We start from the raw sequence: 72,089 nt of genomic DNA, 5'->3' as shown, positions 1-72,089 counted from the left end.
ATTTCTGTTCATTCAGATCAACCTGAGAGTTAAAAACAAACAAAAAAAAACCTTGAATACTTGAATTCCATCTTGACTAATTAATCTACTGCACTGGTTGTAATAAAGGAAAGTACAGTGTTCATTTACAGCATGCCAAGCAACAAAAACAAGGTAGTTCATGCTCAGGAGATCCAAACTCCCTGGTGGATTTCAAAGGAGGATTTTAAAGGCATCACTTGGGGTGAGTGTTGCAGCCTGTGGACCTTCTTCTGATTGGCTAATGGTGAGGTAACAGGGTGATGACTTAGGAATCTTAATCATCCGCCTTCTGGTTCTAATCGGTCTGGGGTCTGCCTTCTTGTGGTCAGCATGTAGTCAGCATCCTCCCCCAGAAGGTCTTAGTTGAACAACTCAAAGGTACGTGACAGATTGTTACATATATTCCTTGAGAAGGAATATTTTATCTGAACCATTGTCATTACTTTTCTTGCTTGACTGCTTTTCCTTTCTGCAATCCCTGTCTTCCATAATTGGTAACTGCTTGAGTCTGTTCTTTGCAACCTCAGGGAAAATCTAGAAGAGTAATGCCTTTCTCTACAAACAAGAAATGGAGAACATGGGGGGCATTTTTACCTGAGACAACTTCATAGGGTCCTGCTTGGCTTTAACCCCCACTTCTCTTTGATACTCTTCAATCCAGAAGGGAACAGGGGTGAGACAAGAAAGGGAATAAAGTTTCCAATAGAGATGTTAATCATAAACTTGGCAGGGGAACTTGGTTTTAGGGAACTCAATTTCAGGAGTCATGGTGAAGGGAAACACAGTAAGCCAGCTGCTAAATCTTTCATGCATGAAGCAGAATGACTGAGTAGATAGGAAATGAAAGCACTCTAACGTAATCTCAAGGGAACTGGGGTTTCTGAAAGAGAAGCAATGATGAGAAACAAGGAGAATAACTATTATTCTATTCCTCCCTCTGATCTGGAAATGTGGGGCATGGAAGCAAAACAACCATCCTTTAAAAGGGCAGCAGGTAAGCTGGATGTAACTGGGAGAGTCAGGTCTTAGAAGGTGATGTATCCAGAGAATAGTCTGAGACAAGAACTCAGGAAAAACAATTTAGAGAAGAGTGTGAAGGTAAAAGAGGTTCAAGCCCTGAGTTCCAAAGGCTGCCTGGCAAAGACTGCAGTTTGGGATGGAATGAGAGAGTAGGTCAGGTAAAGGGATATTCAGAAATGTATGGATGGGAGTCCCTATGTTAATCTGAGAGGCTTGAATTGTAGTGCTTAGTCCCACGGTCTCTCAGGGAAACGTGGAAAATTAATTCTAAGGATCACTTCCTTCTTGGGATAGGTTGCTTAGGTAGCATGTGGTGATGAAGCAAGTGGAGGAACTGGGTAGGTGGAGTGGGAATCTGTGAACCTCAAACCCTCTGAAGTTGGACTGAGAGCAGTGTCAAAAGCTGCAGAATAGGCCCGCAAGTGTAAGCTATGAGCTTTCCTTAAAATCTTTGACATGAGCAGTCAAATGGCCTGAATCTCAGAACTTAATGAGTCCTGTTGTATTATCTATTTATGTGTCTGTTTACAACTAGGCTTTAAATTGCCCTAGCAGAATCTTTTTTTTTTTATTAACTTTTTGCCCTCAGCACCTAGCACAGTGCTGGCTACAAAGGAAGTGCTTAATAAATGTTTGATGCACTGAAATGAACTGCTTAAAAAGCTAAAGACGAGATTTTATTGCATCTAGAGTTAAGTAACCAAGTGAGGCACAATATTTTGTTAGCAATTCTAGATTGTAATCTTACCAGGCTGGAACTACTGCTAAGTACACTTACATTCCTAACCACAAAGAGCACTTTTATTTTTCACTTGTTAAAATAATTAAATTAAAATACTTTCTGCCAGGAACTGGTGCCACAATATATGTGGTTAAGTATTACATTAAGAAATCAATATTTCTAGCTTGCACTAAGTACATTAGCATCCCTTAATTTAGAAGCGTGAACAGTGTGTGAGCTTAAGATTCATTTCACGAAAAGATAAATTAGATCAGCTAACCCAAGGAGAAAATGAGACCTCAACATAGTCTTTAGCTCCAAACTTTTTGTTCTATTTGGGGCACAGGTTTTCCCTTTCTTTGGAATTTGTTGTTTGGACTCTGGGCACTCTAACACAAAGCAAAAGCAAAGAGGAGAGAACCTCTGCTCAAAAAATCTGCCGTCTGATCTCAGTCTCTTGTGGTAGAACCCTGTTGTATTTCTTTCTCATTTATAATGATGTATTTCAAAAATCCAGGTACCAAGTGTTTAATCTAATATGTGATTTGCTAGTATATTATTTAAAAAAAATCTTTTTTATGCTATATATTAAAATAAAGATTTATTATGAGAGGAAAAAAATAAGGAAAATAGAACAAGACCATCCTAAATTTATGCAACCCAAGTGCAAAAAAACAATACAAAGGAAAATATTCAAATATACAAAAATTTATAAAATCATAAATATGCAAATCACAAAACAATTGAAAGGAAAAGTATTTTCATTAAATAGGAAAAAGGGTTAATAAGAAAAATAACCTCAATAGTTAAATAATCAAAAGATATGAATGACAACTTCACAAAGAGATATAAATTGTAAAGGAAATAAACTTAAGATAACAATCAAAATGCTAGTTTATACTTAACAAATGAGCCAAACTAGATTAATAAAAATACAAATGCTAGTGAAAGTGTGGTATAAAATGTTTGTACAGAACTTGTAATATTGTAATTTAGGGTAACCATTTTAAAAACTTATATTGAAGTGTTATTGTTTTAACATTCCTACCTTTATATTTAATAATTCTAGCTCTTCAGTTAAAAAAAGAAATCAATAGAGTGGATACAAAATTTTCCAAGCTGTCCACTGAATATTTTCAATTGTAAAATCATAATAGGAACAATCCATATAAATTATAATAAAGGGATAGTTATAGTTAGAGTACTATGCAAGTTATATGAAATCCGTAGACTGACTGCTCTACAGAAAAACCCGTCTTATTTATGGTTTCACTTTCAGTTACCTATGGTCAACCGTAGTTGAAAAGTATTAAATGGAAAATTTCAGAAATAATTCATAAGTTTTTAAATTGCACACCATTCTGAGTAGCAAGAAGAAAGGTTGCGCCATCTCACTGTCCCATCCAGGATGTGCGTCACCCCTTCGTCCAGCTATCCTGCCTCTTACTCACCTAGCAGCCGTCTCAGTTATCAGATCAACTATCACACTGTCACAGTGCTCATGCTTAAGTCACCCTTATTTTACTTAATAATGACACCAAAGCACAGGAGTAGTGATGCTGGCAATTCGAATATGCCAAAGAGAAGCTGTAGGAAGATTACCGTAAGTGAAAAGGTAAAAGTTCTTGACTTACTAAGGAAAGAAAAAAAAAATGTTATGCAGAGGTTGCTAAAATTTAAGTCAGAACTAATCTCTCTGTGAAATTTTAAGAAAGAAAAAGAAATTCATGCTGGTTTTGCTGTTGTACCTCAGATTACAAAAGTTATGGTCACATTGTGTGATAAATGCTTAGTTAGGATAGAAAATGCTGGTGACTCAGTGGTAAGGAATCTGCCTGCCAATGCAGGAGATGCTAGGAGATAGATGTGGGTTTAATCCCTGGGTCAGGAAGATCCTCTGGAGAAGGAAATGGCAACTTGATCCGGTATTCTTGCCTGGGAAATTCCATGGACAGAGGAGCCTGGTGGGCTACAGCCCATGGGGTCACAAAGAGTCAGATGTGACTCAGCATGCAGGCATGCACCACAGGATGGAAAAGACATTAAGTTTATATTGTAAGATATTTTTAAGAGAGAGAGAGAGACCACATTCACATAACATCCATTATAGTATATTGTTATCATTGTTCTAGTTTATTATTAGTATTGTTAATCTCTTACTGTGCCAAGTTTATAAACTAAACTTGATCATACAATATATACATATATAGAGAAAAAACCGGAGAAGGCAATGGCACCCCACTCCAGTACTCTTGCCTGGAAAAATCCCATGGACAGAGGAGCCTGGTGGGCTGCAGTCCATGGGGTCGCTAAGAGTCGGACACGACTTCACTTTCACTTTTCACTTTCATGCATTGGAGAAGGAAATGGCAACCCTCTCCAGTATTCTTGCCTGGAGAATCCCAGGGACGGGAGAGCCTGGTGGGCTGCCGTCTATGGGGTCGCACAGAGTCAGACAGAACTGAAGCGACTTAGCAGCAGCAGCTGCAGCAGAGAAAAAAACATAGTATATGTAGAGTTCAGTACTGTCCACGGTTTCAGGAATTCAATGAGGATGTTGGAATGCACCTCACATAAGGGACTGCAGTAGTATATGACAGTGGAACAATGTCATGGAGTTATATTCATTATTATTATAGTAATTATAATTAATAATTATTATAATTAAGCTTACAAAGTCTATTTAGCCACATGAAAAAATACTTCTGTAGATCAACAAAAAATGAGAAGTTTAAACTTATATATGCCCTGAGATTACACTCAATAAAATATGTGGAATTTGGATTAAGATTAAAAGGAACTAACATTTTTAATATAACTATTTCAAAATGAATAATAGTAGTAGCTAATATTTACTAAGCACTTACTTGAGCTAAGATCTGCTCTAAGTACGCTACGTGTTTTATCTAATGTAATCCTCAAACCTCCCAATTAAGTAGGTATTATTAATATCTCCATTTTACAGATGAGGAAATGGGAGTCCAAAGAGGTTTAATGTTTAATAACTTTTTTCATGGTCACTCAGCTACCATGAGGTCAGAAGGCAGAGAGTCAGAATTCAACCCCTGCCAATCTGGCCTCTTGATGACATGACAATGAACTATTTTCTTTTTCAAGCTGCTTTATACTATGGTTGAGATATTGCTTAAATGATTAACATGGATTTTTATGCAAACTATTCTACTCAGATAAAGCTAAAGGTATGGAATATAGATCTCTTTAATTCTTTGCCATGGGGATTTCTCTAACTCCTAAGAATTATTTATTTAAAAGGAACTTGGAAAACAAGGAGCATTCCTTGTTTCTCCATTTCTGCTATCATTCCTAATAAACCAGTCTTCACTATAACTGATTCAGGGAGAGTTAATACCATCAGCTCTAGGGGGGAGAAGGCAATGGCACCCCACTCCAGTACTCTTGCCTGGAAAATCCCATGGACAGAGGAGCCTGGTAGGCTGCAGTCCATGGGGTCGCTAGAGTTGGACACGACTGAGCAACTTCACTTTCACTTTTCACTTTCACGCATTGGAGGAGGAAATGGCAACCCACTCCAGTGTTCTTGCCTGGAGAATCCCAGGGACGGCGGGGCCTGGTGGGCTGACGTCTATGGGGTCGCACAGAGTTGGACACGACTGAAGCAACTTAGCAGCTCTAGGGGACAATCAGCCCTATCTCCATACTGAGATAAAGATAATGCTGATAGGTGCTCATCCACCTGGTGAGTACTGTTACCATCCAGCTGCTGAAAAAACTACAATCAAATCATAGAAAATCATGCTTCCTGGGGGCACATGAAGAAATGCAAAGGCAAGGCTAGAAAAAAAGATACAATACCATATGATATCACTTATAAGTGGAATCTAAAATATGGTACAAATCAACATATCTATGGAACAGAAACAGACTCACAGATAGAGAGAAGAGACTTGTTGCCAGTGGTGGAGGAGGGTAGGAGAGGGAAGGAATGCGAGTTCCTATTACATATAGGATGGATAAACAGCAAGGTCCTACTGTATGGCACCAGGGACTATATTTAATGTCCTGTGACAAATCATAGTGAAAAAGAATGTGAAAAACAATACAAATATACATATATATGTATCACTGAGTCACTTTGCTATACAGAAATTAATACAACATTGTAAATCAACTATACTTCAATAAAATTTTTTTAAGATTATATTAAAACAATTGGATTTATTTTTCCTCTTTCAAAAATAAAAAGCCTGTAGGAAATCTCGCCTTGAGCATTTTTGCCCAATATCAAGCAATCTTCTTTTGCTTTCCCTCAAAAACAAAGGTAATCTGAGTGTCCTCCAACACACACGTGCAGTTTAGATTCATTTTAGAGGAACAGTCTGCTGGTGTCTCTGGCATAGCACGAGACTACAGGGTTGTGGAAACATTTTCAGCAGACCCGGAATACTGATTCATCACTCCAAACTAGCCCTGTTCTCTAGCACACTCCTAAGAATCAATATTCTTTTCAAATGTTCATTATTTTTATCTACAAATAAGAAAAAGAGTTTCTTTACAATCCTAAAAATGGCATTACAGGAGGCACCAATTTGAATGGCAGCTCCAATGTGCTCTGGTGGGGGAAGAAAACAATGGGAGCTTAAAAGGCAACAAAGAGAAATTACACAGGTTATCTTTACAGAGCTATGATTGGTGCTGGCAGGCATTCAGTCACTCGCTGGCAGCAGATAGGTTGCTAGGCTGTGATCCCTAAGGAATAAGGAATTCTAGGTGGTCTCCAGAGGCCTGGATCCAAAGTTCATGTTGTGTCAGGGGTGGACACATGTAAGCTCTACTTTCTTAATGATCTCCCTCTTAGATCACTTTGAAATAAATGACTTCATTTCTTATTGATTTAAGCCACGGATACTTAAAGAGATTTGTGTTACAACACCTAGTACTCTCAGCTAACCATCATTTATGGCCCCCTCACCTCCCTACTCTTTTCAACTTTGGAAGGCTCACCCTACTTCTTCACCTCCTGCCTCCAGAACATATGAATCATAAATTCAGTCTGCCACAGACTGGGCCTGTTAAGCAGCAATCAGTGTGACTGCCGATTAGGGCCTGAAAAGGAAGAAGGTATCTTTGGACCTAGATATGTTCACCAATCTTCAGTCCAGTTAGATTTCAAAGACTATCCCAGGGGCATCTCTCAATGAAAGAAAGGGGGGGGAACCTGTAAACAGAATGAGTCTGAGATTGCTTCTCATAGGGGACTCATCAGTTCAGTTCACTTGGGTCGCTCAGTCATGTCCGACTCTTTGCCACCCCATGGACTGCAGCACGCCAGCCCTCCCTGTCCATCACCAACTCTTGGAGCCTACTCAAACTCATGTCCATCACATCGGTCCAACTCAATGGAGAGGAGAAGGGGACGACAGAGGATGAGATGGCTGGATGGCATCACTGACTCGATGGACATGAGTTTGAGTGAACTCCGGGAGTTGGTGATGGACAGGGAGGCCTGGCGTGCTGCGATTCATGGGGTCGCAAAGAGTCAGACACGACTGAGCGACTGATCTGATCTGATCTGATCACCTCAATTTAACTCAGGTGTCTTTCCCCCAGAAAATCATGGATTATTTGAAGATGAGAAGTTGTCTTTATAGTAAGAGTGCCTTTTAGATAGCAAAACCCCTCTGCTAGAAATACTTTGCTGCTTCTCCATAACTGTTGTTTTGTACCATCCACCTCCCCTGCTGAAATGTATGCATTCCCTTTAGCCCTTTCCAGATGTCCTAAGATATGATTTTATCTCACTATCAATTCTGAGGGGACCGTCTATTGATCCTTAAAGGAGCTGTCAAACTAGATTGAGTTCTCGTCTTAAAATCCTGGACTTCCGGCCTACCTTTAAAAATTAAAATAACACAGAGGTGACTGGAAGATTGATCACTCCTCCATAACAAGATTAAAAGTTATGCTTTTCAAAGAATGGAATTGATTTACTAATAAAATCATATAGTAAAAGCCAATGATATTCCATTGCCCTGCTGTGTATCCAGCCGCTTCTCCTGATAAAACATTTGCTTTATCCTCCACATGAAAATGCAATTAGATCACACAGAATCTCCTACTTAAAACACTGTAATGCTCTGCACGCCCTCCAGAAGAGAGTCAGAACTTCTTAGTGTATATAACATAGAGATCAAAGACGCAACTGCTGATGGACAGGAGGTTGATGGCCGTGCTGAAGCAGGAGAGACCCGGCGCAAACTGGGCAGGGCACTTGTCACCCATGTTGCTGTGCTGGAACTTCAGCAGTATTGCCAGATCCTCTAGATTTTCTGGAAAGCCTGGAGTCCCTATTTTCCCATGTAAAACATGCTAAATTTTAAATGTCCCTGATTTAAGGAAAATACTGAATGAGCCAAACAAAATCAATCTAATTTCAAATTCAGGCCACACGGCCCTCTTTGCAAGGCTGGACTCTGACATCTGCTGCCTGTAGGGCATCACCTCTCACTCACCCCTTAAGCGCATACCCTGTGCCCAGGTCACGTTCTAAGAAAGGCAGCTCTGTAAATGCCCTGCCTTCAGTCCCATGTTCACCAGCCCCTTCTTGCCTGTGAACACATAAGTCATATTTCATGATTCAGCTCAAGGGCCTTTCCTCAAGACACCCTTTGACCCTGACTCAGACCATATTCACCACACTGTCCCTTGTACCCTTCTCTCCAAATTCCATGTATCTTCTCCCTTACATCTGTAATTCATTGCTCTTTTTTATTTATCTGACTCCTCCTAAGAGACTCTAAACTCCCCAAAGACAGGAGCAGTATTTTATCAATTTCTCTCTCAATGCAGGGCCTGGTACCTCACCATCATCACTAGCACACACAGTATTTAACCGTGTTCCTGATGCCTTGCAAGTATTAACTTGAACTTTCACACCAGACTAGTAATATCCTCCTCATTTGACAGATGAGGAAACTGAAGCACAGAGTGCAAGAAGATTCAACACCAAATAGTCTGGAATTGGACACTAATCTAGACACTTCTAGATACTAATCTAGAAGCATGGTCTAGATGTTAGACCACATTAGACTACATGGAGCAGCATTATTCTTTGGAAATAAAATTGTATCTAACGGTCATTTTCTAATACAGGATCACTCTTTAGTACTCCTAATGCTTTTCTAATGTATCTTTCAGTTGCTAATCAAATAGAAAAGCTGAAAGACTATTTTGTCAAGAAGGCAAAACTTCACTAAAATAATGTTTAAAGAATCTAAACCTACCCAGGTTTCTGAATTCATCTGCCCTTGATTCAGCCTTGGTGAAAAACAGAGTGCAGCTTGACCTAGTGATAACCCCATTAGGGAGTTTCATTTGGTGCAAATAGCAATTTAAGCAAATATGCCCTTCTGTTTTTTCTAGTGCTCTTTGTTATTACAGTAAAATCCAAGTTTGAGTTTCATGTGGGAAATCAAAGAGCCAAAGAAAGGGACTTTTCATTATATGCAGAAACGCAATGAAATGCTTTGTATTCCCATTCAAGCAGTTATTATTTTTCTGCACAGCTAAGGAATGGAAAATCTAAAAAGAAACTAAGTGCAAGACTGGCCTCTGCTCTTTTACCCAGACGGAAGTTTCGCAGGCCTGTGTGAGTTTCAGGGTAAGTTCTGTAGTCTCAAAAACCAGTAGGTCTGCATTTTCCTTTGCAGCTCAAGTACTCAAACTATAGACGTTGTTACTGTTTTTAATCTGATTATAAATGTCCAACTAAAGCAGTTAAATGTTTAGAAAAGGTGAAGACCTGATAATATGTAAGAGACTTTGAGGTACTCTGTTGACACTCAAATAATGTAGCCAAGGACAACATAGGGAGTCATTTAGTGCTATTAATCAGTAATCGAAAAGCATTGTGTCTGCGTGCAAGTGTCTCTTTCTTGGCTAACATCTGTGAAATGATCATTGAAAAATCTGATAAGGGAACATTGTTGAAGTACGCAGGAAAATCCAAATGATTGCCATCAATTACAGCTCACCTTTTGTAAGGCTCAAACTTGACATTTTAAAACATTTTTGTTATCACCTTGCTTCAAAATGAACAATGTACTCATGGTTAAAATTCTACCTTCCTTTAATCTAGATATTTGTGACATAGAAGGTCTAATCCTCTAGTTAGTATTTTTACTTCGGTAATTTTTAAAATAAAGTTTTCATACCCTCTGTATCCTTTCCCCCCCCAAAATAGTGTTCTATATTCCTAACCCATGAAAAGTGCTGCCATCTGCTGGCCACTGATACATATAACTCCATATGAACAGTTTTGAGATTTTTGAGGAAAGAACTCTGGGGGAAAAAAAAAAAGGCTCCTTGTTCTATACAAGCAATGGGAGCTGAGGACAGTTGTTTAACCTTTAAATTATCACACTCTCTTTCTCATATGAAGCTAATATGACTCAAGCGTTAGACCGTGTTGACTTGCAGGGTTAAAAGCAACAACAAAAAAGCTAACGTTTGCTGCCCCCTGCTGTTCAAATTCCTTAGCGTTTCTGAACTTTAATTCTCGCTGAAACCAAACATAATTAACGCATTCGTTCCTCTATTCATTCACTCGCATAGCCGTTCACTCAGTTTTTCATTAAATTAAAGAACGTAAGCCATCCTATGCACCTACAAACCATGCTGTCTGCAGGTGACTGAGACACAAAACTGACCAATGTGACGAGGAGAGAACAAAGAAGAATTCCAAGGCAAAATTACATGAAATCTGTTTTTACACGTCCCTAGAACCCATCAAAGATTGAAGGCAGGAGGAGAAGGGGACGACAGAGGATGAGATGGTTGGATGGCTTCACCGACTCAATGGACATGAGTTTGAGTAAACTCCGGGAGTTGGTGATGGACAGGGAGGCCTGGTGTGCTGCGGTCATGGGGTCGCAAAGAGTCCGGACACGACTGAACAACTGAACTAAACTGAACTGAGAACTCATCAAATCAGTTGTACAAAATCTGTGATGCCTGGGCTTAGTAATAATATGAGGATGAGAAAGAGAGAATGGATAGGGAGGACAGGTAAGGAGCGGGAGAGGGAAAAGCAGAGTGTAGGTAGGCACGGTGAACATGAGGAAATCCAGTCATGACAACTTGCTGCACCCTCTTTAATCCATTACAAGCATAAAACTTTTTAGTAAGGAGCTAGATGAGTTTAACACAAGTATGTTCCTTTTGGAACAAGTTTTCTGTCTGATGTTTTAACTTTCTCCAGGAAGACCAGGAAATGTGCTCTGCTCTGTCCTTTCATAGTACCTAGTGGCAGTCTCTACCCTCACCCTCACCACAATGTATTATAATATCTGACTTCTCTTTCTGACTCCTATCACCAGATGGCAGTTTGTTAAGGGCTGAGAGGGGATAAAGTTATACATCTTTCTCTCTTCAGCTCTTAGCTTAAGGCCCAGCACATGGTGGGAAGGATAATACAGTCGTTAAGAATTTAGACTTTGCAGTTAGATTGAGGACTGAATCCCAATTACCTAGTTATATAAATTTGAGAAAACTTCTTAAATGTACTGAGCCTTATGTGATAATTGGCATAATAACACCATACCCTTGTGCCTTCTCTAACATCACATTCCACCTAAAATTTTATTATCTTAGTTTGTTTTAATCTCTGTAAAATTCCCAGATCCCTAGGAAAAGTAACATTAAAAACTGCCACTGGACATTTAAAATTTATCAACAGTGATAGATTTGATGGACTTTTAGATGGCAGGTGGGGGTGGGAGAGAGAAGACTGAAGGCCCAAATAGACAAGGAAGCTTTTGAAAAAGGTAAATAAGCAGAAAAAGAGGGGTGAGGGTGAGTCAGCTTTTCTCAGTCTCCTCAGCTCTACAATGGGGATTATAACAGTATCCAAGGTGTTTGTAAGGGTTAAATGAAGAATTTGTAGTTTTCAAGAAATATTAGCTGTTCTTATTGTTGTTCATAAAGATTTGCAGAAGAAAAACATGACCCCATTCTCAATTTACTTTTAAGATATTATTTCCAGACAGCACATGGATTTAGCAGGGAAATAAGGAAACGTTATAAGTTATTTCCTATATTTTAATTTTTCTCCATTGCCCACAGGTGTGCCTCATGTTTTAAAAGCAGAATGAAAAGAAGATACCACAGGTTGCTATTACAAAAAAATACCACACATTGGGGGGCTCAAACAGCAAGCATATTTCACAGTTCGGGAGGCTGGCAAGTCTAAGGTCAAACTTCTGACAGATTTGGCGTCTAGTAAGGGTCTGCTTCCTAGTTCATAGGTGATTGTTCTCTTACGGGCAGAAAAGGTAAGGAAGCTCTCTGGGGTCTCTTTTACAAGAGAATGAATTCCATTCATGAGATACCCTCCTCCGTGACCTAATCATCTCCCAAAGGTCTCACCTCTTAATACCATCACATGGGGAGGGGTTAGGATTTCAACATACAAATATTGGAAGGACACAAACATTCAGCATGTAACATTTGTCATAGCTCAGATACTGATTTACTGAACAGAGCATATTACATGGCAACTGTATGTTAAAATACAGTTGAGCACTTAAAACATCCTGGTCCTTTTTCTTCCAGAGCACAGAAATGCCCGTGTCTCTTTCTCTTTTCTTTCCTTCTATTTTTTTTTCTTTTTTGAGAATTCGTGATGCCTATGTTTCACAATAAGAAGGAGATATAGAGAATGATTTAGTTACATAGATACTCTATAGCATATATTTTTATTTTCAAGCATTTTCATGTAATGTCATTTTTATCTTGTTTAAAATGTATTTATTTTTAAAGTAGGTCCTTTTTAGTTATGTATTTAAAATACAGTAGAGTGCACATGTCAATCCCAAACTCCCTCTCTCCCCTACCCTTCCCCGCTGGTAACCATAAGTTCATTCTCTAAGTCTGTTCCATGTCTCTTTATGACAAGATTGAATACTCTTTGCTTCACCAGGGGAGGTGAATAGGCTTTAGGAATTCATCTTGATATTCCTTTTCTTACAATAGAAACAATAATAACTACCTCAGAGTATGTGAGGATTTTGGAATTCCAGGATGGATAGCCATTCTGTTAACCTGAATACATTCCTCCTGTGCAGCACTGCTCTAGGGAGAGTGGTCAAGATTTTCCGTCAACAAATCCAAATAATACGTAATGATTCACCTTTGGTGGGATCTCCAGAAATGAAAGGACAGACACAATTTGAAGTAAACATGGAAGAAGAGACAAGATGACTTGAATGGAAGCTATTTCTAGGCATTTTAGGGCAAAATGAACTCATGGTAGAAATAAGTAATGGAAAAAACTATAGAAGTAGAAATTGATTGGATGAAATAAGACAGTTAAATAAGGGAATCTCCAACTATCTCGAGCACATCAGGTTCAAAATAGCTGGTCAAAACTGACCCTTATTATCTCATTTCAAATCATGTGATACCTCCCTCAATCAAAGATACAAGTTACATGTTATTGCTGGACATTCCACTTTTATTAAATATGGGATTTCTGGGCCTTCCCTAGTGGCTCAGCAGTAAAACAATCTGCCTGCAATGCAGGAGACTCGGGCTCAGTCCCTGAGTAGGGAAAACCCCCTGGAGGAGGAAATGGCAACACTCTCCAGTAATCTTGCCTGGGAAATCCTATGGACAGAGAAGCCTGGTGGGCTACAGTCCATGTGGTCGCAAAAGAGTCAGATACTACTTAGCAACTAAACCACTGAAATATCTATATAGTACCTTAATCAGAACTGTTATAAGGTGGCCTGGGTACTTTTTCAGAATTGTCTTCAGAACGACAAGGTACAAATAAACAGAGGGAATTTACAGGGCAAGAACAGCAGGGCAAAAAAGGTTATAGACATCTTATCTTATTCCAGATTCTCTATACCAATCATAAAGGCAGAGACCACTGACTATCAGAAATTTTGGCCTACCTTGATTCTGGGCCTTGTTAAGAAAAAAAAATTATCCAAACTTGGAAATAAGCCAAAAAGATCATTGCCTGCCTATCAAAGCATTGTCTGACAAGTCAGCCCAAAGGTCATCTGCTTCTGGGAGGAGAGAAGTTCATTCAGTTAGATATTATCTATGGTTTTCCCCTATGAGTAGTGGGCTATCAGCAACAGGACAGGTTCTCCACCGCTGACCCAGCTTTCCATCTGTTTTTGCATAGCTTCAGACTAAGGATAATTTTTACAATCTTAAGTGACTGGGTAAATAATTCATGGGGTGGCAAAGAGTCGGACACAACTGAGCGACTGAACTGAACTGAACTGAAATATCTAAAGAATATTTTGTCACAGGTGAAAAGTACATGAAATTCAAATTTAAGTGTCCATAAGGTTGTACTGGAATATAGCCAGGCTCATTCAGTTAGATATTGTCTGTGTTTTTTAACTTTACACACGCCTTACTTTTTGCCTCTTTGTAGGCAAGGTTTGCAGACCTCTTACCTAAGGGTTGTAACTGTGTTTTATTGTTTCTTATTGATAAGGGTTCAAACTCTGGTGGTAGTTATCTTACATCAGAGCACCTAAGTTGGTCAAGATTCCCTAACTGTGAGGCACCATATAACCCAAGGTCACTGTGTCCCTGCAATGGTTCCCCTCCGAGTAGTGAGCTATCAACAGGACAGTCAGCAGACAAGCTCCTGGAAACCACATTCAGGAGGAACTCCCAGCCTCCTGCCCTTTCAAAGGAGCACTTCAGTCTTTCACTTTGCCATTTCATTTTATAATTTAAAAGAAACAGAAGAAAACTTTACATTGCAAGAAAATTTAAATCTTGAGCAAATAATGAGTGAAATTTTTTACTGTTTTAAGTAAACAGGATATGGGAAGCACCCAGTGATGTCTGAATGAAATTATACTCGTGTGGGGTTTCAGTGTTTTACTGCTGTAGGGAAAAAAGGAAGTTCACCCCTCCACAGCCATTCTCACACCCCCAGAGTAAAATCTTTGCAACATTTCTGTCTATCAGAATATCACTGTCACCCAGCATTTTGTTGAAGAGAATTCAATCCATCCAGAGAGTTTAAATTGGATTATCCCAAATGAGGGCTGGTGCAAAGTGAAAGGGCGGGTGGGGGTAGGGGGTGCCCATCTAGTGTTGAGTGATGAAGACAGAAATCCGGATTCTGAATCTAGTTGAATTGGACTTTGATTGGGGTAGTTAGGGTTGAAGTTGGCCCTGGCCCCGTGGACCCAGGCTGGAAGTTAATGAATGTTTTATCCCCTGGAAAACCTGCCCCATAGCCAGAGTTTGTAGGTCAGAAAGGTTATCATTATCCAGCAGCACGTTACTTTGTTTTTTCTTTCTGTTATCCCAGAGTCTTGGGCCAGCCAACCCCACCTCTGCTCTGTCTCCAACGACTTAACAGAAAGGAGCAAACCCCCGGTTGAGTCGCGGGGATGAGACCAGTCAACCGCACCCCGCCCCGCATTCGCAGCTGGAGGCAGCCTAAGCGAAGAGCCTGTCCCCTCATCGCCACGATTCTCCCTCCCCCGCCCCCGAGAACTTTTGGAACAGGATGGGCCTGGCTCTACAGATGAGGCCGAGCTTGCCATGGATATGAGACGGCGCCAGAAGCGCTGCTCTTCCTTGTCGGGTTCTTGTGAAAGTTAACGGAGCCGATGAGAGTGCAAAGCACAAAGTCTGGAACAGCATAAGCTGTCAATCAACGGTCCCCATTATTATCACTATCATGAACCCGTTAGCTACAACTCGGGGTAAGGCGGGGTGCGGGGAAATCAACAGAGAACCGAAAAGGTCTGCAAAAGAGGCGGGAGGCGGGCATCAGGAATTGAGAAGGGGAGGCGGGGGAGAGACCACGCCAGCAGCCAATCCAGCTGTCCCCGGGAGGAAGAGGAGGAGCCACCGCCGACCCCGGGACCTCCCTGCTCAGTCCCGCTCCGCGCGCCTGCACCCGCGTAGCTCCTCTGTTCCCCTCCTGCATTCCGAGCGTGGCCTCCGCTCCTTCCTCGTCAGACATGTCCTCAGGTGCCACTCCCGCTGCCGTGAAGGTGAGATTAGTCGTTCTGGCTGCTGCGATCCTCCCTAACCTTTACGTTCTCTCTCCCGTCCGGGGGGACAGCGCTTCTGGGCCGTGCGCCTAGCCGGGGCGCCCCCGCCGCGGCGGGGAGGGTCTGCGGCTGTTTAGCCCGGAGCGGCGAGCGAGGGACAGGAAACCATTGCAGAGTTTGCCATTGCCCTGCCTTTGGTCTCAGCTGCTCACGCAGGGCGAAGGCACGCCCTTCGGAGAGGGGCCGCGAATCAGTACTGCAAGTACCTTTCTGAGCAGATGGGTCAGGCTGGGGCTGCTTATACCACGTGGGTGGGCACTTACAACCCCTGAGGGTCTCCTCGAGCCCTGAGCCCTGCCCGACTTAAACGCTTCCGCTCTGACTTGGCCCTCTGCCTGCGGCCCACGTGGGAAAACTGCATACTTGCTCTTTTGCAAGCTTCCGGCTTTTTGTGTTATAAACGTAGGCCTTCTCCGCTTTGGGGACTCGTGAGAGTATTTACAACACGGAAATGGAGTATAGCAGTACTGGGCCGCTCCCTGTTTGGAGACTTCTGGCTTTAACCTGCTTTGCTGTTGTTTAGTCGCTAAGTCGTGTGGGACTCTTTGGGACCGCATGGACCACCATAGCCCACTAGGCTCTTCTATCCGTGGGATTTCCCAGGCAAGAATACTGGAGTGGGTTGCCATTTCCTTCTCCATGGGATCTTCCCGACCCAGGGATAAAACCCCCGACTCCCGCTTGGCAGCGAATTCTTACACCATTGAGCCACCAGGGAAGCCCAAACTGCTTTGTGGGGAACCTTGAAAGGTGGAGATCAGTTTCCTTGTGCCCTGGGTCCTCAGAAGTCTCCGTATAAGGGATCATTGTGCTGTGGGAGCTTTGACCAGAGGAAGGCCCTAGTTCCGAGGTTTGCAAGGAGTTTCCCAGGGGCTTTTAAGCACTTCTTCCTGTTGGTCCTGGTTGCGGGGGGAGAATGTAGAATTACAGTCCACAGAAGTAAATTAATGATCAAAGTTAACATCGCTTTCAGGCCTAACCAGCTAAGAGGTCAGTTAACTTGTCTGGCTTTAGACATTCTTGGCTGATGAGATAGGAAGGTCCATGATTCCACGTTTTGTGGAATCAGTTTTCAGTTCCCCTGGAGAAAGCAACGGAGAAGGCAATGGCACCCCACTCCAGTACTTTTGCCTAGAAAATCCCATGGACGGAGGAGCCTGGTAGGCTGCAGTCCATGGGGTCGCTAGAGTTGGACACGACTGAGCAACTTCACTTTCACTTTTCACTTTCATGCATTGGAGAAGGAAATGGCAACCCACTCCAGTGTTCTTGCCTGGAGAATCCCAGGGACGGTGGAGCCTGGTGGGCTGCTGTCTCTGGGGTCGCACAGAGTCGGACACGACTAAAGCGACATAGCAGCAGCAGGAGAAAGCAAATCTGTGGTCAGTGTGTACTCAGCCAGAGTGATTTCCTTAGTAGCCCTTGTAGCTATCAGAGACACTAGAGAAAAGGGGGTGGGGTGGACAGAGTTACAGTCACACTTAAGATACTAAATTCCTTTTCCCATTTTGAAAAGAATCTTGCATTAAACAAGTATTTGTAGACTGTCTCTTCCTTATCAGTCATAGAGAACAAAGCAGAATTTTTATGAAGCTCTTTTTCATTTCAGTAAAATGAGAACCTTACTGTAGGGTTTGCTGGGACATTAGAATTGTATTGTCTTTAGCACATGGCTGAAACTTATTCAGTGGTAGCGCTTCCAAGTGAGGGAGTTGAGATTAATTTTGATTGTCTTTTTTCCAAAAATTAAATTAGGTTGCAGCTTTCAGTGGGCAAGCAAGAAACTATTGCCTTTCTCTTACAGGAATACACTTAAAGTGACGTTAAAGACAGAGAGGGGTGATATTTAAAACAGTCTCACTTTAACCTTGTTTGGCATTCTCCCTACCACACAGTTTCCCTGTAAAATCAGTGCAGTGTATTTAAGTGAAGAATGGGCACTGTGATTAGAACTCTGATATACATACTGAATGATATATATTTGTTCTTGACCAGCTGCTGAATATAAAATAAATAGGTACAAATAGTGCTGGGCCTGCCTGCTGACTTCTCTTTGGAGTCAGAACAGGTGAAAACTTTGCTGTTGCAATTCCTTCATTCCTACACCATGTCTGCCAGGCTGTTGAGGCAAGATCCTATATAAAGAACATGAGATGCTAATGTCCTGAGCAATGAAACGAAAACCATATCCTAGCCCCAGATCATAAAATGTAGAGTTAGAGTGTTCCTTAAGACCATATAACCACACATATCTCTTTTTTCAGAGGCCCAGAAAGGTCACCTAAAGAGTCCATAATTACACAGTTGGACCTAGACAGTGATTGAACTGGTGTAGATATTCCACCAGTTAGATGCTGTGAGCCATTTCTGAACTCTGACATGTGTGGTCCCTGTGCCCTGTTTTACTGTGTTGAGAAAGGTCATGCAGCTTTAAGGAAGAGGGGTTATAAAGTGTGTCCATAAGCAAGCAGCCTCCTAAGTGCCTTCTGGACACTCTCCCACAGAATTAATAGCAGCCATTGTCTGAGAGGACCTCAGAGATACCATATCCTACAGCACCAGGCATGGGTGGGTGGCATGCTTAACCATGCAGAAGGTTTGAACCAGCCTTTGCCATTCTGAGGGGCTCCTTTAATGGGCCATGGCTCCCTTAGGCAGCTGCCCAGCTTTTACTCTGAGAGATTAAAAATCAATCTTGTTTACATGACCGCTATGACAAGGAGGGGGTGTGGTCCCATCATAGTTGGGTAGTGGGCTGTAAACAAAATGGTAGTAAGGGGGATGATGGGCAAGTTATGGAGTGTAGACTGTGGAGAACAGACCTTTGAAACTCTCCTTTTTGCTGGCTGAGTGTAGACCTTACACTGAAAAGTCCTTGAGTGACCTTAAAAACTGGTAGACAACCCGCAGACCCCAACTGGAAACCAGATGACAATGAGCCTTTGTTTTTTGCCTAGAGACCCAAGGACAGGACGGTTCCTCCCTTAGTAGAACTGTCCTGAGCATTGTTGGACAATAAACAAACACATCCTGGGTCCCTTCTCCCCACAAAATGCTGGTAGCAATCCCCCCAGTCATGGTGACGGCCAGAAATGTCCCCGTGTGTTCCTAGGCACCTCCCAGGAGAGCCTCCGTACTTGGTTGGGCACCCCTGAGGCAGAGACCGCCTGGTGAGGAGACGACACAGCCAGGGTTGTGTTCTGAGTAGCAGAGAAAGACAGAGATAAGGGCTTGTTGTTGAATTAAGGAAAGCTTTTTTTTTAATTTTACTTTAGTTGGAGGTGAGAAGGTGTATAGAAACAGTGACAGATATAAATGCATTATTTCATTTGATTCTCATAGTTGTACAGATTAAGGAAAGGCTGGGCTTACCTGGTAGCTAAGAATCTGCCTGCAATGCAGGAGACCCAGGTTTGATCTCTGGGTTAGAAAGATCCCCTGGAGAAGGGAATGGCAACCCACTCCAGTATCCTTGCCTGGAAAACTCCATGGACAGAGGAGCATGGCGGGCTATAGTCCATGGTGTCACAAAGAGTTGGACATGACTGAGTGATTAACACTTTGACCCATTAGAATAATACCTTGACTTTGCAAGGAGAGCTGGATTAAATTAAAACCATGATGCTCTGAACCTGCAGTTATTTTGGATTAGCGCCCCCACCCCAAGACCTTAGTTAATGTTACTTGTTCAAAGACCCATTCTCCAAAAATAGTCAAATTCTGCTCAATGTCACTAATCATCAAAGAAATACAAATCAAAACCACAATGAGATCACTTCATACCTGTCAAAATGGCTATCATCAAAAAGCCGACAGGACTTCCCTGGTGGGCCAGTGGTTAAGAGCATGCCTACCAATGTAGGGGACATGGGTTTGATCCCTGGTTTGGGAAGATTCCACGTGTGCAGCAACTAAGCACCCGCACCACAGTTGCTGAGCCTGCACTCTAGAGCTCGAGAGCCACAACTACTGAGCCTTCATGCCTAGAGCCCATGCTCCCCAACAAGAGAAGCTACTGCAGTAAAGCCCACAGACCACAGTGAAAAGTAGTAGCCCCTGCTCACCGTAACTAGAGAAAAGCCCACACGCAACAATGAAGACTCACACAGCCAAAAATAAAGGGTCTACAAATATCATGTTGATGGGAGCAACCTAAGTGCTCATCAACAGATGAATGGATAAAGAGGTTGTGTGTGTGTGTGTGTGTGTATGCACAATAGAATATTAGCCATTAAAAAAAAAGAATGAAATTCTGCCATTTGCAACAGTGTTGATGGACCTAGAAAGTATTAGGTTTAGTGAAATAACTCAAAGACAAATACTCTTTATCACTTGTATGTGGAATCTATGAACAAATGTCTATAACAAAAAAACAGACTCAGAGAACAAGCTAGTGGTTACCAATGGGGAGAAGGACAGGGATGGGGTAAGATAGGGGTATAGAATTAAGAGATACAGACTACTATGTATAAAATTAAAAACCAAAAAGGATATAAACATGGGAAAATATAGTCAATATTTTGTACTAACTTTGAATAGAGTATCATTCAGTTCAGTTCAGTTCAGTAGCTCAGTCCTGTTTGACACTTTGCGACCCCATGAATTGCAGCACGCCAGGCCTCCCTGTCCATCACCAACTCCCGGAGTTCACTCAGACCCACGTCCATCGAGTCAGTGATGCCATCCAGCCATCTCATCCTCTGTTGTCCTCTTCTCTTCCTGCCCCCAATCCCTCCCAACATCAGAGTCTTTTCCAATGAGTCAACTCTTCGCATGAGGTGGCCAAAGTACTGGAGTTTCAGCTTTAGCATCATTCCTTCCAAAGAAATCCCAGGGCTGATCTCCTTCAGAATGGACTGGTTGGATCTCCTTGCAGTCCAAGGGACTCTCAAGAGTCTTCTCCAACACCACAGTTCAAAAGCATCAATTCTTTGGCGCTCAGCTTTCTTCACAGTCTAACTCTCACATCCATACATGACCACTGGAAAAACTATAGCCTTGACTAGACGGACCTTTGTTGGCAAAGTAATGTCTCTGCTTTTGAATATGCTATCTAGGTTGGTCATAAATTTCCTTCCAAGGAGTAAGCGTCTTTTAATTTCATGGCTGCAGTCACCATCTGCAGTGATTTTGGAGCCAGAAAAATAACTGTTTCCACTGTTTCCCCATCTATTTGCCATGAAGTGATGGGACCAGATGCCATGATCTTCATTTTCTGAATGTTGAGCTTTAAGCCAACTTTTTCACTCTCCTCTTTCACTTTCATCAAGAGGCTTTTTAGTTCCTCTTCACTTTCTTCCATAAGGGTGGTGTCATCTGCATATCTGAGGTTATTGATATTTCTCCCAGCAATCTTGATTCCAGCTTGTACTTCTTCCAGCCCAGCGTTTCTCATGATGTACTCTGCATAGAAGTTAAATAAGCAGGATGACAATATACAGCCTTGGCCTACTTCTTTTCCTATTTGGAACCAGTCTGTTGTTCCATGTCCAGTTCTAACTGTTGCTTCCTGACCTGCATATAGGTTTCTCAAGAGGCAGGTCAGGTGGTCTGGTATTCCCATCTCTTTCAGAATTTTCCACAGTTTATTGTGATCCACACAGTCAAAGGCTTTGGCATAGTCAATAAAGCAGAAATAGATGTTTTTCTGGAACTCTCTTGCTTTTTCAGTGATCCAGCAGATGTTGGCAATTTGATCTCTGGTTCCTCTGCCTTTTCTAAAACCAGCTTGAACATCTGGAAGTTCACGGTTCACGTACTGCTGAAGCCTGGCTTGGAGAATTTTGAGCATAACTTTACTTGTGAGTGAGATGAGTGCAGTAGTGTGGTAGTTTGAGCATTCTTTGGCATTGCCTTTCTTTGGGATTGGAATGAAAACATTTTCCAGTCCTGTGGCCACTGCTGAGTTTTCCAAATTTGCTGGCATATTGAGTGCAGCACTTTCACAGCATCATCTTTCAGGATTTGAAATAGCTCAACTGGAATTCCATCACCTCCACTAGCTTTGTTTGCAGTGATGCTTTCTAAGGCCCACTTGACTTCACATTCCAGGGTGTCTGGCTCTAGGTGAGTGATCATACCATCGTTATTATCTTGGTCATGAAGATCTTTTTTGTACAGTTCTGTGTATTCTTGGCACCTCTTCTTAATATCTTCTGCTTCTGTTAGGTCCATATGATTTCTGTCCTTTATCGAGCCCATCTTTGCATGAAATGTTCCCTTGGTATCTCTAATTTTCTTGAAGAGATTTCTAGTCTTTCCCATTCTGTTGTTTTCCTCTGTTTCTTTACATTGATCGCTGAGGAAGGCTTTCTTATCTCTCCTTGCTATTCTTTGGAACTCTGCATTCAGATGCTTGTATCTTTCCTTTTCTCCTTTGCTTTTCACTTCTCTTCTTTTCACAGCTATTTGTAAGGCCTCCTCAGACAGCCATTTTGCTTTTTTGAATTTCTTATCCATGGGGATGGTCTTGATCCCTGTCTCCTGTACAATGTCACGAACCTCATTTCATAGTTCATCAGGCACTCTATCTATCAGATGTAGTCCCTTAAATCTATTTCTCACTTCCACTGTATAATCATAAGGGATTTGATTTAGGTCATACCTGAATGGTCTAGTGGTTTTCCCTACTTTCTTCAATTTTAGTCTGAATTTGGCAATAAGGAGTTCATGATCTGAGCCACAGTCAGCTCCTAGTCTTTTTTTTGCTGACTGTATAGAGCTTCTCCATCTTTGGCTGCAAAGAATATAATCAATCTGATTTCAGTGTTGACCATCTGGTGATGTCCATGTGTAGAGTCTTCTCTTGTTTTGTTGGAAGAGGGTGTTTGCTATGACCAGTGCGTTCACTTGGCAAAACTCTATTAGCCTTTGCCCTGCTTCATTCCGTATTCCAAGGCCAAATTTGCCTGTTACTCCAGGTGTTTCTTGACTTCCTACTTTTGCATTCCAGTCCCCTATAAGGAAAAGGACATCTTTTTTGGGTGTTAGTTCTAAAAGGTCTTGTAGGTCTTCATAGAACCGTTCGACTTCAGCTTCTTCAGCGTTACTGGTTGGGGCATAGACTTGGATAACCGTGACATTGAATGGTTTGCCTTGGAAACAAAGAGATCATTCTGTCATTTTTGAGATTACATCCAAGTACTGCATTTCGGACTCTTTTGTTGACCATGATGGCTACTCCATTTCTTCTAAGGGATTCCTGCCCGCAGTAGTAGATATAATGGTCATCTGAGTTAAATTCACCCATTCCAGTCCATTTTAGTTCGCTGATTCCTAGAATGTCGACGTTCACTCTTGCCATCTCCTGCTTGACCACTTCCAATTTGCCTTGATTCATGGATCTGACATTCCAGGTTCCTATGCAATATTGCTGTTTACAGCATCAGACCTTGCTTCTATCACCAGTCACATCCACAGCTGGGTATTGTTTTTGCTTTGGCTCCATCCCTTCACTCTTTCTGGAGTTATTTCTCCACTGATGTCCAGTAGCATATTGGGCACCTACCGACCTGGGCAGTTCCTCTTTCAGTATCATATCATTTTGCCTTTTCATACTGTTCATGGGGTTCTCAAGGCAAGAATACTGAAGTGGTTTGCGATTCCCTTCTCCAGTGGACCACATTCTGTCAGACCTCTCCACCATGACCCGCCAGTCTTGGGTGGCCCCACAGGGCATGGGTTAGTTTCACTGAGTTAGACAAGGCTGTGGTCCTAGTGTGATTGGATTGACTAGTTTTCTGTGATTATGGTTTCAGTGTGTCTGCCCTCTGATGCCCTCTTGCAACACCTACTGTCTTACTTGGGTTTCTCTTACGTTGGACGTGGGGTATCTCTTCATGGCTACTCCAGCAAAGCACAGCTGCTGCTCCTTACCTTGGACGAGGGGTAGCTCCTCACGGCCACCCCTCCTGACCTTGAATGTGGAAGAGCTCCTTTAGGTGCACCTGCGCAGCCACCACTCCTAGGACGTGGGGTTGCTCCTCCCGGCCGCCACCCCTGGCCTCGGGCCGGGGGTAGCTCCTCTTGGCTCCAGCGCTGTCGCAGCCTGGCACTCTCAGCCGCCGCCCCTGACCTTGGACATGGGGTAGCTCCTTTTGGCTGTTCCTGTGCCGTCGCAGCCTGGCACTCTCAGCCACCCCCGACCTTGGGCATGGGGTCCCCCCGGCTTCTGCCCCTGATCGCAGGCGTGGGTTAGCTCCTCTCGGCCATGCTTGTGCGCTGTCGCAGCCGCCCGCGTATCATTACAAAAACTGAATCACTTAGCTGGAACTCCAACACTTTGGTCACCTGATGTGAACAGCCAACTCATTGGAAAAGACCCTGATGCTGGAAAAGCCTGAACACAAAAGGAGAGGGAGGCAGCAGAGGAAGAGATGGTTAGATAGCTTCACCAACTTGATGGACATGAATCTGAGTAAACTTCAGGCAATAGTGAAGGACAGGAAAGCCTGGAGTGCTGGAGTCCATGAGGTGGCAAAGAGTCAGGCATGACTTAGCGACTGGACAACAACAATGCCATACACCTAAATGAATATTGTAGCATAACTGTACTTCAGAAATTTTTTAAATAGTCAAATTCTGAGGGGTTAGGAGTTAGAACTTCAACATATGGATGTAAAACACAATGGCATCCATAACCATCACCTACTAGGGTGGCTTACAGAGATGGGCCTCCTGTCAGAGATGGAGCCGCTGGCTCTCACCATGGACCATATTGCATGTTCTGGACAGGCTCCCAGACTGAGACATTTGGCCACGCTCCCAGAGTGAGACATTTGGCCACACTCCCCATACAGCTGACCTTCCAAGATTTTGCAAGACTCTGGCTCGAAGGCCTCACAGCGAGGTCAGCCCATTAAGAGGAGGACTTTTGTCTGCTGTACTTTCAGACCTGTCAGTGGTGACCAAAGCTGAAGGACTGCAGTGCTCAGAGCAGGGGTTGCCGCCAGCTGGAGCATTGGCTCTTTCCTCATCATGGGCTTGACGAATTCAGAGGCAGCCCATCTCCCTGACAGGGGCTAATCTCACCTGCTTAGGGTTATGGTATTTTTGAGTGTGCCTTCATGGAGTTCTAGGTTCCTCCATGTAGTATTTCCAGGCTTCAAAGGGATGGTGAGTGGTTGTTGAAAGCAAGTGAGGTATGTGAAATCAGTTGCCAGTAGAGTTGCACACAGAGTAAGGCTTAGCATGAACCCTTCTGGCATCATTGAAAATAACCATTCTTGCCAGCATTTAGATAGAATGCTTTCACAGTCTCAGAAGAAGTCAAGCCCTCTCTTGTTTTTGAAGAGTCTGACTTGGACTGCAAGTGGAAAAAAAATGTGGGCAGAATCAACTTAATGTTAAAATCTAGCAGTGGCCTTAAATGACCAGGGGATTCTTATTTCCGAACTTTATCTTGTGTAGTGAAGAAATCCTGGCTGGGCAGAACTGGCCCAGAAATTCCATCTCAGACCTTGAACACTTCTCCTGAGCATTCTAGGGTTGCTTGGATGCATGCCATACCTTGAAGACCGGATAAATATGCATGAGGTCGTGGATGGACTGCCCCCTCCATTCTGAGGTGGTTCACTCAGGCGCCCAGAGTTGCATTTCCATGCTTCTGTGACTGTGGTCCAGAACTTGAACCGAGCATCAGTTTCTTCCTAACATGAAGACAGGTTTCTAATTGTTGTTGTTGTTCAGTCGCAGTCGTGTCCAACTACTTTGCGACCCCATGGACTGCAGCACACTGGGCCTCCCTGTCCCTTACCATCTCCCAGAGTTTGCTCAAGTTCGTGTTCATTGCATCGGTTCTAATAGGGTAGGGTGTTATTATGGATTCCAGGGTATATTGGCAGGTAATACATCATTGTGGTTGAGTATGAAAACCAGGGTTCCTATCCCAGCTTTGCTCTTTATAATTTGCTCTTTGAAAAAATTTCTTAATTTTTGTGTTTCTGTTTGCTCTTTGGTAAAATGGGTATTAACACAATAGAGCCTATTTTACAGGATGACCGTGGAAAGTAAATAAAGTAAGGCCACTGAAGCACTTAGCACAGTGCCTATGATGTGTAAATGAGAAGACACAGTTCCTTTATCAAGGCAGATACTGTGTTGACCATTTGAATTTAGAGACTGGAGGGGAATGACAAACACCCTCTTCCAACAACACAAGAGAAGACTCTACACATGGACATCACCAGATTGTCAATACTGAAATCAGGTTGATTATATTCTTTGCAGCCAAAGATGGAGAAGCTCTATACAGTCAGCAAAACACAAGACCGGGAGCTGACTGTGGCTCAGATCATGAAGTCCTTATTGCAAATTCAGACTGAAATTGAAGAAAGTAGGGAAAATCAGTAGACTGTGCAGGTATGACCTAAATCAAATCCCTTATGATTATACAGTGGAAGTGACAAATAGACTCAAGGGATTAGATCTGATAGATAGATGTGCCTGAAGAACTATGGATGGAGGTTTGTGACATTGTACAGGAGGCAGTGATCAAGACCATCCACAAAAAAAAAGAAATGAAAAAAGGCAAAATGGTTGTCTGACAAGGCCTTACAAATAGCTGAGAAAAGAAGCGAAAGGCAAAGAAGAAAAGAAAGGATACATCCATTTGAATGCAGATTCTGAAGAATACCAAGGAGAGATAAGAAAGCCTTCCTCAGGGATCAATGCAAATAAGTAGAGAAAAACAATAGAATGGGAAAGATAGAGATTTCTTCAAGAAAATGAGAGATAACCAAGGGAACATTTCATGCAAAGATGAGCACAATAAAGGACAGAAATGGTATGGACCTAAGAGAAGAGATTAAGAGGTGGCAAGAATACACAGAAGAACTATAGAGGAAGATCTTCATGACCCAGATAACCATGATGGTGTGATCACTCACCTAGAGCCAGACATCCTGGAATGTGAAGTCAAGTAGGCCTTAGGAAGCATCACTGCGAACAAAGCTAGTGGAGGTGATGGAATTCCAGTTGAGCTATTTCAAATCCTGAAAGATGATGCTGTGAAAGTGTTGCACTCAATATGCTAGCAAATTGGGAAAACTCAGCAGTGGCCACAGGACAGGAAAAAGTCAGTTTTCATTCCAATCCCAAAGAAAGGCAATGCCAAAGAATGCTCAAACTACTGCACAATTGCACTCATCTCACATGGTAGCAAAGTAATACTAAAAATTCTCCAAGCCAGGCTTCAACAGTATGTGAACTGTGAACTTCCAGATGTTCAAGTTGGATTTAGAAAAGGCAGAGGAACCAGAGATCAGATTGCCAACATCCCCTGTGTCTTTGAAAAAGCAAGAGAGTTCCAGAAAAACATCCATTTCTGCTTTACTGACTATGCCAAAGTCTTTGACTGTGTGGATCACAACAAACTGGAAAATTCTGAAAGAGACAGGAATACCAGATCACCTGACCTTCCTCCTAAGAAATCTGTATGCAGGTCAAGAAGCAACAGTTAGAACTGGATATGAAACAACAGACTGGTTCCAGATCGGGAAGGGATTATGTTAAGGTTGTATATCGTCACCCTGCTTATTTAACTTATAAGCAGAGTACATCATAAGAAATGCCGGGCTGGATGAAGCACAAGCTGGGATCAAGACTGCCGGGAGAAATATCAATAACCTCAGATATGCAGATGACACCACCCTAATGGCAGAAAGTAAAGAAGAACTAAAGAGCCTCTTGATGAAAGTGAAAGAGGAGAGTGAAAAAGTTGGCTTTAAAGCTCAACATTCAGAAAACAAAATCATGGTATCTGGTCCCATCACTTCATGGTAAATAGATGGGGAAACAGTGGCAGACTTTAATTTTTTGGGCTCCAAAATCACTGCAGATGGTGACTGCAGCCATGAAATTAAAAGATACATACTCCTTGGAAAGAAAGTTATGACCAACCTAGACAGCATATTAAAAAGAAGAGACATTTACCAACAAAGGTCCATCTAGCCAAAGCCATGGTTTTTTTAGTAGTCATGTTTGGATGTGAGAGTTGGACCATAAAGAATACTGAATGCGGAAGAATTGATGCTTTTGAACTGTGGTATTGGAGAAGACTCTTGAGAGTCCTTTGGACTGCAAGGATATCCAACCAGTCAATACTAAAGGAAATCAGTTCTGAATATTCATTGGAAGGGCTAATGCTTAAGCTGACACTCCAATACTTTGGCCACCTGGTGTGAAGAACCAACTCATTTGAAAAGACCCTGATGTTGGAAAAAGTTGAAGGCAGGAGAAAGGGACGACAGAGGATGAGATGGTTGGATGGCATCACTGACTTGATGGACATGAGTTTGAGTAAGCTCCGGGAGTTGGTGACGGACAGGGAAGCCGGGCATGCTGCAGTTCATGGGGTCGCAAATAGCTGGACAGGACATGCCTGAACTGAACTGAACTGGGATTGATAGAGTTACGCGACTGGTGCTTGGGAGTTTCATCCCTTAGTTGTACTTTACCGTGGAACCAGCAGGTGGCGACTTTGCCACATCTTTTCACTGCTGGCCTCCATAGGCAGCAAGAAAAAGGTGAGTGATTCAGTTCTCTGGTTTGGCTCAGTTGCCACACTTGTTCTGTATCCCTTATAAGATAATGGGTTTTCATAAACCCATTTTGACTGAAGCCATTTTGACTGGACAGGCTCTCCTGCGGATAATTCCAGTACTAAAAACCATATCCTGGCCTTTCTGAGCTGTAACAGCTCTTGTTTTCATATCCAATACTAAAATAAATGAAATTAAAAGACGTTTGCTCCTTGAAAGGAAAGCTATGACCAACCTAGACAGTGTATTAAAAAGCAAAGATATCACTTTGCCGACAAAGGTCTCTATAGTCAAAGCTATAGCTTTTCCAGTAGTCATGTACAGATATGACAGTCCATAAAAGACTAAGCTTCGAAGAATTGATGCTTTCAAATTATGCTGGAGAAGACTTGAGAGTCCCTTAGACTGAAAGGATATCAAACCAGTCAATCCTAAAGGAAATCAACACTAAATATTCTCTGGAAGGACTGACGCTCCAATACTTTGGCCACCTGATGCGAAGAGCCAACTTGTTGGAAAACACCCTGATGCTGGGAAAGATTGAGGGCAGGAGGAGAAAGGGGTGGCAGAGGATGAGACGGTTGGATGGCATCATCAAGTCAATGGACATGAATTTGAGCAAACTCCAGGAGACAGTGGAGGACAGAGGAGCCTGGTGTGCTGTAGTTCATGGTGTTGCAAATATTTGGACACAGCTTTGCAATTGAACAGCAACTAAATCATGCCCACCGGGGCTGAGTTAATAGCTACCTAGTACATGGTCACTATGCAGCCAGAGTGGTATGGGCTGAAGCTTAGGGCAGCGGAGGGTGGGCTCCAGGGCACTGAACTTGAGCAAGACCCCAACTGGCATTTCTTATTCACTGCTGTGGTACTAGGCTAGCTTGCCTAAACAGAGAGTGGTTTCACAGCCAAGTCAGGTTTGTTTTGTATGTATGAGTGAGTCCACTGTTAAATCCAGAATGGGAGATGCCTTGGCCCGAGGAAAGAGTCAAGTCAAAGTGGTAGTATTTTTTTAAAAATTATAAAGAAACCAAAAAAAAAACACCCAAAGTTTGCATCCGTAGTAGAATCCCCAAAAGTAGGCTGAGAGTGATTTCAGAGTCATCAACTGAATTTGGCGGTCTAGGTGATGACATGGGCTGAACAGTTCATTGCATCCCCTACCCATCCCAGCTATGATCTGCGATGCTTTGGCAGTACATAAAATGATAAAATGGAGGTGCCAACTGGAGGAAGGATTAGAATTTCATAAAACAGTGTGATTTTAAAATTTTCTACTGAACTAGAATGATTTAAACCCACTGACTTAAGTGAATGAACACTTCCATTGATTTGAAAGCTGCAATAGTGTACTGGTTAGTCTTCACCTATGATTAACAAAGCAGAAAATGTTGAATTGCTATACAGTATTTAACCTGTTGTGGTTTCAACAATGTGCCACAAGGTGGCAGCAACCTCAAAAACTGGTTTAGCCACCTGATTGGGAATGCTTTCAAGGTGCTGTCATATAACCTGATTCTGTACAAATTTTAAAGTTCTTTGTAAAAATCTTACTCAATTGTGCCTTTTCTTACTGTGCTAATGTCTTTTTCTAGGGACTAGAACTAGTGGGGTAAATGCTTTGCCACATATTAGTATAATTCAACTTGTGTAACCCTATCTGAAAATTATTTAGATATTCAGTTAATTCTTAACTTGGAAAATTTTTTTCTCAAGGAGCTATTTTCTTTCGTTGAATAGAAATTTTACTCAGGTGACAACAGATTTAAAGCTAGTCATTGAAAAAAAAAAAATGCTCAGGTGACTTTTCATTAGGTTTCTAGTCATGAGTCATCTCTGTAGCTTATTGCTGACAATTTTTTTCCTTTAGGAAGTATCAGCCCAGGGAAAGCTTGCTAATGATTTTAGCTATTTAATTTTTAGTTTACAGTTAATCAGTTATCTTTGTAATTGTTTTTGTTCGTGTGTCTTAATCATCAAATTAGATTAACTCTAGAGGGTAATATCAGGTTTTTTTAATTCAAATTAATCCCTGAGGATAAGCACAATAAAGTTAATCATGCAATATAACACTTAAAAATAATTTAGGACTATGGCCTTCAAATTACTTATATTTACATATGTATGAATGATAGTTGGATTTCATAAATATACATGAGGCTAAATTTAAATTTCTGTATTCCTCCGTGATCCCTTACAGCTCTGATTTTAGTGGCATAGGAAAGAAAATCTCTCATTTCTTTACAAATGGGGTAATGAGAAATCCTTACCAAATGGAAATACCAACTATTTTCTATCCTAGTTGTCTTTTGAACATTTATTCCATTACTTATTCAATAAAGATAATAAAATTGGTTAGAAAGTACTTTCTCCAACCATATTTACTTATCTTTATGTTTGGTTTTATAACTTAAACTAGTTAAAGTACTTTTCTATGCTAATTTGTTATTCAAATAGTCAGTAAAAATGTGATTTAGTCCCAAAAACTGACTCATGCTTTGGTTATTTCTCAAATACAGAAGGCTTTCGAATACTTGTTGAATAAATGACTGCTTTTCAGTAATGCTCAGATTTTTAAAAATAATTTAGGGCTTAGCAGGAATGGAGAAGAGCATATAAGTATGGATAAATGAATTTGCTTAAAATGATGAATTTGTTACTATTAAAAAATGATCAAATGTGGTATCTTTTTATTGTCTCCTTTAGATTGGAATAATTGGTGGAACAGGCCTGGATGATCCAGAAATCTTAGAGGGAAGAACCGAAAAATATGTGGATACTCCATTTGGCAAGGTATCCATTTATGGAGACATACTAGCTTTTTTCTTTTTCCTTGCTAGCTTGATTTTTTTTAAGTTACAAAAAAAAATGTTAATTGCTTTTGTCTTGGCAGCACAGGGCTGCCTGCCCCAGGCGGAGAGGGGCCAGGAGTTCTGCCAACTGAGACGGGGTCCCTAAGGATGCCTTGTACTTGACTACCAAGAACATAGCTTTTAAATACGTACAAAAAATTTCTTAATTATATCCCTAGAAGCCAGATGCTCATTTCAAACACAGGAACTGTACCCTCTAGATCAATGCATTCAAATCAGCTTCTAATTTGGGGCCTGTCGGTCATGCCACAGTCTTTAACAAATGAGAGGAAATATCAAATGGTCTTTTCTTAGTAAACCCTGGCTGAAGGGGAGATTTTGGGGGGACTGAGAACACAACTGCAGAACTGAATTGGAAGTAAAACATTCCTCCTTGTCTATTAAAAGGAGGCTGTTTAGTTTTCCCAGACCATGCGTCATCCAGCCAGGGGGAGGGTGTCTGTCTTCTCCTAATTCCATGGGGGTACTTCCAAACCTGTGGTTCCTCTGATCCTCCTACAAAGATCCCTGCATCTGGCAGTCCCAACCCAAATCCCTCTTTTCAGCCAGGTCCTTAGATTTGATCTCTCATCCTCCCAAGTCCTGCTGTCAACTCGCTGACATGTTTTCTTCACCTCCTAGGTTCTCAGACCTTTATCTGAAACCTAGTTAACACAGCAAATGCTTCCAGTGCTGAGCTCATAAATTGCCTGTGAGTGGCCTCCTACTCCTTTTGCATTTCACTCTCACACACCTGTTCTTGAATCTGCCAAAAACCCTTGACACATCTGTGTATGATCAGTCTGGCATCAGAGTCCCCAGGGGTGCTTGCTACAAATAGATCTTACTAAAAGGTACCTACGCACACACCCTTCTAAGTCTTACATGTCTCTGTGCTAGTAGAGAGGGCTCAGTAAATACTGAGTGATTAAGTTGAACCATCAAATCTAGACTCTTTACGTCTTTAAAATATATCTTCAGACCTCAAGTTTCTGTGAATCCTGTAGGTGAGCAATTGAAAAGGCAGCTTTTTTTGGTTGCTCTATGTATTTTCAAATCACTGACCTGTAACCGTTTTTCATTATGTGCAGCCTTCTGATGCCTTAGTTTTGGGGAAGATAAAGAATGTTGATTGCGTCCTCCTTGCAAGGTAAGGTATTTCAATCTTTTGAATGTTACTACTAAAGGACAGTTTAACTTAAATTCTGAAAAGAGTATTGGTGCAGATATGAGTTTTTAATGTGTTGGTGGAGCCATAGCATCTGAGTCCTCTTTATCGCTTATGGTTTGGGGGTAGGTTTTATTGACTTAGGAGATTAAAGATCTTGCCCATACACACTTAGGTTGGGAAAATGCTTAGAAGAATCTAATAACTGATGTGATGATTTGATTAAACTTGAAGCTCTGCTTTCAGTTCTAGCAGCAAGAGGCAATGTTTTCTTCTGTTCTTTTTTGTCTTTTATCAAGATCAAGAAAAACTGTTTTATTCGTGACCCTTTGTTTAATAATAGTTCTGGATCTTTGGGACGGGGTTTCAGGTCCCTGAAGTTGAGTTCTCTATGGTGTCTATACCCTTGTTCCCTGGACAAGGCGCATACGCTTCCGTAAAGACAGGAACAAGTCATTTTTCACGATTAGAAATGAGTGAGACTGCATATATTAGCTTTCTATTGCTGCATAACAAACGACCATAGATTTAGCAGCCTAAAACAGCATACATTATCACAGTTTCCAAGTAACCAGAGTGTGGCCACAGCTCATCTGTGTCCTCTTCAGGGTCACACAAGGTCACATGGGTATATGTAAGTGCTTGTTTTTATCCGGAGCTCCAGGTCCATGTTCAAGCTCACATAGTAATCGGCAGAACTAAGTTCCTCAGGGTTGAAGCACTGAGGTTGTCACTCCTAGAGGCTGTCCATGTTCCCTGCATTGTGGCCCTCCCCATGGCCATTTCAGGAGACAGTAACTTGCTTCTGCAAAGCCAATGAGAGGTCTCTGGTGCATGCTGGAAGGAGGGGCCTGATCATGGTAGTGACTTCCAGCTCCTGTGTGCTGTGTTCTACTGGCTAGAAGCATCTCAGGTCCACCCACAGTCGAGAAGGAAGGAATTATTCACAGCATGAAAATGAAGCCCACCCTAAGGTCTGTGCCACACTGCATTTTTGAAACAGAAGTGGCTTTGCTGAAACCAGTGAAACTAAACTTTAGTTTAGATGGTCACACAGGGTTGGTTTCAGGCAACCTTGTTGTTAATCTGTGGTCATTGCTGGAGAAACACTTAATTTCTTCCAGACTTTTAAGAGAAAATAGTTGGTGTTGTAGCCCCATGGTGAAGGTTTTATACTCCTACCAGCTGAACTGAAGTGTGTCGGATTGTGAACCACTCTATGTAGTGGTTCATAACTCCTTCTGATGTTTGAACTTCTATTGAAAATCTAATCAGAGATTTGGAGACCAGCCTTAGAAAAATGCATGTAGAGTAGTAGTCCACTCTCATTGGAGATTTCAGTTACCCATGGTCAGCTGTGGTCCAAAAATATTAAATGGAAAATCTAGAAAGAATTCATAAGTTTTCATTTCTGTGCCATCCTGCTCTGTCTGCTTGGACTAGGAATCACTCTTTATCCAGTGTATCCACCTGTTGTAGGAAAAAACTGCATAGCAGCCACAGGGGGTCTTGTAATGCATTTCCTGTGGATAAGGAGGGGCAGCTGTACTTTCTGGGCATTCATGGACTTCTACCTTCTGAGAGGCCATTTTTGACCTTGGGGTAAAAACCCTGATATGCTTATCTGCAGTTAACGTACAAATTATTTTGATAGTCTTAATTCTGTTGTTAGTGATCAGAAGAGATAAAGTTATTTCAAAATATAAATATGGAATGATATAAGAGATACTGAGTAACAACCCTGTGGTACTGGTTTTTATCATCTGTTTTAACAAATCCTGCCCCTCCCCCCCCCCCCCCCCCAAAATCGTGGCTGAGAGAGCTGAGTGACTTTGAGGTCACACAGCTAGTAAGTGACAGAGGTAGGATTTAAACCCAGGCAGTTTTACTTCAAAGCCCAAGCTTTAAATCATTGTGGTACACAGTAAGATTTTTGTGTGTCAGTTACTTCCTTGAGAGGCTGCTTATTGCATTATTATGTGTGAAGACCACTGGTCTCCTGAGACTTAGCCTTGTTATAGTCGAACATTACCTGTGATGTCTGTAGTTTTTCAAGCAGCTCGGGATAATTTTAACTCTGAAATACTGCTTGTAAATATACCCTCTAAGGTGTGAGTTTTTAAAAAATAATTTTAGAAATTGGGTTCCCTTCACTGGCTGTTTCCTGGCACATTGGGTGGGTGGGTGTGGGTGGATGAGAGAGAGAGAGAGTGGGGAAAGAATGTGTGTGTGAGTACTGTTTTTTGTCCAATGAATGAACTAGTCATGGCAGTCCAGTTCTAGGTACCAGCAGAGAATACAGATAAGGGGCTCACCCTCTCAGCACTGATGCTAGTGGGAAGGCGGGTGTTGAGAAGGAAATATATAGTCTGAGTGGCCAGTAGGTGCCAGGAAGAAAAATAAGGTTACGGGTAGTGATGTGTTGTAGATGCCGTGGTCGTGGAAAGCACGCCTCTGGGGAGGTGACATGGGGGCCAAGCCTGAGCAGCCAGGCCAGCAAGGCCAAGCAGGCGGGGCGGGAGAAAGGCGAGGGCTGAAGCGGCCGTTTGCAGGCTGGGCCCAGATGACCTGAGGGCCATGGTGAGGTGTTTGGATTTTGTGTGAAGTGTGACAGGAAATTATTAGTGGCTGTATGAAGTTTCCTGGGGCTGCCACAATAAGAAGCCACAGGCTGAGTGAAATGGGAGTTTGTTCCTTACAGTTCTGGAGGCCAGAGGTCCGAGACCAAGGGATCATCAGGATTGGTTCCTTCTGAGGTTAGGAGGGAAGGCTCTGTTCCAGGGCCCTCTCTTTGCTTGTAGAGACTGTCTGTCTTCTCCAGGAATCTTCACATGTTCTTCTCTGTATGTGTCTGTCCAGATTTCCTTTTATAAGAACACCATTTGTGTTGGATTAGGACCCACCCTAATGACCTCATTTTAACTTAATTACTTCATTCAACAGCCTGTCTCCAAATACAGTCTAAGAATTTGGAGGGGACATAATTCAGCCCATAACAGTGGTGGTGTGTGAGATGACCCCTTCCTGGACCATACCTGCTGATGTCAAACAACTGGGAAATCTGGCATTTTAAATGTTTAAAAATTTAAATTTATTTGGGTGATCAGGCAGAAAAGAATGGAGAGATTAAACTGGAAACTGGAGTTTCTATTTCTGTCTGTTTCTTCATGGGCACCTCTTGTTTTCTGTGTTGTGGCTTAGGGGAGACCAGATGCCTCGGATTCTGGGGTATTGGTGCCCTACAGGATAGACATGGCATGTCTTCCCGGGGAGTGAATTCTAAGTTAGCTGTTACCTACTCTCAATAGGAAAGTCAATGTGGAGAGTAAAGTAAGTCTGCACTTTAAAACCAGATAGTTTAAAGTCGGCCGGTAATTGCCTGACCTGTTTGCGTTCTTCCTCTGCCAAGGAAAGCACTTTGCTGGAAAGGGCTGGAAGGCACTGCTGGAAATGAGTTTTCTTTTCCAGGAGTGTGAAAATGCCCTGCTCACTCCTCTCCTGTGTCTACTCTCCTTCCTTAGGCATGGGAAGCAGCACACCATCATGCCTTCGAAAGTCAACTATCAGGCGAACATCTGGGCTCTGAAGGAGGAGGGTTGCACACATGTCATAGTGACCACAGCTTGCGGTTCCTTGAAGGAAGAGATTCAGCCTGGCGACATCATCATTATTGATCAGTTCATTGACAGGTGAGCAGTCACTTAAGATGCTTCGGGCTCCTGTAAGGTCATTCCCAGCCCCAGGGGATAGTGTAGGGACTTGGGGGAGAGGTGGCACAGGCCTATAGAAACAAAACAGAATAATCCTCGTGAACTCTCAAGTTCCTAATTCCCAGCTTCAACATTTATCAGTTTGTAACTTTTAAAGATAAGAATTCTTTGAAAAACAAATTACTTCATATTTCTTTAGAATTAGGTGTCTAGGCAATATTTTTTTCCCTGTTGTCTCACAAACTTTTTTATAGTTGATTTGTTCAAATGACGATCCAAAGAAGCCTGTTTTTCCGTTTTTTTGTCCTTTAGTCTTCCCCACATGCTAGATCTTACTGATTGCATCCTCAAGTGTCCTTTAGTGTGTTCCTCTGTCCCATGCATTTACCTTCTAAAACAGTGCTTAATTCTGGAGGCCTGATCAGAACCAGGTTCGAATTCTTGGCAAGAATCTGTGTGTGTCATCAGGAGGCACGTAATGTCTGGTTGTCTTTTTCTGATGTTAAGATCAATAGTTTGTTCATGAACTAGGGGATTTTTTTGTTACTGAATTGCACAAGGAATATATAATGTTCCTTTACTAAAATACTAAACGAGGATGGACTGCCAAGATCCTGGGCTTTGCATTTAGAAGTAGGAGAAGAAATGACGAGAGAGAGTGGATGGTCTCCTAGGGATCCCATCCACACACTGCCTTCACCTCCCATTCCTGGTGGGAGTAACCACCTCCTGGAATGCACTCGATGGAGATGGGTAAGTGCACTCTGCTACTTGAGATGGGGAGAAGTACCACAGAGAGTAAACCGCCCGGTAGCTCCTATTGGAGTCCCCCACCCAGTCACCCAGACCGTCACCTCAGTCTGTCCTGCTCTTCCTGCTCGCTATACCCAACGCCTCTCCTACCGCATCTGTTACAGGAGGAGGAAAGTTTATTCAATCCTATTCTGTGTCTTCTGTTTTCACGGATTTAAAATGATCCCCAGTCCATCAGGAACATTCTCAAATGTTTCCTGATGAAATGAGGCTCCTAGCTTGAACCAAATGCAACTGCTTGTTCTGTAAGTTAGAAATGGCTGAATACCAGCAGTTTCATGTGGTTCAATGTGAGGACAGAGTAAAATCATTACCTGCCCCTTTCATTTTTTCCAGTCATTTTTCTGCATCTGACACTACATGTTTTACAATTTCCCCTCTAGAATGTGAACTGTGAAGGTTACAGACCCCATATCTCCTGTTTGCCACTTTATGCCCAGCACCCACCACACTACGTGGCCTGTGGTTGTTCAGTCAGTAGTTCTTGAGTGATTGCGTGAACATGATTGTTCGAAGGGAGATGGAGGCTGGAGTCTGTGTTTAGGGGATATCTTGATAAAAATCTCTATGGCTGTCAAAGACGAGTGTTTGGGGGTAATGACTTAAGAAAATGGGTGTAATGTGGTTTTTTAATAATGCAATACACAAAACTCTAGAATGATGCGGATTTATAAAGTATTATATATGATACTGGAAAGAAAAGTTTGGCTTGGTTACTAAGCCTGGGATTAATTTGTTACTTAAGTGGTGTAACTGTACACTGTTGTATTTCCCAGACGTTTTTCTCATGTAGTAAATGTAGATGTTTCACATACTGGCTCCCATGAGAGCATTTGGGACACAAAGAGAATAGAAAGAGTGTCGCCATCAGACCTGGTTTCTTCCTGTCTTGGCACTTAGCTGTGTGACCTTAAAATCTTCTGGTATCTGCTTCTGTGTGCCATGTCCATTAACCTGCCTCCTTACTCTCGACTTGGAGAGTGCCTTTAATGGAATCAAGTTTGTGTTACCTGCCCATAAACACCTTTACTGTGAGTCTGGGCTGGAGTATGTCTACTAGTTAACATCACTTGGTAAAGACAGAAGAAAAGATCTGTTAAAAGGAAGAATCCCCTAAGAATCATTTAGAATGCAATCTCAAATTTTATATTGATTATATAACAGTAACACTTTTTATATATTAAGTTACATAAGATATAAAGCTAATTTTACCTATTTCTCTTATACTTTTTTAATGTGACTGCTAGAAAATTTTAAATTACATATGTGACTTGCATTATATTGCTCTTGGAGAGCATCTTATAAGTATTACTGCTGCTGGCTGAGCTGTGTGGTTTCTATTAACCAGGCTTGAGAATGTCTTATAGGATAGGAGAATCAGAACTTTTTGCCTTGTGAGAAATGGCCTATATGTGTTGTACTGATAGTACTTTATTATTTTAACGGAGTAAATCCTGGTGTGTTGAGGCAGGCACCTCCACTTACTCCTGTCATCAGGGATGATGGTGAGCTGGAGGCTGTACTGTTTGTAGACTGAGTGCCCACAGCTATAACCACAGCCTCAACATGTTGAGTAGAATTGCAACATCCTGCCAAGCTGCACAGTGGATTAGCGCTGTGGGGGCAGGAGCCCTGGACTAGAAGGATTCATCCTGGCTCTGTTTGGCCTCAGGCAGATCATTTTACCCATGTGGGCTTTGGTCCTCTCTTCGGAATTACAAGTTGAATTCTATCACTTAAGCTCCTTTTCCTTGAACGATCCATGGGTTCTTCTCCAGGGATTGATCTGGAAACACATATTTGCCTATTGCTATAACTTTGCCAGCACATCATCTAAGAAACAATGTCCTCGTCCTAACGTGTCTTCAAAGGCTAGAAGGATTGTTTTAATCTCTGACATACATTCATGATAAAGAATCAAAAGGGAAGAGTGTGGCTATTCTTTTTTTAATAGATGACAGAACTGGAACCTCTTGCTTTCTCTGCCCTTGGTGCTTAGCATAGTGAAAAAAGACATCAACCTGGCCTCTCAGCTATGCTATGCATACCTTAGAGGTCATTAACATTTAAGAGTGACAGGCAGCTTTGATTTTTATGGTTGTTTTTTAAAATCATCAGATTTTTATAAGCTAAAAATGAAAAATATCCTTGACAGGCTGAAGGCTCTTTTAAGAAAATAAGATCATTCTCTTCTGAAAATCATTGGGATTGCTCATGCTACCTTCCAGCCTGTGAAAACTTGAAAGCCTGGGCATGAGAAAAGGGGAATCCTGGGTGTGGCTGACCTGGAGAAATCAGAACAGCAGACAGGTGGGAAGAGGAGTGGTTCCAGTATTTTGGGGTGTGTCCTCTTAGTCCTTCTGTTTCTCAGACATGCAAGGAAATAACCTTTGCTAAGGCACAAAGTGAAAGTAATCATTCATTTGTGATTAGGGCTGCTGCATAAAGGAAAATGGACAGGGATCTAGCACTTAAAGCTGAAAGGAGGAGTCCTTTTGTCATTTTCCCATGTGTATTACACAGTGACAGGTTTCCCAGTGACTCTTCCCTCATCCTGGCTCACATGTGCAATATTCTTCACAAACCAAAAATAGTAACTCATTCCAGGGACCTGTAAGAGGCCCACCCACAGTAAATGTCCTCAGCACCTTGGGCCTCCTGATACACTGGTTTGGTTAATCCCTTTCTTCTGCTTGGTGGAGGCCTCCACTAACAGAGTCATGAGTCATTTGGCAATTCAGGATAAAACATGGTTAAGCATGGGGCTTGTTCTGCTTCTTGATCATCATTTAACAGTCCGTATGAACTGTGGAGAGAATGTGGCTGACCTTTCATCTGTCTTAAGAGAAAGCTGTGAGGCTATTTCTACTTTAAAAGGATCTTATAAGCGACACGCTCCCAAGATTCATAATCTGGGGTACTTCTGTGGTACAAGTCTGTGCCTGAGCAGGGCACACCTGGTTCTCACAGTATCACTGCTGGGGAAGCAGGACTCTCTGAGTGAGGGAGAGGAAAGATTTCATAGGAAATCCTAGTCCATTCCTCTCCCAGAATCTGGCTTTGCTCAGGAAACTGAGACAGCAGTCTAAAAGCTCAGCTACTCTCAGGTTTTCACTAGGCTTTCACATTGTTTCTCTGTTGTGCTTTATACCTGCCTGCATCCTTATGGTCTGCGGCTCCCCCATGTCTATTTGCCACCATCCAGCAAGCAGTTGGGACAGTCAGCTGGCTTTGTTTGTTCATTGGTTCTGCTTGCCTCCCTTCCTGCTGATAGAAGCACTCCCCTCCTTTGAGCCCAGCAGGATCAGTGATACTTGTTCTATGGAGCTGGGTCCTCCCTGCCTGAAGTTTGGTGATGGCTCCATATAAGACTAACCAAATTCTGAGATGAGACTTAGAAATTTAGAGGCATGACTATGCATTTACTTGGCTTTTGTTTCGTTTTTGCTTTTCAGCCTTGCAGGTAGACATAACCATCCCTCACATCCTACCCCACTTTTAAAGCCTGACTTTAATAATAAGTTATAAATGGAGTGTAGAGCTGATCTCTGATGAGATTTTTGCCATTACAGAGCAAGCAACACTGTTTCCCCACTAGCTGCTTTTTTCAAAGCATGAGGCATTTTGTTGTCTCTTCCTGTTTTCCTTCTGTTGCCCATCCCTGCCATTGTGGACCAGTTAGGTACTTCTACAAATTCATTTGTCTTTGGGGTGGGGGGTGAGCTGATTATATGGCCTTTCACTCCAAACTAGTAACTGTCCATGCCATGGAAGACGCACATGGGCAGGGGATTCTAGAAGTTTCCACAAGTGACCTTTCTCCTCTTCACCATCAATCCTGATTATTATCATTGAAGGGAATTCAACTTACACATTTATTAAAGGAACAATTGGCTCTGAAGAGTGTTTGGAAAGATGCCCACATTATATTAGGTTTTAAAAAAATGCAAACTAGTTGGATCTCTTAAGTTGCTTCTGTTTCTACCAGAAATATCTCAAGGTGAGGCTGGGTAACATCCATAAGGGTAAGAATAAGATTCTTTCTTTTTAATAGTGGCCTCTTAAGGGGTGTTTTTTGTTTGTTTTTTTAATAATGAGAAAAGTATGACCAAAAAATTAAGATTAAAAAAGGCAGGAAGTAATTCCTAATGCCAGGTGTTTTTTGCAAAATGCTGTTAACACACTGGCCTGCGGCCCCCGGTTAGGTTCTATTAAAAGAATGCAGTAGAAGTCCTGGCTTGGAAGTGAGGACATCCAAAATTGTTTCCTGGCTCTGCCCCCAAATTCCTGTGTCACTTAGTGTCCTCATCTGCTAAGTGAGGGTGCTGGATTGATTCCTAAGAGTTCTTATGTCCACCCTCTTAAGAGAATTCTTTTCTCGCTCGAGTCAGGAGAGGTTGGGGGTTGGGATAAGCGTTGGCTGGTGATGCAGACTTACTCATCAGGAAAGTCCCGCTGTAACAGTGGTAAGGGATTATGTCAGTTTATTTCCCTCTCCCAAAGACACAGCCCAGCCTTGGGCTTCCCCCACCATGTCACACTGCACAGTTCTTCCCCACCCTTGGGAGGTCAGCTTGGGGAGGTTAAGATGTGTACTGATGTCAGTTCATTAATCCTTCCGCCTCTTGGGCAGGGGGTGGGTTCTTACCAATAGAAATGGAGGTTTATGATAAAGAATTATACGGGAAACCTTTGCTCAGCAAGCTCTTTCTCCCATTCCTGTCAGCAGTTATTTTAAAACCTTTCTGTTCTCTCACAGCTTCCTGCTCATATCCTTCGCTCTTGGTTGAAACGGTTGCGTCTTTATAAGAAAACAGATGTTATTAGGCACAAACACGTCATCTTCCTTCACCCTCCCTTTCACCAGTTACTTGCATCCCTGTTTGTCATCATGATATTGTCCTTGAAGTGGGGGCCATTATTCCCTGTGTGAAGTTAACTCTTTTCCTTGTTCTGCAACCTACCTTCTCACCTTCTATCCTTACTCTTGTTTAAAAATGCTAATAAGCTCCCAGTGTTTGAGTTCCCACCAAGTGCCACAAATCAATTAACCCTGTTTATAGCTCAGTCGATAAAGAATCTGCCTGCAATGCAGGAGACCTGGGTTCGATTCCTGAGTCAGGAAGATCCCCTGGAGAAGGAAATGGCAATCCACTCCAGTATTTTTGCCTGGAAAATCCCATGGACAGAGGAGCCTGGTGGGCTACAGTCCATGGGGTCGCAAGAGTCAGACACGACTTAGCAACTAAACCACCACTGCATATAAGGATCACTTCTTCAGTTTAAATTGATGTTACTTAAGTTTAGAAATACTGGTCATTTTCTAATAAGTGGGGCCTATGGGATCTGAATTTGGGTTCATCTCCAAAGACTGACCTCAGCCACTCCTGATCTGTGGACTTCCCAGATCTGTCCTCCCCCTTGAGATCCACACTGGCTCCCAGATACAGGACAAGGTCCCAAAGACATCTCACACTTTGTAATTCAAGTGTATGTTATCAGATCACGCGTATAATATTGTATATTAATACATATATGGACTCTAGAAATATGGTACAGATGAACCTATTTACAAAGCAGAAATAGAGACACAGAGAAAAAAGGTATGGATACCAAGGTGGGAAAGGAGAAGTGGGATGAACTGGGAAGTTGGGATTGACATATGTCCACTACTCTGCGTAAACCAGGTAACTAGTGAGAACCTGCTGTATAGCGTGGGTAGCTCTTAACTTGGTCCTCTGTGGCAACCTGAATGGGAAGGAAGTCCAAAACAGAGGGGATGTATGTATAACTCAGCACTTCGCTGTACAGCCAAACTAACACAACATGGTAAAGCAACTATACTCCAATAAAAAGCTGTTTTTAAGACTGAATTATCCCGCTTGGTTGTCTTCTAAGCCACACCTCCCCCCATCCCGAGCTCCCTCCTCTCCACTTGGTAAGTTGCTGCGTTGGTAATACCATGGCACTGCCGTCCAGCGCGTGGTCATTGCTGAGCATCTGTCACCCCTATATCCAGTTGGTCTCCAAGCCATGCCCATATGTGCCCTGAATCCACCCTGTTGTCCGTCACCACTGCCCTCATCTGGGTTAGTAATGTTTCTTAACATTTTTGCTTCTCTCAGCTTGACTCCCTGGTTTCCATTACTACTCCCTGGAAACAGAAAGAAAGACACAGTCACAAGAGAGCTGCAAACCAAGCCCAAATATATGCTGCCTCTGGGAGGGCTTGCCCTGAAATCTGTTACTGTAATTTGATGTAATTTTTCCTTGTTCCTTTTGTCACTGATGGTAAAATGATCTTTGACGTAAACTGAAAACTGTCCCGTCACGTTTGTGGTGGTTTCTTCACTGCTTTTGTACTTTGCATCCTTGCTCATGTTCCTTTCCCCAGTGAAGGATTAATGTTTATTATCTGGTCATCTCTGGTTTTTGGAACATGAAGTTACTTCTGGATATTTATGAAGGGGAGTGGAATACTGAGTTCTTCCCATCTATGAAATGTTAGGTCCTCGGTAATTAACATACATGTATGTATTACTGGTAGAGGTGGTTAGAATCATAAAAGGCAATCTGCCACATGACTAAAGTTTTAAATATGCATGCCTTTCCAACCAGCCTTCCCCCTTTTGCAGTTTGTAATCTTACGAATAACTGCACCAAAGGATGCGTTTTTCAATTAGGGGTTCTCCTGAGATAGACTGTTTGGATAGACCTTAAGAGATGTGGGTGCAATCATTTCCCTGAAACCAAGCTCCTCATAAGGAGGCCTTGGCACCGCTTTGCTGGTAAATTAACTGCCTAGGATCCCTGTGTGCTGAGGCTTATGGACACATCCTATGCTCCAGAACTACTTGGAAGTGTGCAGGTGTGTGACAGGTGTTTCTGCTGTGGGACAAGTGTATTCTCTCAATTTGTCTGCAACTCAGCGTTTCTTCAAAGGAAAACTATTAACAGATAGCAATCTTTGTATGCAGATTCAAGAGTCTTGATCCTGAAAGAACCTACCAGTCATTCTTTCTCTGCGTTTTGTTCCCTGCTGTGTCTGAAAGTGCCCGGTGTTGTCTCCTTGTTGGCTTTGAACTCATTTCCCTTGCCAATACACACCGTAATTTTGTCTCCTTCACTCCTCCTTGGCAGTTTGTTGTTTGTTTTCTAACTTTTATTATCACATATCCCTTTTTGGGGGGTACCCTTGACTTGAGGCCCACATACAAGTCACCCTCAGAGGTTGACAGATGAGAAGTGCAGAAGCAGATTTTGACGGGCAGTGATGACTTGGGCTGAGCACTTGCTTCATGTGCTCTCTGTCTTCACACTGACCGTATTTCCCCTTCATGTCCCCATTTTAAATATGAGAAGACCGATAAGAGACTGAGGTAGACAGAGGTCAGGGTGACTTTCCTGCAGGCATACGGCTAGCCAAGGAGTAGTAAAGCCAGCCAGTTGGGCAGTCCCTGAAGTGTATTTCCAGTGGGTGTCCCAGGATGATGGTGGGGTTGGGAGTGATAATTAGCAGTCCCTTTGCTCCGCTAGGAGGGTCCACCAGTTGAAGCAAGAGTTGGACGAAGACCTTTGGCATTAGATCTTTACTACCAGAGAAATTACACTGTGTTAACCAGGTTAAACCATATAAGCACATGTATTAGCTTCCTTTTGCTGCTGTAACAAATTACCACAAACGCAGTGGCTTAAACAACACAACATTATTAGCTAATTCTGCAGGGTATGAGTATAACATGGGTCTCAGTGGGCTGAAAGCAAAGGCTGAATTCCTTTCTGGAAGCTCAGGAGAATCCCTTTCCTTGTTCTTTGTCACCTGCATTCTTGGCTCCCGGCCCCCTTCCATCTACAATGGAAGACAAAATATGTTCTGGGCATTAGGGTATGGATATTCGAGGGTATGGTGGGAGGCATTATTCTGCTTACTACCACATGCCACTGTTACAGGTTGGTAGGATGGAGCCACTGCCCCCAAACTGTCATCCTTGGTCTAGGTTGCTTCTAGCAACTGGGTGATCCTTCCTGTTCTTCTCACCCACAGTCTAGAACACTGCTTCCCCATGGATCCAGCCAGTCTGACGTGGTCTAAGGCTAATTTTTTTCCTATGGCCCAGGAATGTATTTCAGTTCTATCTCTTGATGGAAGGAAAAAGATATCCCATTAAGGCCCCTCTTTATCAGGAAAAGATGCTCATGTGGGCACCGCTCCAGATCTAGAGATATCTGCAGGTGTCTTCCATTGATGGGCTCCATATGCTTGCTTCTGCTGCGCCTGCATCCATCTGTAATGTGACTTGTGTGAATCTGTGTGCCGGATGCTTTGTCTGTTCCCTCACTGATCCTCAGGGCAATAGTAGTAGTGCTTTGTAACAACTATTGTTTATCCCCAAACTCACACACTTGACATAAAAAAATGGAGGAGTTATTGCATCTGCCTGTTGGGATGTCACTACTGGAGATTTCTGTGACCCTGTTTTCATATTTAAACAAGGGTGTAAGTGTATGTTGTTAATACCTTATGAAGAAAGAACTCACAGAGGTTAAGTAATTTGCTCAAGGACACATGAAAAATCAGTAACAAGATTGAAATCCGTGTACAAAACTGAGGATGAGCCACTATTCTGTCTACAGAAGAGCTTTTCTTTTTTGGCTGGAAATTAGGAGTGAACAGGCAGGGGAGTCCCATCAACACAGGCTCAATCAGGTAACAGTCCCCCCGGGGAAGTCCCTTGCTTCTTGCAGACTTGTAGAACCTCTGACTTCTATTTAAAGTTCTCAGGAGGATAGGAGATGTTAAAATTACATGTATTTTCATTTTAGAATTTCCCTTGGGTGTGTCCTTCAGTACCTTCACTTGTGATTGCATACCTCATTGTTCTTGATCTGAATTTCACTCAGCATAATCATGCCTCATTTTATGCAGTATCGGAGTATTCACAGTAATTTAAATTCAGATCATTACTTGAATGTATTGCTATCTGAGTTATGTAGAACACTATGACTAGGTGGGCAGGCTGTGTGAAGAGATGTTTCTTATCAGCATTTTCCTTCCTGGTATCTTAACAGTATAACCCTGAAACTATTAGACACATGGGTATTAAAGTCCCCGGGCCTTCCTGGGGCTACCCTTCCTGCAAGGCTGGGTGTTCTGAGCGCCAACTACAGCTTCTCCTTGGTGCTGACTCCTGATTCAGCCTCCAGCTTAGACCTCAGTTCTGAGCTGCCGTGAGGTAGCTGGGCCTCAGGGCTGACTTAATCCTCGTAGCACTCTTACAAATGGGTGGTGAACAATACATTTTATAACTGGAAAATGAAGAATCAAAAAGATATGGTGGTTTTGCTATAAACTGTACAGGTGGAAGTTGGGGAGCTTTGTTTAAAGAGAAAAATGTAAAATGTTAAACTGTAGGCAGTTAACATCACGTGTTTATAGCATAACATAAAGAATTACTCCTTGGAAGGAAAGTTACAACCAACCTAAACAGCGTATTAAAAAGCAGAGACATTACTTTGCCAACAAAGGTCCGTCTCGTCAAGGCTATGGTTGTTCCAATAGTCATGTAAGGACGTGAGAGTTGGACTATAAGGAAAGCTGAGAGCCAAAGAATTGATGCTTTTGAACTATGGTGTTGGAGAAGACTCTTGAGAGATCCTTGGACTGCAAGGAGATCCAACCAGTCCATCCTAAAGGAGATCAGTCCTGGGGTGTTCATTGGAAGGACTGATGTTGAAGCTGAAACTCCAGTACTTTGGCCACCTGATGCAAAGAGCTGACTCATTTGAAAAGACCCTTGATGCGAAGAGCTGACTCATTTGAAAAGACCTTGATGCTGGGAAAGATTAAGGGCAGGAGGAGAAGGGGATGACAGAGGATGAGATGGTTGGATGGCATCACCGACTCGATGGACATGGGTTTGGGTGGACTCTGGGAGTTGGTGATGGACAGGGAGACCTGGCGTGCTGTGGTCATGGGGTTGCAAAGAGTCAGACATGACTGAGTGACTGAAGTGAACTGAGCTGAAGAATAATACATTATTGTTGCTTAGTCACCAAGTCAGGTCTGACTCGTTTGCAACCTCATGGACTGTAGCCTGCCAGGCTCCTCTGTCCATGGTATTTCCCAGGCAAGAATACTGGAGTGGGTTGCCATTTCCTTCTCCAGGGGATCTTGCCAAGCCAGGGATCGAACCTGCATCTCATGCATCTTCTGCATTGGCAGAAAGATTCTTTACCACTGAGCCATCTGGGAAGCCCAGTAATGATGTCTTAAGGTAAATGTTCAAAACAGAGAGAGGACTAATTAGGCAAAGAAGGGACAGAGAGAGAGGGGGACAGAATAGATAAGATGGGGTGTTACTGCATAGATGTCTACTGGGACATAGCCCCTGATGGGTTCTGTGGCCCTGTTTTCACACTTAATCATGGTTGTAAATAGGATTATTGCTAATATTTGACTCACTGAAGGCTGAAACCAAGCCAAAGCTGGAATATGTGGCACCATTTTATTAGTAAGTTTTACAAAAAGAAAACAGCCTCTGTTTATATAGGCTGGAAGAGTCATTTGAACTGTTCTTCAACCCCATCTGGAATTGCTTGGGGTTAATTTAGCCTTTCCCTTAAGACTCATGTGATAAAGGGGGTTGAGAGGAGCATGAACTTTGATTTCATTCCTCCCAAGCTCTGAGGCCTAATCTCTGAGAGAGGTGGCTTTGATGCCAGCTGGTATCACTGTTTAATGTGTGATGGGGAGGAAGTGACAGGTTAACTTTGAGAGGTGGACATGCCAGCTGGGTAAACTGAACCAGAATGTTTCTCCATGCTGTTCTCTACCTTCCCAGTAGAAGTAGAAATGAAGTGATGTTCCTTCAGCTGTTGGTTTTCCCATGCCCTGTTGCTACCCTGCTCTCCCCTCTCTAGGAAAATGAGGACTCTCTCTTTCCTATATTACTCATGAGTTCAAGTTTAGAACAGTGCAATGGATATAAAAAGTGCTTTATTCTGAAAACTTTGAGAGAGAAGTAGCTGGGTGACTTGGCACTGGGTTAATTTTGGACTGTCTCATGTACTCAAAAATGTTTTATCAGAACGTTAACTTTAGAACTTTCATGAGACTTTAGAATTAATTCTGGCAGGCAGACGCACAAGTTTAAGCAAGACAGCAGAGACAGATGCTTCGAAATACAGAGCTGGATGAATGGCTGCTGTCTTCAATGGATCAAAGGCATGAAAAAATAAGGTTGAGGGTGGAGGGCAGGAGTTACTCTCAATTTAGTGACAGGGCAGTCAAGTGCAAAATTTAGACCTTGGACCTTGTTTGGAATATGAAACTAACCAAGCAACAGTTTTTAAAAAAAGAAAAAAGATTTTTTATTTTTTGAGGACACCAGGGAAATTGGCAGATGGTCTATATATTAGATAATACTTGGGAATTGTCCTTTTTATCAATTGTGATAATGACATTGCCATGGAAAATAATCCATATATTTTGGTCCATCTGAAGTAGGGATAAAGTGACAAAGTCTGGGATTTGCAATAAATGAAGTAGGTTTGATGAAATTTAGGAAATTGTTTTTTTTTGTTGTTGTTGTTAATTTTATTTTATTTTTAAACTTTACATAACTGTATTAGTTTTGCCAAATATCAAAATGAATCCGCCGAAATTTAGGAAATTGTTGAATCTAAGTATATATAAGGGGCTCACTATACAACCCTCTGTATCTGAGATGATGGAAAGTGCTCATAGCTGACGTCTTAAGTGTTTCACCTGGCCTCCTGAGCCCACAGTTGACTCTCCCCTACTGTTCAGTGTGGTTATCCTGTCACAGTCACCAGACCACAGATACTTGAACTCCTGTTGGGAAGCACGTTGCTACCAACCCAGAGCCAGAAAAGCCAAGTACTATCAAGAAGCGCTCTCTCTTTTTTAAACAGTTTCTTTCAGCTTATCCAGAACTACTGATTGCAGAGTGAGGACCCAGATACTGACCTAGATACAACTGATTACCAGCTCTAAAGGGTGGAGAGGTAACTTTTTAAAAAAATAACCTTTTTTACTTTATTTTGTAGGACTACCACAAGGCTTCAGACCTTCTATGATGGAAATCATTCCTGTGCCAGAGGAGTGTGCCATATTCCAATGGCTGAGCCATTCTGCCCTAAAACAAGAGAGGTTCGTAATCTTTCTGGAAGGTGCGCCAGAATAAATCATGAGGGCTTGGGGTGGCATCTACAGACAGATTAGTTGGCCAAGCATGTGGTCTCTCTTCCCCTCTCTAGTTTGATGCTTACGTAAGGCTTTAGGAAGAGTTGTTTCCCTTCGTTAATAATCCCTCTACTACTCTCAGTCATCTATAAGCTGAATTGCTCAAATTTGCAACCTGCCTTTTTTTTTTTTTTTTTAGTAAGTTTTGATTTTAGTGTCAGGATACCTGGATACCTTTTAAAATAATTTAGACAGCATAATATGGAGTATACATTCTGGAACCAGATTTCTTAGGATCAGGTCTTTATTCTTCAACTTAGTTGTTGCTTGTTTCTGGATCAGAACCTTGGACTCTGGTTTCCTCATTTATAAAATAAAGTAATGATAACATATTGATACCTCACAGGACTGTGAAGGATAAAAGAGTAACTTATAAAGTGCTTTGAGTGATGCCTGTCAGTTATAAGACATCTAGTGACTGGTAACTGCTTTTATGAATTAAATTATTAATAATCTATAAATAGATTGGCATCATTTGCCTTTGAGCTGAGTTTGACTTTTCTTGTCCAGCCTCCTCTCCTCTCCAGGATTATAGTAAGATCTCAGGACTGTAGAGGCAACCCTTACAAAAGCCAGTGGTGGTATAAAGAAAGAAATCCTAGCCTTAGCTTTCAGAGAATAAAAATGGCTACCACAATTCACAAGTCCATCCATGGTACTTTTCTTATAACCCCAAAATTTGAAAGTCAGATGCCACCTAGTAGGTCGGAAGTACTGTCAGAAGCAAACTGCCTAGTAAAATCTTACTAACTTAGACAGTACAAATAACTAAACATGTTACTCATTCAGATAATTTTAACATGTGATGTGAAACACAGATTTATGTTCAACCTTGCATAATCATGTAAAACTAGCTTCTTTACAAGCAAAGCTGCTGCTGCTGCTAAGTCGCTTCAGTCGTGTCCGACTCTGTGCGACCCCAGAGATGGCAGCCCACCAGGCTCCCCTGTCCCTGGGATTCTCCAGGCAAGAACACTGGAGTGGGTTGCCATTTCCTTCTCCAATGCATGAAAGTGAAAAGTGAAAGTGAAGTCGCTCAGTCGTGTCCGACTCTTAGCGATCCCATGGACTGCAGCCTACCAGGCTCCTCCGTCCATGGCATTCTCCAGGCAAGAGTACTGGAGTGGGGTGCAGCTAGAGTGCCCTAAATAACCGCACCCTGGTCTCAGAAATCCAGAGTCCAAAGCCAGGCATTGAAGGGAGCTATTTCAGATATATCACTGCATGTTTATTCTTTGTGACTTCTGTGAAAGCATATTTTTAAGTAGGCGTTTAGATATACATTTGAGCCTTGAACAACATGGGGCGTGGTTAGAGGCACTGACCCATCATGCAGTTGAAAATCTGAGTATAAATTTACAGTTGGCCCTCCATATCTGGCAGTTCTGCATCCAAGGATTCAGCCAACCCACAGAGTGAACAGCATTGTGGCATGAATCTATTGTGAAAAAACATATAAGAGTACACCACATAGTTCAAACCTCTGTTGTTCAAGGCTCAACTGTATATGTTCCTGGGTAGTTATCAGCAGAATATATCAGAATGATGTTGGTCTTCACCTCTGAAACACAGATCTGTCCACAAAATAAATGTGCTCTCCAAGAGAACTTAGAAGTGTGTAATAACATTTTTGTCCACTTCAGATTGGGAGAAGCTTGGAAGAAATAGACTAGTGAGAGAATATGCATGTTAATAGTAAATCTGAGGTATTGCCCCAGAGATTTGGGTACTAGGAGTAGAGGTGTGTAAGGGAAGTGCTAATGAGGTATTCAGAGTACATGTAAATGTGGTGGCTGAGTGATAGTTTCCAGTAATAAATACAGTTTGGCCTCTTTTGAGACTGAATTAATTCAGCTATTATTAGTCTAGCCAAGCTAAGGACCCTCACATAAAGATTAAGAGTGCTAGGGAAGGCAGTTTAAGAAAATGGGGAGGCGGGGAGAGGCCTTCACAATATTATTTTATTCTTATATACCCTAAAAGGGATTTTAAAAATACTATCCAAAAATGTAAAGAGTAGATGGTGTTGCCCCTCGGTAATTATCACTTAAACTTGCAGTATCCTTGTGATCTTTTGTGTACTGACGACAGATTGTAAGATGAATTGTCCAGTGGCAAGCAAGGTACATAATGGTTGTACTGTATCTTATCATTTGTGTTAAATATGTGTGTGTGTGTATATAAGGGGCTTCCCTGGTGTCTCAGTGGTAGAGAATCCACTTGCAATGCAGGAGACATGGGTTCAATTCCTGGGTCAGGAAGATCCCCTGGAGGAGGAAATGGCAACCCAATCTAGTATTCTTGCCTGGGAAATCTCATGGACAAAGGAGCCTGGCAGGCTACAGTTCATAGGGTCGCAAAGAGTCAGACATGACTGAGCCTCTGAGCGCTCATGCATGTGTATATAAAAGAGATAAATATGAAAATATTTATGTGTGTGGGCTGCCGTCTATGGGGTCGCACAGAGTCGGACACGACTGAAGTCACTTAGCAGTAGCAGTAGAGTGTTTCTGGAAAGCTGACCAAAGAACTAGGAACAGTGATTTCCCATGGGGAAACTGAATCCCTCGTACACCGGCAGAAGTCACAGAATAAGAACCTTTGTGCTGTTTACATTTTGTACCATGTTCAAGTATTACCTATTCAGAAAACAGTGTCACTTCTAGTCAAAAAGTAATCTGAAACAAATTTCTTCAAAAAGTCCTGACACATTAAAAAGACCTCTCAGGCTGGAGCTGTATTTCTGGCACCTTACAGTGGCATTATCTGTTTGTGTGAGAGTGCCAAGTGCTGCTTCGGGTGGCAAGCCCTCAGGGTCTGCCACTGGCTGGGCCATGCCCATAGCCTCCACTTCCTCCTCCCCAGTGTGGCACCCACCCCAGGGTGATGGTGAAGACTTATATGCCATATGCCACTGGCTTGCGAGACTTGTGATCTTCCTTCATACATCTTTAGAAGCACTCTGAAGTTTGGCCAAGACAGACAGCTCAGTTATTTGGGACTTTTAAAGACATTTAATGAAGACAGGACTGAGCTGGTTATACCTTAATTTTGAAAGGGGGTGGGGACAGCAGGGGAAGGAGTGATTTAATAAAGCTTATTATTTATAACTTCTGCTCCTTAGGAAACAGTTTTGATTTAGCATAGTCTTATTTTCAGCATGTACAGGATAAATAAACACGCTGCTGCTGCTAAGTCGCTTCAGTCGTGTCTGACTCTGTGCGACCCCAGAGACGGCAGCCCACCAGGCTCCCCTGTCCCTGGGATTCTCCAGGCAAGAACACTGGAGTGGGTTGCCATTTCCTTCTCCAATGCATGAAAGTGAAAAGTGAAAGTGAAGTCGCTCAGTCGTGTCCGACTCCTAGCGACCCCATGGACTGCAGCCTACCAGGCTCCTCTGTCCATGGGATTTGCCAGGCAAGAGCACTGGAGTGTAGTGCCATTGCCTTCTCCAAATAAACATGATGGAGCATCAACTAGTCATTGGCTAGGGCTTGTCACGGTTCTAAATTTAGAGTTGCCAAGGCTCTTACTAAAATTCTTTCTTCTATTGCCATAGCACAATGTTATTTTTAAGGAAATAGGTTAATTTGCCTGTGTGTTTCAGATATGTGCAGGCAAGACTTTGGCCTAGATTGGAGCTTTCTATTGACTTTGAGTCACTCCATTTTGTATATATTAACCTAGGAACTTTGACCAATTACTTGGGAAATGTGTAAAAGCTGCCAGTGTTAATAATTTGAAGAGGACTTCCGTGGTGGTCCAGTGGTTAATAATCCACCTGCCAGTGCAGGGAACATGGGTTCGATCCCTGGTCCGGGAGGATTCCACGTGTCGCGGTGCAACTAAGGCTCTGCGCCACAATGAGCGAGCCCATGCTCTAGAGCCGGTGAGCTGCAACTACCGAAGCCTGCACGTCCTAGAGCCTGTGCGCCATAACAAGAGAACCCACCTCGATGAGAAGCCCAGGCACTGCATTTAGAGGAAGCCTGTGCACAGCAACCCAGACCCAGTGCAGCCAAAATGATTAAAAAAAAATAATTAGAAGACCAGTTAAGCACTTATATATTGTGTTGGGCACTCCTTGCCATTTATTCCTTGGAAGTGTTGCCCAGTCGTGTCCAGCTCTTTGCAGTCCCAATGACTGTAGCCCACCAGGCTCCTCTGTCCATGGGATTCTTCAGACAAGAATACTGGAGTGGGTTGCCATTTCCTTCTCCAGGGGATCTTCCTAAGCCAGGCAGATTCTTTACTATCGGGGTCACCAGGGAAGTGGAAGTGTATTCCTTAGCTCGTTTAATCTTCACAGTATCTCTGAGTTACATTATTACTCCCATATCACTGATGAAAAAAACTAGGACATAGGGAAGTGAATTCTTGTCAGTACTTTAACAGTTAAGTTTAAAGGACTAACTTTTTTCAATTAAACAGGAATGTTTAAGCACAAAGAGAAAAATGAAATTAGATTAAATATACATTATTAGACACTAGAAAAAGTGATCAAACTTTTAAATAATGTTTCTAAACTCATATATGGCCTTGCCTCTAAAGGGATGCCAAGATAAGTTTATCTCTGGATAGAAGAAATCAGCATAGCTGCATTCTGTTTTTTATTGTATGTCTTTAGAGAGGCAGCAGGCAAAGAGATTATGAACGCACCTTCTACCCCAAAAAAGCTTTCACAAAAGCCCTCAGGTTTTGTATAGAAGAGCAATGAGAATGAGTTTCTCAGGAGCTTGGAAACTTCACCCTGCACATCTCTGAGACATGGATGAGGAGGGCACCTTGTGTAGCTTTGAAGTTTAAGAGCTCAGACTCAAGCCCACATTCACAGTCCATGATAATCTATTAAAGCAGCTAAAAAGTGAGATTAAAGCATGTAAACAAATGCCTGGTGAAAAGAAAAAGCCCAGTGTTTGCTCTTATTGCTGTGAGCTAGAGGTTGGGTGGGACAGAGCATTATGTAAATGGATAGGGAGCTAGGAAACTCCCTTCTGTAATCACCCAGGTTCTCTTTGAGGGCCTGCAGGTACTGGGTATTTATAGTAAGAATCTTTTAAAGTAGCAGGGAATAAAAAATAAAGCTCAGCTTCTGTTTGTATGTTTTGAGTTTGGTTCTTTCTGTTCTAGGTCCTCATAGAGACTGCTAAAAAGCTAGGACTCCGGTGCCACTCAAAAGGGACAGTGATCACCATTGAGGGACCTCGTTTCAGCTCCCGGGCAGAAAGCATCATGTTCCAGACCTGGGGGGCAGATGTTATCAACATGACCACAGTTCCAGAGGTGGTTCTTGCTAAGGAGGCGGGAATTTGCTACGCAAGTATCGCCATGGCAACAGATTATGATTGCTGGAAGGAGCATGAGGAAGCGGTAGGTGGAATCCTCTTTGGTACATGTATGGCCTGGGTTTCCATGTGCCATGAGAGCCAGTGACAGAGTGTCTTAACTTTTTGTTTCTATTACATTAGTTCCAGAAAGTGCCTTTATACAAAGTTTTAAAGTCAGCTTTGTATATATTGTCATTAGGTGTTACCAGATTTTTTTTCTGTAGTTCCCATTGGAAGAACAAAATCTTTATAGAGAATGAAAGGACACTTAGGCAAGGATCAACAGGGAAGAGTACATTGCAAACATGTAGGTGTGTTGGGAATCTTACTGAGACTCAGCCCTTACATTACAGATAAAGACTCTTGGTTATAAGTTCTTTATGCTCCTGTTTATTATGTAGCGGGGAAACCTATTAATGTACCTCTTCCTCGTAAGAGGATTCTGTATTCATGTCTAACCTGCCATGGATGGGTACTGTGCTTGGTATAAAAATACAATAGCAGACAGACAAGTCCATAAGGAGCTAACATTCTGGGTTTTGAAGGAACTGGGTAGAGGTCAAACAAACCAGTGTGAGAAGGCTCGGGGTTATATAGAAATAATGTGGTAGGATACAGAAGTACGTATCGAATGGGCCCAACCAAATACTTGACATCCAGGAAGCCTGGCTTAAGTGTGATGGGAAAGAGGGCCATGCTGGAGAGGTGAGGACGGGGAAGAGGGAGGCAGGGCCATGTAGACTATGTAAGGATTTCAGATGGGAGGTCAGTGAGGGTTTTGAAGCAGAAAAAACATCAAGATCCAGCTGGTATTTGAGGATAATGGGCCACTGAGGTCAGGCTTCCAAAACAAATATTTCCTTTATGGAAAACTTCAAAACATCTACAAAAGTAGAGTTTAGTGTAATGAACACCCCAGGTGCCCATCACCCAGCTTTCCACAATCATCAGCCGTGCCAACTCTTGACTTATTTATATGCCCCTATTCAGTTTTCTCCCCGCTACCCTCATGATTTTGAAGTAAATTTTTCTAAAAGACGTCTCTCTTAAAAATAATTTTTTTAAAACCACACCACCACTGTTGTACAAAAAAATTAGTGATATTAATTCTTTAATAAAATCAAATGTCCAGACTTGTCACATTTTCCCTCCTGTCTTATCATTTTTAACTGTTCAAATCAGGATCCCTTATAATCCACACATTGTATTTGAGGGATAAGCCTCTTAAATCTTTAATCTAATATTCTCCTCCCTTTTCATTCCTTGCATTTTACTTGAAGAAACCAGATCATTTGTCTTGTCATTTATCTCATCTTAAAAAGAGAAAAGGACAAAACTGCAGCCAAGAAATTTTGAAGGAGGAGTATGGCAGTGGCTGTTCTGGACACATTTAGGGGAGGTGACATCTTCTCTAGGGGGACCGTAGCTCCATCTCAGAGCAGCTTGTTTCACCATCCAGTTTCATGTAAAACAGGCTAAGATATTCTAGCTGCCTCTCCATCCATGGGTATGGAGTTTAGGTCATGGATGAACACAGATTCTTTGAGGACGTTTGTTAGTTAAGAGATTTGCAAATCCTGACCCAACGTAGTCTCTGACTTGGCAGCTTTGGTCACCTCAGGGGCAGCTCCGCCTCATGATGTTGAGAAGCTGCTTCCAATTAATAGGAGACTCCAGCCTCTGCCACTCCCCGAGAACAGACTGCTTCCTGCCTGTGGCTTTCTGCGTGGTCTCATAACATTTGTCTCCTTTGCAGAGCTAATGGTGCTTTCATTTAGTAGGCCACATGAGGTTTGGAAAACAGTCAACTGGAGCTACTTCAGTTAAAAGCAAAAAAACTAAGCTCTGTGTAAGTGGTAAGGCATGAAGGCAAATAATGTTAAATGCCACAAGGAAAGCATAGACAAAGATGGCATCATCTCAGTCAGCTATGTGTGTCATTGTGCTTTAAACCAGATGTGCAGCCTGGCACGGAAAAAGGTTCTAGAGTTGCCTAACCCCTTCTTCAAATTCCCATTGTTCTTTTTACTTGTAATATTGGGTGACTTATTTAACCCTTCCACATGAGTGGGGGGTGTTAATTACATTTCTGACCTTGTAGGATTACTGGAAGAATTAAACATGATAAATACGGAGCCAATAGTATAGTACTAGGGCTTCCCAGGTGGCACTAATGGTAAAGAACCCGCCTGCCAATGCACGAGATATGAGACACAGGTTCGATTCCTCGGTCAGGAATATCGCCTGGAGGAGGGTATGGCAACCCACTCCCATATTCTTGCCTGGAGAATCCCAAGGACAGTGGAGCCTGGTGGACCACAGTCCGTAGGGTTGCACAGAGTTGGACACGACTGAAGTGACTTAGCACACACAGTATAGTACTGGCCCCTAAGAGGGTTGTAGTCAGATGACAGGTGTGATGGAATGGTGGAGGGATGTAGTTTCCGAAGAAAACTTTTGAGATTTAAGCTGGATGTTGACCAAGTGAGAATTTATTGTGAGAAAGCAGAAAGGATTTTCTGGGTGGAGCGCAGCAGCAAAAACACAGAGGAAAAGGAGGTTAGAATCTATATAGAAATAGCAGTCACAAAGTATGAGGAAAAGAGTAAAATATAAGGTAAATCTCTTGGTTGTTTCACGATGCTGCAGTTGACGTTTCCTACCTGGCAGGCACCCAGCTGGCCGCCTCCTTCTGCTGTGATCCCTCCCACAGTGATGGCACTCCTCTCTGCTACGGTGCTTATCATTTTGTTGTAAACACATCTCCATATTGTGGGAGGGGTCTAGGAAGGAATATGAAGGTATAATCATGGTGCCCCTGAATCTTGGGTTTCTTCTAAGCATAGTTAAGCATGACAAGTACTCTTTCTGATCATCTGTCTTATACTCAACTTCCTTCAGCTTCCTTAGGAAGCAATTTCAGTCATACACAGAAGCAATGGGGTAAGCTTCCGTGAATCCAACTTCAGTCATAAACATAACAATTTTAAGCCAACCATGTTTCATCTACATGCTGATCCATGATCTTATCTGTGAACATTTTAGGAGACATCTAACATAACCACATTGCTGTTATCACAGTCCAACAATAATTCCTTAATATATCCAGGCAAAGTTCAATTTTCTAGTTATCTCAAGTAGCATAAGTGATTTTTTGCTTCCAGGTGTTCTTAAAAGAAACCAGGTCATTTGTCCTATAGAGTTTCCCACAGTCTGAATTACTGAAATCATCTCCTTAGGATGGTTTATCCAGTTTCACAGTGTTCTATACTTTCTGTAAATTGGCAGCAGGATCCAAAGTTTTGATCTAATTCTGACATCATAATCCACAAGGAAGCTCATGAAAGTGGACTGTTCGTTTGGTTTGGGTTTCTGGTTTTGTGATGTTAACAGCCCATCCATTAATTCACTGGGACTATAAAAATGGTGATACTTTGATTCCATTATTTTTATTAAAGACTTCTCTAAAGGGAAATGTTCTTATCTTCTGATTTATCCAGTATAGCAACAGTTTTAAAACTGGAATCCATTCTGTGGACATGAGAAGAGCCACAAGCTTTCTAAGCCATGCCAACACATTATACAACTGAAAAGGTTTCTCAGACACCATGTTGAAAACTAGTTGTGCTTTTCAGAGATGTCATTGGATTTCTCTATGACCTCTCCCCTAATAAATGCAGAACTTGGGTTCAAGTTCTTGGGAGTAAACTGACTTCAACAGATCAAGTAGGAACTCAGAAAAAAATGTTCTGTGAAAAGCAGTGGAATTTTAAATTGCTGATAATGTCCTGTGCTGTTGTTTTTCTAGGTTTCAGTGGACCGGGTCTTAAAGACCCTGAAAGAAAATGCCAATAAAGCCAAAAGCTTACTTCTCACTACCATACCTCAAATAGGATCCATGGAATGGTCAGAAACCCTCCAGAACATGAAGGTAAGTATCCTCTCCATCTGCAAGCAGACACTTCCATAGACTCTCAGCTGCCCTTTTCTCTAATTTGCATTGGACCCTTGGTCCATCTGTTCATGCATTTTATACTAGACTAGATGTTTTCTACATGTTTTCATGTCATTTACTAGCATACTAACCATAAATGGAAGAGAGATATATTCTGGCTGGTAGTGCAAGAGCACTAAAAGTTGAGGTGAAGGAGTTTTATTATCTAGTCTATCAGGTTCTTGACACTGTCCTGCTTTGCAGTGTATCCAAAAATTTTACTTCAGAAGATTGGTAGTGTTTGCTCTGTACACATATTACACTGCAGACAAGGCTGTTTTCTCTTTGGCTGCTGCTGCTAAGTCACTTCAGTCGTGTCCGACTCTGTGCGACCCCATAGACGGTAGCCCACCAGGCTCCCCCGTCCCTGGGATTCTCCAGGCAAGAACACTGGAGTGGGTTGCCTTTTCCTTCTCCAGTGCATGAAAGTGAGACGTGAAAGTGAAGTCGCTCAGTCGTGTTCGACTCTTAGCGACCCCATGGACTGCAGCCCACCAGGCTGCTCCATCCATGGGCAGATCTGTGCTAAGCACTGGCAGCCTTTAAAGCCAAAACACTGGCATACAATACCAAAATGGTGCCAGGGACTGTCTACTTATAGTTAATGTTGCATCAGACAAATTAAGATAGTAATAAACATGTGGAGGGTTGCAGATTGGCAGCTTTTCAACTCTAGTATTAATTCCCAGAATATGATTTGAACTGATTGCTGAGCTCAGATGTGTGGTTTTTATCTGGACCTCTTGTGTCTCTTGATTAACCACCTTAGATAATGGGTTGGCTGAAATTGATCAGATGTTACATTCACCTAGTATCCAAAGAGGGTAGCCAGCATATCCAAAGGTTTCCTAGAATACATCTCTACTCTTAGGTCTTAGAGTTGAGAGAGGGTTTGAAAAGTTGATAAAAGCCCCTCTCAACCTGAATAGCCACCGAGGAACCCTGGAATGACAGCCACTGTTTTAGTGTGGTGACAGTACTGTGGTAGTAAGTGACTGCCGACTGCTGGGCGTGGAGGAGCCATGATTTGTAGTTTGCTGACTGCCATGGTATAAATGCTCTTGCACAGCCCAGTTCAAGCTATCAACATGAAGCCACTGGTAAGCTGGGAAGTGATATACATAATGAGTTTTTACAAAGCTGGTACAAGCAGGCTCCAGAAAACCAGTGTAATAAAATGTCTCTCAGCCTTGAGGACTGGCAAAGCCAGGAATACTGGCATTTTGTACTCTGTCTTCCCTGCTGCTGCTGCTAAGTCGCTTCAGTTGTGTCCGACTCTGTGCGACCCCATAGACGGCAGCCCACCAGGCTCCCCCGTCCCTGGGATTCTCCAGGCAAGAACACTGGAGTGGGTCGCCATTTCCTTCTCCAATGCATGAAAGTGAAAAGTGAAAGTGAAGTCGCTCAGTCGTGTCCGACTCTTTGTCCGACCCCATGGACTGCAGCCCACCAGGCTCCTCCGTCCATGGGATTTTCCAGGCAAGAGTACTGTCTTCCCTACTAGATTTTAAATCCATAAGGAACAGGAAACACATCTGTTGGTTTCAGCCTATCTACTCAGGAGATAAATGTTCTTTAATGATAGGTCCTTTCCCTCATGAATTATTTCATCGTAATTGAAATATAGGCAACTCTTTTTATATGGATGAAGAAAAGGGGAACAGAAAATCAGTTCTAGGAATTGGAGAATGTCACTTTAAACTAGAGACAGTTACATCTGGTGAAACGTAATGAGTGTAATGTGACTGAACAGTATGACTTTGGCTTATCAAAACAAACACACTGTTAACTGGCAGGAAATGTGATTCATTCTTTTGGTACTGCTGAGGCTGTTACCTGCTGGATGGGATGGTGAGGTTTGGGGTTTGGGTTTTTTTTGGTTTTTTGTTTTTTTAAGGTTTCTGATCCTTGGTCAGAATTTGACTAAGCCAATTTGACCATAGCCCCTTGAACTTTCAAAGATAATTTGTCAAAGAATAAATTTATTATTTCAGCTTCATTTTTAAGTAAAAATATTTGGATAGCAGATTGGTGTTCTCTATTCCTTCTGTGAAGCGTCTGAAAATGTGTGTAAAACGGCATTTTTTAAGCGGGTTAATATGTGTAGAAGAGAGAAAATGAAGAATTGCTACTCTAGACAAAATTAAGAATCATGGCCTCCATTCTGTAACATATAAGGAATACCACACTAATAATCCCTTATTCCAAGGCAGTATTTTCAGTTCTCTGAATACTGAAGTGTGTATCATTAATTCACTAATTCATTTCAGAATCACTTAGTGAGCACCAACTATATGTCAAGCTATGGTTTACACAGATATGTAAGACACTGTTATGGAGAAGCTCCTAGTCTATTTGGAGATACTCGCATATTAAAATTTCAATGACATTTTTCAGCAGAATAAGACAAAGGCTAGGGGTTGGTGTATAAAATATGTCCCAGTGGATGTAAAGGGGCAGGGGTGGAGATAAGTGAGAATCAGAACAGTCCTCTGAGATAAACATTCTAAACCTCACTTTACATGAAAGGAGAATGAGGAACGAACAGTTAAAAAAGAGTTATGCTCAAAACTCCATATGTGGTTAGTGATTATTATACTTTCAGTGAACATGAGACTTTTCTGGAGAGTTTATCAAGTATATATATCCCATGAGTCCTCACTTTATAAAAATCAAAGTGAAAATAAGCACTCCAGGTGATTATCATGCCCCCAAGCATGAGAATCCCTGCCTGTACTAATTGTTTGATTAATCATAATCTGTGCCTACTTCCTTTCAGAAAATGGCCCAGTTTTCTGTTATGTTACCAAGACATTAAAACAGCATGGCTGCCCAGGAGACTTTGAAATTCCAGTCCTTTTGGGAATTCCTGCTTGAGAAAACATAGAAAAGATATACAGCTTTCATGCCCTTGCTGCCCAAGAAAGAAGTGATAAGACATTGCACTCATCAGAGATGCCTTCTCAAAGACTTGGACTGCTTCAAATAATTGAAGGAAAGCAAATTACACTTCCAGAAAAGAAAAAAAAAAAGAAGACGCCTTTCACCATTCCCCTATTAAATTTGTAACAATAAAGGTAGTCAGTAATATTCCTATGCTGCCAAGGAATTTGAAGAAGAAAAGCTCTTAGACTATTTACTGGTGTGACTGTAAGTTGGTATAGTCTTTTTTGAGGGCAGTTTGGTAAAATGTATCAAAGGCTTAAAAAATACTCTTTGTGCTGGTTAAACTCCTAGGAATTTATCTTTAAGGAATTATCAGAGATACATATAAATAATTATGAATAAAGAAGGATGTATAACATAGTTATCATAGCAAATATTCAAAACAATCTGAATATCTAACAAATGGAGGTAAATCATGGTCAAGCTCTTAATTAGATTGTGAAGCAGCCAACTGAACATCATAGCTTCACATAATGTACAAAAGACATTGTTGCTGTATAATATGGAATGAGGATATGTAAGCATTTTACAATACTGATTTTGTTTTAAAATTCTACATAGTTATGTACAAAGAATAGAAAGAAATATATGCACTCTTCTGTTACTGTATTTGGGAAGAGGGATACTGGATAATTTTTTATTTTATTTTTTCCATTTCTTCACATTTTTCTACAATGAATATAATCGAATAGTGAAGTTTTAGAAATAAAAATGGGCTTAAAAAGATCCAGTTCTTGAAAACCCACTGTTTTTGGTAATGCAGCAGAAGTTAAAATGGCACTGCTAAGAGGAGTTCTGTTTAAGTTCCATCTTTATATTGTTAAAAAGACCATTATGACTGTATGGTTAGAACAGTATTTGGGTTTGCAACAATGTGAGAAAAGCTGAGTGTTTAATATGGAGCTAATCTTAAATTCTTTAAGAGACCATATACATACATTATAGTGTGTGAGATATTTTTAAAACTGATATTTGACTTTTTGTTTCTACACCTTTTCATGATTTGATGAATTATTTTACATGAGTTGAGTTTTTTTAAATAAAAAAATGGAAGCTTCTTACTGTTTTTTTATTCTTAATTTTAAAGGAATGTGGTTTGTTTTCTTATCAGAGAGAGATCATTTTTCCCTCAGAATTACTCCTCACTGTAGTCTGTTAGTCAGTCCTTTAGTAATGTATATCTCTTGCCTGTTTAAAGAGAAGGTAGAATGTGTTTATGTCTAAGGAATTGTCTTCAAGATAATGAGCTGCTAACTGTAAATAATAAACCAGTTACCCTTCAGCATTAATACAGAGCTGTTTGGGTTACATGTAAGTATGGCTCTTGGACTCTGATGCAGCATTTCAGCTCTGTGCATGAGACAGCCACAGAGGATGTGATGAATCTGAACCCAGGGTTCTCTGGCTCTGTACACCATGATTGTTTTCACTACCCTGTAATATATGCTATGCCTTACTATCCTTCTTTCTTGGTAGACATCTGAGGATGTCAAGGCCGAAATGTAGGCATTTTTCTTGTTCCTTCAAAAGTACGGTGGTTTCCAAATTCAGTTCAGTTCAGTTCAATCATTCAGTTGTGTCCGACTCTTTGTGACCCCATGGACTGCAGCACGCCAGGTCTCCCTGTCCATCACCAACTCCCAGAGTTTACTCAAACTCATGTCCATTGAGTCAGTGATGCCATCCAACCATCTTATCCTCTGTCATCCCCTTCTCCTCCCACTTTAAATCTTTCCCAGCATCAGGGTCTTTTCAAATGAGTTAGTTCTTTACATCACATGGACAAAGGATTGGAGTTCCAGCTTCAGCACCAGTCCTTCAAATGAATATTCAGGACTGATTTCCTTTAGAATGGACTGGTTGGATCTTCTTGCAGTCCAAGGGACTCTCAAGAATCTTCTCCAACACTACAGTTCAAAACATGAATTCTTCCACAGTCAGCTTTTTTTATAGTCCAACTGTTACATCCATACATGACTACTGGAAAAACCATAGCCTTGACTAGATGAACCTTTGTTGGTAAAGTAATGTCTCTGCTTTTGAATGTGCTGTCTAGGTTGGTCATAACTTTCCTTCCAAGGAGCAAGCGTCTTTTAATTTCATGGCTGCAGTCACCATCTGCAGTGATTTTGGAGCCCAACAAAATAAAGTCTGACACTGTTTCCACTGCCTCCCCATCTATTTCCCATGAAGTGATGGGAGCAGATGCCATGATCTCAGTTTTCTGAATGTTGAGTTTTAAGCCAACTTTTTCACTCTCCTCTTTCACTTTCATCAAGAGGCTATCTTTAGTTCTTTGCTTTCTGCCATTAGGGTGGTGTCATCTACATATTTGAGGTTGTTGATATTTCTTCCAGCAACCTTGATTCCAGCCTGTGCTTCATCCAGCCCAGCATTTCTCATGATGTACTCTGCATATAAGTTAAATAAACAGGGTGACAATATACAGCCTTGACGTACTCCTTTCCCAATTTGGAACCAGTCTGTTGTTCCATGTCCAGTTCTAACTTGCTTCTTGACCTGCATACAGATTTCTCAGGAAGCAGGTCAGGTGGTCTGGTATTCCCATCTATTTAAGAATTTTACAGAGTTTATTGTGATCCACATAGTCAAAGGCTTTGGCATAGTCAATATAGCAGAAGTAGATGTATTTCTGGAACTCTCTAGCTTTTTTGATGATCCAGTGGATGTTGGTGATTGATCTCTGGTTCACAGTTCATGTATTGCTGAAAAAAAAAAAAAAAAAAAAAAGAGCTCAACTGGAATTCCATCACCTCCACTAGCTTTGTTTGTAGTGATGCTTCCCAAGGCCCACTTGACTTCACATTCCAGGATGTCTGGGTCTAGGTGAGTGATCACACCATAATGATTATCTGGGTCATGAAGATCTTTTTTGTACAGTTCTTCTGTATATTCTTGCCACCTCTTCTTAATGTCTTCTGCTTCTGTTAGGTCCATACCATTTCTGTCGTTTATCGAGCCCATCTTTGCATGAAATGTTCCCTTGGTATCTCTAATTTTCTTGAAGAGATCTCTAGTCTTTCCCATTCTGTTGTTTTCCTCTATGTCTTTACATTGATCACTGAAGAAGGCTTTCTTATCTCTCCTTGCTATTCTTTGGAACTCTGCATTCATATGGGTAAGTCTTTCTTTCCTTTTCTTCTTTGCCTTTCACTTTTTTTCTCAGCTATTTGTAAGGCCTTGTCAGACAACCATTTTGCCTTTTTGCATTTCTTTTTCTTGGGGATGGTCTTGATCATCGCCTCCTGCACAATGTTACGAACCTCCGTCCATAGTTCTTCAGGCACTTTATCAGACCTAATCCCTTGAATCTATTTGTCACTTGCACTGTATAATCGTAAGGGATTTGATTTAGGTTATACCTGAATGGTCTAGTGGTTTTCTCTACTTTCTTCAATTTAAGTCTGAATTTGGCAATAAGGAGTTCATGATCTGAGCCACAGTCAGCTCCCGGTCTTGTTTTTGCTGACTGTATATAGCTTCTCCATTTTCAGCTGCAAAGAATATAATCAATCCGATTTCAGTATTGACCATCTGGTGATGTCCATGTATAGAGTCGTCTCTTGTGTTGTTGGAAGAAGGTGTTTGCTAGGACCAATGCATTCCCTTGGCAAAACTCTCTTAGCCTTTGCCATACTTCATTCTGTACTCCAAGGCCAAATTTGCCTGTTACTCCAGGTATTTCTTGACTTCCTACTTTTGCTTTCCAAATTATAGAAGTTATTTTCTTGATTCAGTAGTGTTTTATTTCAACATTTTTAACTTCTCAAATGAAGTATACAGTTCACTTACTTTGTTGCCATCATTCACTCCTTAAGCAAAGCCAACAATATAATTTTCCTCATAGCTCATCCTTGAGGACTTTGCTGACCATTTCTCCCTGGAATACTTCTCAATTCTATGGTTCTTCACTCCTTTTCTTAGCTACAACAATAAGTAAACACTGTGATGAGCTCTGAGTATGTCAGAGTTTCTCCAGAGAATGATAGGAATATTAGAAAAGTTCTAGCTTAGCAACTCAGCCCCTTAGAAGAGTGCTGAATTACTAATTAGTACATCCGCATCTACATAAAAATATTTTACTGGCATTGTGAGCTGCTTATTTTTATTTTGCATTGTTTTTCATGATTTTGACAAGTAGATAACTAGAATAGTTCATAGGCAGAGTGTTAACCAAAGAGTGGAGAAGGCTGGAATAGTAGGGTTACATTTGAGAACTGAAAATACTTTGCAGATTAGCTTCAGTGCATCCTGGATTTGTTCATAACAGGTCAAAACTTAAGAACGGCTAAAATTCTCAGTGGTGTGGGGAAGTTTAAATAAGGTGCATTAATTCAAGTCAGTGTCTTTATACACCAGTATAGAACAATGTCTATGACAAAAGTAGAAATCAGAAAATTATGTGAAATGAAGCAGTTTGTGTTTGTGAATAGCGTATTTATGTTTTATGGCCACAAAGTTTCTGGAAAGAAGCTGAGTGACCACCTCTGAGGTATGAATCAAGAGACCTACTGTCTACCTCATACCTTTCTGTACTGTTTGGACTTTTTACCATAAGCATCTACTTAGTCGATGCTTATATGTTTTGAGGAATGGAGAATAGAGACCTTGCTTTGTAGCAGTTTATATAAAATAATCTCTTTAGCCTGACATTGATTTCTGTTAGGTCATGTCCAGGTCAGTGTGTCCAGTTCTGGGCACAGTACTTTCAGGGGAACTCTGACCAAAAAGGACCAACAGAAGAGTATAGGAACTGGGAAAACAATGCCCACATATGTAATGGTGGAAGCAACTGAGTATGTCTAACCATTTAAGAGAAAATCTTATGTGAGCATTTCAAATATTTAAAAGGCTGTCATTCAGTTATAGACTAATCTATCTCACTATTGAGTAAGCCTCCATAAAATCATGAAACATCTTTTTATTTATGAGATCCTTTGTTCCTTGAACTTACTATCACAAGATCAATCTATATTTGTGTAAGTGAAAATCTGATCTTATTTTTTCTACATAAAACCTTCATCAGCTCTTCATGAACCTTCCCCTCCATGTCAACTTTCAGCAGGTAACTTCAGTTCCTTATTCACTGACAAAACTGAAGCCTCAGCAGAGAACTTCCAGGCATACCCCCCTTTACCATTCCCCAAACTCTTTTCTCCTCTCTTGTTATTTCTGACAATATACATATCAGCAGGACCTGGAGGGCTTCTTAAAACAGACTACATGGCGCCACCCTAGAGTTTCTTTTTTAAAAGTCTCAGTCTGGGACATCGTAATCTGGGGTTTGCAGCCATCTTGAAATTATACACACATTTCAGTCCTGGTGTCTCAGTCCCCCTTTCTATCTTTGTGTCTTCCAGCCTCTACTGAGCTTGTTGACTGGTGCTCCCAACATAACCCATTCCACTGGTGGACAAAGGATACTTAGAAAAAATTCTTTCTCTTAAATTTTGAAATTAATCTACCTGTAACTTTCATTTATCCTTCTCTGGAACTGTTCAGGCATCATCTAATCTCTTCCACACAGCACAGTTCTAATATTTGATGGCAGTCTATCTGTCCTCCCAAGAGATCTTTTGCCTGAACATCCTTAGTTCAGTTTCTTTTCCAGTGTTCCTGAAATAAAATTACATTTGATACTGTAAGTTTAAATCTACAGCACAATGGCATATGTATATATTGCAAACAGTACTGCAGTTAAGTTTAGTTAGCATCCATCACCTCATCAATTCAGTTGCATTCAGTCGGTCAGTTGTGTCTGACTCTTTATGACCCCATGGACTGCAGCATGCCAAGATTCCCTGTCCTTCACCATCTACCAGAGCTTGCTCAAACTCATGTCCATTGAGTCGGTGATGCCATCCAGCCATCTCATCCTCTGTCATCCCCTTCTCCTGCCTTCAATCTTTCCCAGCATCAGGGTCTTTCCCAATGAGTCAGTTCTTTGCATCAGGTGGCCAAAGTATTGGAGCTTTAGCTTCAGCATCAATCACCTTAGTTACAGAAAATCACCATAGTTACAGAAAAAAATTTTTTTCCTTGTGAGGAGAACTTTTAGGACTTGCTCGCTTCAGCTCAGTTCAGTCGCTCAGTCGTGTCCGACTCTTTGTGACCCCATGAATCGCAGCATGCCAGGCCTCCATGTCCATCACCAACTCCCGGAGTTCACTCAGACTCACGTCCATCGAGTTAGTGATGCCATCCAGCCATCTCATCCTCTGGCATCCCCTTCTCCTCCTGCCCCCAATCCCTCCCTGCATCAGAGTCTTTACCAATGAGTCAACTCTTCGCACGAGGTGGCCAAAGTACTAGAGTTTCAGCTTCGGCATCATTCCCTCCAAAGAAATCCCAGGGCTGATCTCCTTCAGAATGGACTGGTTGGATCTCCCTGCAGTCCAAGGGACTCTCAAGAGTCTTCTCCAACACCAGAGTTCAAAAGCATCAAATCTTCGGCGCTCAGCTTTCTTCACAGTCCAACTCTTACATCCATACATGACCACTGGAAAAACCATAACCTTGACTAGACAGACCTCTGTTGGCAAAGTAATGTCTCTGCTTTTGAATATGCTATCTAGGTTGGTCGTAACTTTTCTTCCAAGGATTAAACGTCTTTTAATTTCATGGCTGCAGTCACCATCTGCAGTGATTTTGGCACCCATAGCATCTTTCAAATACATCATAAAGCACTATTAACTATAGTTATCATGTTATACATTACATCTCCAGTACTTATTTATTTTATAACTGGGAGTTTATACATTTAACCACATCCACATAATTCCCCTATCCTCTACACCCTACTTCTGGCAACCTCAAATCTGATCTGTTTCTATGAGTTTAGTGTTCTATTTTAGATCCCACATATAAATGAGATCAAACAGTATATGTCTTTCTCTGACTTATTTCACTTAGCATAATTCCCTCAAGGTCCATCAGTGTTGTTACAAATGGCAGAATTTCCTTCGCTTTACGGCTGTAGCATATTCCATTGTTTCTATATATACCACATTTTCTTTGTTCATCTCTCAGTGAGTACACAGTTTGTTTCCATATCTCAGCTGTTGTGAATAATGCTGCAAAAAAAAAGGACATGGGGGTGCAGAGATCTCTTCAACATAGTGATTTTGTTTATTCTTGCAAACATCCAGTGTTTCCCATAATGACTGTACCAATCTACATTCCCACCAGCCTTGCACAAAGGTTCTCTTTTCTCTACATCCTGACAAGCATCTGTTATCTGGTTTTTTTTTTTTTTTTTTTTTTTTTTGGAGGATAGACATTCTGATGGAATGGCTGACACGTAATCTCACTGTGGTCTTGATTGCACTACCCTAATGTTGAGCACCTTTTCATGACCTTTTGGTCATCTGAATATCTTAGAAAAATGTCTATTCAGGTCCATTGCCAATTTTTCAATTAGATGATGATTATTTTGCTATTCAGTTGTATGGGGTTTTTTATATATTTTGAATGTTAACCTCTTGTCAGATACATGATTTGCAAATATCTTCTGCCATTCTGTAAACTGCTCTTACATTTTGTTGACTGTTTCTTTTTGGCATTCAGAAGCTTTTAAATTGGGCATAGTTCCATCTGTTTACCGTTGTATTGTTGCTTGTGATTTCAGTGTCATATTCAAAAAATCACTGCCAAGACCCATGTCAATAAGTATTTTTCCCAAGTTTTCTTCTAGGAGTTTTATGGTTTCAGGTCTTACATTTAGGTCTTCAATTCATTTCAATTTAATTTTTGTGAGTAGTATAGATATAAGATAGGGTTCAGAGTTTCTGATTCAAGACGTCTGAGATAGGGCCTGATAATTTACATTTCTAATATAAGTTCCAGGTGACACTGAAGCCACAGTTTGAAAACTGCTATCATACTTACTGGATCTTGTAACTCTTACGTAGTCAAAGATGTCACTCTGACACTTGACCCTCTTTAAAAATCAAACCATCTCTCATTACTGGATCATTGCACCTCAGTGCACAAATATGCTATTCTTTCTCCCATTAAAAAAAAAAAAAAATACTTCTTGACCACAATTCTGTTTACTGATTGTCTTAATGCTTTGACTTTCATTGAAATATGACCTCTTGAAGAGTTATATATTTTCACTGTCTCCAACTTGTCTTCATTCTTTGTTCAGCTCACTCCAAATCAAATTTTGCCAGCAACCCACTTCCAATACCACGAAAATTATTCTCAAAGTCATCTCTAGTAAATCTAGGTCAACTCTCCAACTTCATCCTTTTCCTATCAGCAGCATTTGATACATTTATCCATTCCTGCTATTTGATAAACTTTCTTCACGTGGCTTTCAGGGACATCACACTTGATTTTTCTTCTATGTCGATAGCTGCTACTCAGTCTCCGCTGTTCCTCCTCCCTAATCTTTCAACATTACCTGCCTCAGGGCTCAATCTTCGGATTTTTCTATCTTCACTCATACTTTGGGGACCATTTCTCATCTGCATCCCAAATCTGCCCTCCCTGCAGAGCTGGCAGTTCCTTCCTTCCAGTTACTCAGACCAAAAACATGGAGTCATCCGTGCCACTTCAAAAGCCATATTCACACCAGGAAAACTTTATTCACTCTGCCATCAAAACACATCTGGAAACTATTCCTCACAGCATCTACTGTTTCTACCCTGATCTGAGCTACTCTAATTTTTATCTGACTACTGAAATAATCTTCTAACTGGTCTTCCAGCTTCTACTCTTCTCCATGAGACCTGTACCTTTCCCTTATCTCTCTGAATTCCTTCCTAACTATCCTCAAAACTCACTCTGCTCCATACCACCAATCTTACTTTTCCTATAACACACCAGGCCTTCTCCTCCTTAAGTATTTGCTTTGTGTCCCTCTTCCTGAAAAGTTACCCTGGATAAACATGTGGCTCAGGCTTGCAGCTCCTTCAATTCTCTGCTCAAAATAAACCTCGATAGGTCAACCTCAACCATCATATCTTAACAGAAAGCAAAGATCCTCACTCCCCTACACACCCCCAGCATTCCTGGCTCAACTTTTCTTTTTTCTCCATAGCTCTCAATGTTCCCAACATATGCTAGTATTTGTGTTTGCTTATTTGTTTTTGTTGTTTGCTGATACCCTCCCCCTACTGCCTTCTCTAAAATGTAAACTCTGCAGGAATCCTGTCATTCATTGATACATATTCCAAATGACCAGAACAGTGTCTGTCCAGCACTTAGAAGGCTTTCAGCCAATACTTTTAAATGTACAGTTTCCCCTTCCTTATCACAAGCCCTGCATGTTCTAACATTTTCTGGCCTACTACAGCCTCTTCTCTCACCTCCCACACCTCATGGCACTCTAGATCAGAGCTAGCCTATAGAAATATAATGTGCACCAATATGTAATTTTAAATCTTCTAGAAGCCACATTTAAAAAGTAAAAAGATAGTGGAGGAGCTGTTTGGCAGCAGCAGCGCCTCCTGCCTTCCTTTCCCACCATCCCACATTAGAGTGGAAGAGACCGAGCCTGGCACTGTAAGTGCAGATGGCCAGCAGTCAGCCAGCAGCCAGTTCACTGCCTCCAGTTCTCCAGTTCTGAAAAGAAAAGTCCTTTTTGAGAGGACACAAGAAGGTAGAGTAGAAGGAAGCCAGGTCACCTCTTCTTATGGAAACACCAAAATCACAACTAACTGCTGAACCCCACTGACAAAGCAAACAAACACTGAAACCTACCAAAAGAGACAACCTACATCCAAAGACAAAAAAGAAGCCACGACAAGATGGTAGAAGGGACACAATCATGATAAAATTAAATCTTGTACACACAGGGTGTATGGGATACACTTGGAAAATAGTTATACCACGGAAGTTCTCCCATAGGAGAGAAAGTTCTGAGCCACCATGTCAGGCTTCCCAGCCTGGGGGTCTGGCAACAGGAGGAGTAGCCCCAAAGAATCTGCTTTGCAGGCCAGTGAGGTTTGATCACAGGAATTTCACAGGACTGGAGGAAACAGAAACTGTACTCTTGAAAGATGCACATAGGGTCTCACGTATACCAAGACCCAGGAGAAAAAGCAGCAACCTCCTAAGAGGCTGGGGCAGACTTAGCTGCGAGTACTAGCGGGTCTCCTGCAGAACTGGAGGGTGGCTATGGCTCACTGCAGGTACAAAAACACTGTGGTGGTAGTTCTGGGGAATACTCACTGGCATGAGTCCTCTTGGAAGCTGCCTTTTTCTCACGAAGACTTGGTCCCACCCAACAGCCTGTAGGCTCCAGTGATGGGATGTCTCAGGCCAAACAACCAGAGTGGGAACACAGTCCAACCCATCAGCAGACAGACTGTTTAAAGTCTTCCTGAGCACACAGATGACTGACATGACCAATAATCACATTCCCTGACATGGTGCTGCCACCAGATGGACAAGACCCAACTGCACCCATCAGTGGGCAGGAACCAGTCCCTTCCACCAGGAAGCCTGCACAAGACAGCCTCACTCACCAGGGGACAGACAGCAAGAGAAACAACTACAATAATGAAGCCTGCAGAACAGAATCCACAATCACGAAAGACAAAATGAGACAGCAGAGAAATATGTCCTAGATGAAGGAGCAAGATAAAACCCTGGAAG

General features: G+C 41.9%; 1 protein-coding gene across 1 annotated transcript; it reads left to right on the top strand.

Annotated features, from left to right (window-relative positions):
* The first annotated feature begins 15,584 nt into the window (after window positions 1-15,584).
* On the top strand, window positions 15,585-62,520 carry MTAP (methylthioadenosine phosphorylase). Its single transcript, XM_055577914.1, has 8 exons — window positions 15,585-15,786; window positions 31,095-31,181; window positions 32,332-32,390; window positions 35,930-36,097; window positions 49,001-49,103; window positions 54,327-54,566; window positions 58,332-58,454; window positions 61,297-62,520. The coding sequence occupies exons 1-8, from the start codon at window positions 15,754-15,756 to the stop codon at window positions 61,333-61,335; spliced, it is 852 nt and encodes a 283-aa protein (XP_055433889.1). The 5' UTR covers window positions 15,585-15,753; the 3' UTR covers window positions 61,336-62,520.
* The last annotated feature ends 9,569 nt before the right edge of the window (window positions 62,521-72,089 follow it).

The sequence above is a fragment of the Bubalus kerabau genome, chromosome 4, assembly GCF_029407905.1.
Source record: "Bubalus kerabau isolate K-KA32 ecotype Philippines breed swamp buffalo chromosome 4, PCC_UOA_SB_1v2, whole genome shotgun sequence".
Taxonomy (NCBI): Eukaryota; Metazoa; Chordata; class Mammalia; order Artiodactyla; family Bovidae; genus Bubalus; species Bubalus kerabau.
The sequence above is the reverse complement of the archived record's forward strand: the minus strand, read 5'-3'. Positions and strand labels throughout refer to the sequence as shown.

What these genes read in the sequence shown, in the direction of transcription:
- MTAP (XM_055577914.1), top strand. Translation starts at nt 15,754, where the DNA reads ATGTCCTCAGGTGCCACTCCCGCTGCCGTGAAG. An exon ending in TCTGCCCTAAAACAAGAGAG is followed by an intron (nt 49,104 to 54,326) that starts GTTCGTAATCTT and finishes TTTCTGTTCTAG; the next exon opens with GTCCTCATAGAGACTGCTAA. An exon ending in AAACCCTCCAGAACATGAAG is followed by an intron (nt 58,455 to 61,296) that starts GTAAGTATCCTC and finishes ACTTCCTTTCAG; the next exon opens with AAAATGGCCCAGTTTTCTGT.